This window comes from Pithys albifrons, chromosome 3, assembly GCF_047495875.1.
Source record: "Pithys albifrons albifrons isolate INPA30051 chromosome 3, PitAlb_v1, whole genome shotgun sequence".
In the NCBI taxonomy this organism is placed as follows: domain Eukaryota; kingdom Metazoa; phylum Chordata; class Aves; order Passeriformes; family Thamnophilidae; genus Pithys; species Pithys albifrons.
Genome location: NC_092460.1, coordinates 24,076,410 through 24,139,587, shown reverse-complemented (window position 1 = coordinate 24,139,587; position 63,178 = coordinate 24,076,410). Strand labels below are relative to the sequence as shown.

Here is a 63,178-nt window from a genome sequence, read left to right as displayed (position 1 = left end):
ATATGCAATGTATTGTATGTTTGCTGCTTTATGTTTTTGCTGCTTCATGCCTTCATGTTACCTTTTTCCCCTTCTAACTCCTCACTCTCTTGATTTTTGCTATCATGATCTGAGCTAAATTAGCAAATGTTAAAGAGAAGTTATCCACAGGAGAACACAGTAGTGAGGTTTACTTGTATGAATTTCTTGATTAACTGTGATTCTATTTTCTTTTCCAAGTAGCTCTTCCCTTGAGATCAGACATTTTAATTAATACGTGCTTCACCTTCCTTCCACTTGTAAATCAAGAACAAACTGTCTAGCATAGAAGGTATGACTGGAGCCAAACAGTGTTTTGACATAATGATATGCTAATGATATACTACCGTTGTTCTTTAGCCTGTAGCAATAAACAGCTTATAGAGTGATGGTTTTCATGGTTGTGGTTTGCTTATGAAGCCATAAGGTTTCTTGAGGAAGGGCTGCTTCCACCTCAGTATTCCTTCAAGGCAGATTGGTTGACACTGGACTTTACTGAGGGCCATCTTCAGTGTGCCAGCTTTGTGGGAAGCTAATAGGGAACACAGAGAGCATGAAATAATAGTTTAAAATTTTGAAATAAAAACTACATTGTGAGGTGACTTTCCTCAAAATAAGAAATCTACTTCTTTAATGTGCTCAAAAATTATAGAATTCAAATGAGTTTGATGGGCAGTGGTCATTAACTACCAACTTTTTTTTTTCTATTTTATTTTTTTGAAAATTACTTACCAAATATTTGGCATTTTTTAAGGATAAAAGCAAACAAAAAACAGGCAAGGAAGAATATACTTTGTATTAACTGAGAAAACGACGTTCAACTTTACAATGCCCCAATTACTCCAGCATGAGCTGTGGCAAGGGTATAGGACAGGATCCCATATGCTCTTTGACCAGAATGATGAGCTGTGGAACATAATATTCTACATACAACAAAGTAATAACTGAAAAACTCGTTATAATTTATGCTGTTGTTAAAGTCAGTGCTTAAGAACTGTTCTACACTTTTTAGAAAGGGATTCTTCATGGCTGGGTCCTTTGCTGCTAGCATATTGATCACTGATATTTTCAACCTCCTGAAAAGAGTCTGTGGCCAGGTGGGGGTTGGCCTCTTCTCCCAGGCAACCAGTGACAGGACAAATGGACAGGGTCTCCAGCTGCACCAGGGCAGGTTTGGGTTGGACATGAGGAAGAATTTCATCATGGAAAGAATTGTTAAACATTGGAACAAACTGGCCAGGGTGATGGTAGACCCACCATTCCTGGAAGTGTTGAAGAAATGACTGGACATGACATGTAGTGCCATGATCTGTTTGATGAGGAGGTGAATGGGTCAAAGGATGGACTTGATGATCTCAGAGGTCTTTTCCAACACTTATGATTCTGGGATTCTGTTACTCATTCAATGTGAGGAAAGAAAAACATGAAGAGAAACATATGACGCATGTGTCTCTTTTTGTTGACTTGCCAGATACTTTCTGTGTATCTTAGCAGAAAAAAATATTTTAAGAAAAGCTACAGTTCTTAAAGTACTTTTCTGGACTGGACTTCTGGAAGGCACGAAAGGTCAGTACTGCTGATTTCCGTCCTCTGTCTTTTATTTGAGACATTATTTCTAATGACACCACTCTTGCTGTTGCTACCCACTCATCTATGAACACCCTGTAGATTTGAGTTGCAATCCACAGGTGGTTTATTTTTAGATCTGCACCTAGAGCTGACCTATTAAGGCTTGAAATGGTTCTCCTGAGTCCTATCAAGTACGATGCCCCCATCAGCTGCTGGGTGTGCCCGTGTAACCCTGGAGCAGGTACAGGGAGACCTGCTGCGTGGGCAGCACACAGACGGTGGTTTGAGCTCTGCAATTAGAAGACGTGAGACATTCACCACTTATTAATAATGACTGTAGTGACAGTGCTAGAGACGTAACTCATCCTACTGCTCAGCAGCGGGTTTGGTGTGGCAGCATCGCACGGCTGAGCCGCTCCCTCTTGCTCAGGGGTTCTTGTGCAGCTCTTTTGCTTAACACCTCACGGCTGCAGTAGGCAGCGGCGAGATCCCGGCCCGCTGCACGGAATCACGGAATAGTTAGGGCTGGAAGGGACCTTTGGAGATCTTTCAGTCCAACAGATGCTCTCTACGCACACGCTTATATAAGCGCCCCGCCTATATTTCCCGCGGGATGGGATGGGATGGGATCGGGGGCACGGCCGGAGGGGGTGTGAGCGGGTGGTGTGTCAGTGGTGAGCAGGCGCGACCCCGCCGCGGTCGCGCGCGGGGCGTTATACATAACAGGGCGGCGGGCGCGCGCGCGCGTGCGTGCGCCTCCCGGCAGGAACGCGCGGGCCCGAGAGTGCCCCGCGGCCCCGTGCTCATCCGGGTCCCGCCGGGGGGGTGGCCCGGCGTCCCCGCCCCCGCCGCCGCTCGCCTGCCCTGCGCCGCCCCGGTGCGCGGTATTCCCGCCGGGATCGTGCGCTCCGCCGGCCGCGTCCCGCCCCGGTGAGCGCGCTGTGTCCCCCAGAGCCGCCGACAGACCCCGCCGCGCCGCCGGTACCGGACACACCGCAGAAACGTGAGGGCCCGGGGTCACGTGGGCGCGGCGCCGGCCAATGGGGGGCGGGGGGCGGGGCGGGGCGGCGGCGCGCCCCGCGGCCGGCGAAGTCACAGGGCGAGCGGCGCGGAGGCGGCGGGACACGGCACGGACGGCGTTTCCCGCGGGCAGGGCGCTCTCACCGCCGCGCAGCCACCGCCGCACGCAGCGCTCCGTCCCTTCGGACCCGCTCCCCCCGGCGTGGGGGCCCCTCGGGGTGATGCGTCCCCGCCGGGCGGCCGCTCCTGCCGTGTCCGCCGGGTCCTAGAACCGCCCGCAGCGAGGCCCCGCGGTCTGCCCGTCCGTGCTCGCCCGGCGCTGCCGGGCCATGAGCGGCCCCGCGGGCAGCGGCGGTTCCCGCTGAGCGCCCGCGCCCGGTATGGGGGTGAATGCTGTGCACTGGTTCCGCAAGGGGCTGCGGCTCCACGACAACCCGGCGCTGCGGGAATGCATCCAGGGCGCCGACACGGTGCGCTGCGTCTACATTCTAGACCCCTGGTTCGCCGGCTCCTCCAACGTGGGCATCAACAGGTGGCGGTGAGTGCGGGACTCCGCGGGGCCCTAATCCCGCGTTATGTATGCGGTCACGCTGCCTCCCCGCCATCCCCTCCCCTCCGCGCCCGATTGGGCCGCCGCCAGCGCCGTTTCCCTCGCCCTCCCGCCCGGCCGCGCCGCTGTTACGTATCCGGCCCAGGCCCGGCTCCTGCGGCCGTGCACGGGGCTCCGCGTTCGTTCCGCTCCCGAGGGCGCCGGTTCGGGGCCCGCCGCGGCCGCAGCTCGGAGCGGGGCTGCGGCCGAACAGGAAGCACCGTAGGGAGCCTTGCCCTGTGTCGGGACCTCTGGGCAGCCGGACCCCAGGGTGACTCTGAACTGTAAGAACTGTGATGCTGCTGGCTTAGCTCGAAAGTAATTTCTCGGAGTAGCGTTCCTGCAGGGGAGGGTGTCATAGAGTATCTTGAGTTGGAAGGGACCCACGAGGATCATAGAGTCCAGCTCCTGGCCCTGCAACGGGACAACCCCAGGAATTCCACTGAGATCGATGTCCAAACGTTTCTTGAACTCTGACAGATTTGGTATGCCCTGTCCCTTTCCGGAACATGCAGATCTCTCCCTACACCTTCAAGCCAATTGTAATCCTCCTGCTGAATATAGAAATGAAATTTACTGTGGAATTGTGACTGACGCTTGCACACTGAATGTGTGCCATAATGAGGCAGAGGTTAATGGGGCTTCTGTGCATGCTTGTCATGTGAGATTAGTTAAAACATCACTAAGGACCTGAAAATTGTTACCCTTTTAAAAGGGTTGATAACGCAGGACAGTTCGTGTGTCATCTGTCCATCCAGTGTCAGGAACTTGAAATGCTTGTGGACTTCGCCTGCCCAGACTGCAGTGCTGAGACGTTGCCTAATTATGGAACAAGCACAATGAAACTTGGCTTAACGTTACATCATAGAAGAATGACAGAGTTTAGATACGTTTCAGTTCACTTCAAAAAATCATTAAATAATTTACCAACAAGGTAACTTGCCTTTGGAGGTTTGTGGGGGTTTTCTCCACATTTTGAGAAGTTTTCCTTGTGGTCCTATTTCTGGTTTTCAGGAGATAGAAATTCTGAAAGTGCTTTTTGTGGAGTTTAACTTAATGGTTATTCCATTTTCACTGACAAAAATTAACATTCATACCTGTTAAGAATAATGATTGTTAGATAATTCCCTTATCTAAGATTCATGATACACCTTTCTTCTATAGCTACTTCTAAATTGTTTTTGTTTGGAAGGTGATAAGTTCTTTTGAATAACGTTTTGACTTCATAAAGAAGCTTAGAGGTCTTAGTTCTGTGGATGAAGCACGAACAGCTACTTATGTTTTAAAAGAATGTGGGCAATTGGCACAAGTCTTAAGTGTTAAGGAAATCACATGGCTTAAGAATACTTCATAATCTCTAATGTGCTTTGCAATTGAAGTGCTAAAGAGTTTTTGATTATATTTTCTGATCTAGTGAGCGAGAAACAAATGTGAACTTTGATTCTAGCAGAAGGAAGTTCATGTCTTGCGTGCTATTGCCCTGGTTCTTCAATGACTGTGGAATACGATCATTAGCTGGTACAGTCCCCGAGTACGTTTGTGTGTGATATTTTTGCTGGGTGGTTTACTTTAACAGTGTTCTAGACAACTAGTCCCTCCACTGCATTTTGCATTTGAAGAAAGCCACCTTATTTTAGTTGCTGGGTAGAGGGATGGAATTTTTTGGGTAGATTCCAACTCTCTTATCCAAAGCACTTCAGACTGTCTCCTGGGACTCAAGTACCTTCAAGGCACAGGCTGCCCATGGGTTTGAGTAGGAAATCTTGCTGCCTGCATAGCCTGATTTTGTGAGATCTTCAGGGTTTTTTCAAGTTTAAAAGTACAATAACTTTATAGACTAACTGGCTGCTTAAACTGTATGTTTATTACGATTGTTTTAATAAATTTGTATTTAAATCAATAGTTACTAGTTTAGTATGAATCCATTTTAGGTTCCAGTTGTTTGAGCTATTTTTAACCAGTGCAAACCACGCAATCACAGTATGTTTATACAAGGCTTATGATGCAGTTTTTTGGTTTGCCATTCTCATTTGACACCTGTAATTAATGATCAGGCATTTTATGTTCTTGGTCACTTGATGGCCGTAATCAAGCTAATTGCTTACATGCCTGTGGAGTAGGATGTTGAATTAGTCAAAAACATTTTATTTGAGACTAGGAGCAGAAGCCCTTCAGCATTAGGAACATGGGTCAAGTTTAATCTTCTGGTGGGAATTTACATTGGTCCTTTCTTAATTTGTGTTGTTTAACACCAAGAGTTGATGTTCTGGTTAGTTTATGGTCCTAATGCCCTGGGCAAAACTCTTCTCTTGTCGAGTGTGACTCACACGATGGATATGAGGAAAAATGGTGAAAGAACACAGGAAACCAGGAGGTTTGGGTTTGTGTAAGGGTATTGTCACTCTGCAGTGTCACAAGTTACACTTTATTTTAACAAATACGTCTTAAATCTGGCAAATAGCAACCTTTACTACATATGTGCTTTCTGATTAACTTTTTAAACAGTCATGTAACAATTGGGAACTAATATTTTTGTGTAATTGCACTATTGAGCAAGTGTAATTACTAAGCAGTCACATGGTCTTACTGACCTCCTTTCTCCTGGCATTCAGCCTACCTGTTCTAAATTCATGAATGCTACGTAACAAATGCCAGTGCCTCCCTCAACTCACTTTATGTTTTTTTCTTTTTGTTCAGTTTCTTCTTATTGCTCTTTTTTTTTTCAAGTTGTCACATAAATCAAGATGTGCTTTCGTTGAGACTTGTTTGTTCAATGTAATGAGCTCACAGCATTTTTCACAGATCAACACTTGAGAGAGAGAAGTTATTCAGTGCCATAAAAGTGGGGGAGAAATGGTGGAGGGAGATGCTAAATGGAAAATTGAGTTAACACTCTCTTAAGAAAGTTTTGTCAATTGCCATTAAACAGCTGGCACCAGAATCAGCCTGCACCTAATCATGTCAGCAGAGCAGACAAAGAGCGTAACTTGCATATTCCAACAAGGAATCGTTACCTATTTCTGAAAAAACGTGTCGGTTTGTGCTCACAGACTTTTCCATATTAAGGAGTGTGGGATCTCATGTTGAGCAAAATCACTTAGGAGAGGGTTTCATTTAGCCCTGGTTTAGTAGAATGTGGCAGTTGATCACAATACCTGAAAAGAAATGCAAACATTCTGTTAGTTGCTGCATAAGAATTTACTTTGGGTAATAATTTACTACTTTTAGTTTGTCTTTTTGAGTGTCTTTGATATGCTGGTTAAAACGCCGGTGGGCAGTGATTGATTTTATAAAGATGGATAGTGTAATCTTGCCAATCCTTGTATTTCTTTTTTTAATCATTCCTGAAGAGAACAAATTTCATTTTTAAAATAAGAGTAATAAAATTTATTTTGTATATCTGTTAGATTTTGTGAGAATGTTGATATGCTGAGAAGTGAGCTGCTGCTATTGTGGCAGATAGTGCTATTGATTTAGGAGAAAGAAAAGATGTGATTTTTTATTTTTTACACTTGTATTTCAAGCATTTTAAAAATGAAAACCTGAGCCAAAAAAACCCCAAACAGTTTTATTTCCAGGACAATCACTGCAATTTATGGAAATTGGAACCTGTTTAAAAAAAATAATACATCCTTCGGTAGTATCTATTTAATTTTGCTATTCTGTGCATCTGCTTTTGAAAATGTGCCTATAGTTTCAGCCTCTGTAAGTATGTTTAGTCTTATATGCTTGAATGGGGGACTGGTGGAGAAAGTTTGGCAACACAATCATTCTGCAAATAGTTTGTTTCATATCTGTACTTCAGGCAGGGAAAATTTGTGTATTATACTGTGTTAATTTTGGTGGCATGATTGGTATATAAAAAAGAATGCACTGAAATATTTATTATTTCCTTTGCTAAAGACACCCTTTACATTTGTTTTCATTGTGTAGCACTTAGGATGAAAATCTGTTTGATTTATGAAATATTTAACATCAAACCCACCAAAGGTGCCTTAGCGCTGCCTGCTCAGCTGGATAGGGAAGGGAAAATATGACAAGAAGGACAAGGAGAGGTCATTTAGCAATTGCCATCATGGGGAAAAAAAATTAATTTATCACCAATCAGATCAGAATAAGGTAATGAAAATTAAACTAAACTCTTAAAGCACCTTCCTCCCAGGTTCAACTTCCCTGCCATTTTCTCTGCCTGCTATTGCCCAACAACACAGGGATATGGGGAATGGGGGATTTGGTCAGTTTATCACATGTTGTCTTTGTTCCACCTTCCTCCTCAGAGGGAGGACCCCTCACACTCTTCCCGTGCTCCAGCATGAGATCCCTCCCAGGGAAGACAGTCCTCCACAAACTTCTCCAGCGTGAGTGCTTCCCATGGGTCGCAGTTCTTCATGAACTGCTCTGCCATAGATCCCTTCCATGGAGTGCCATCCTTAAGGATCTGACTGGTCCAGTGTTGGGTGCCCAAGTCCTGTCAGCAAACCTGCCCCAGCATGGGCTCCTCTCCCCACATGTCCTGCCAGGAGCCTGATCAGCAGTGGTTTTCCTGCAGGGTCACAGCCTCCCTTGAGCACGCACCTGCCCCAGTGTGGCATCCTCCATGGGCTGCAAGTGGATATTTGCTCCACCATGGACCTCCATGGGCTGCTGGGGAACAGCCTCCCCCACCATGGTCTTTACCATGGGCTGCAGTGGAATCTCAGCTCTGGAATACCTGCTCACCCTCCTCCCTCCCTGACCTGAGTGTCTGCAGAGTTGTTCCTGTACCACACTCTCACTGTGCCCTGGCTGCAATTGTTCCTCAGCAGTAACTGTTTCCTCTTTTTAAGTTTCCACAGAGGTGCTACCTTGGCCAGCAGCAGGTCTGTCTGGCCCTGGCCCAGGAAGACCTGGGGGCAGTTTCCAGAGCTTCTCACAGAAGTCACCCTTGTGACCCCCTGCCACCAAAACCTGGCAATGCAAACGCAATAGAGCCTATCATACACTTTAATGAGTAGCTTCAACTTAGTGCAGCGTGTGCCACTTGGGGCACTGTTGTCCAACCAGCCCACTACATTGAGGGTGAATAATCTGTAAAAATTCTGTAGCTTGTTTTCAGAAATTGCGTGTTGAGATGGAGCGTCTGCAGTTCAGCGATTCCCTCTATAATTCGTGTTATATGATCGAGTCCTGTGATTTCCAGAGTACGTCACTGCAGCGCTGACGTGTGTCCTCATGGGTTTAATCCTGCACTGTTGATGAAAGGGTTGGTTCCACCCTTTTATGATGGCATACAGCCCTGTGGTGAGCCAGTTCAGCTCATCAATCTGTCCAAAAGAGATTAATTACCAGTTTTGGTGGGATTAGCTCTGTGGCAGATTGTGCCAGCAAAAAGGTCACAGTAGCAGTGGTGAAGAGACAAAGAGTGGGAAGGGCAGGTACCATTTCTTGCAGTGGCAGTTTAGTTTTGGGCCATACTACGTGGCCATGTATGTAACTGTGGCCTGCATTGCTCATGTGTGTAGTAACCTCAGGGTGTGTTTTGGAAGAGGTTTATTGGTTTCTTCTGTGGTTTGCCATTTGCTGACACCTTTCGAAGTTACATTCTTGAAAATAAGTATTGGCCTTTTACTGTGTTAGGGAAAAGGCACAATTTATTTTTTGTCAATCTGTCAGAATGTGAGAAATAAACCTGCTGGCTGAGAAATTGCACTGTCCTTGTTTCCTTCTTTTGGTGATTGATCTTGTATCACCACATTTTGTAATGTAAGTATTATTAAATTGGACTAGAAAACTACACTGGTTAGTCTGAAGGGAGCAGGTGGTACTGCAAATCCAATTTTATACTATGTGTTCAGTAAGTTGTTTTTTCCAAACTGAAGTTACTACAGGACAGAAAAATTCTAGTCAGCATTTATACAATTCAGTTTTTGACTGCAAAACTGATCTTGAAGGAATATTAATTCCTAAGGTAAGATGTTTGGAGGTTTTAGACACTGGTTTTGTATCACTGATTTCCAGGTTTGTGCATCTCAAGAGAAGATCTGGGTGGAGTGTTTTTGATATGTAAGAGTAGTGGGTGGACTTTGAGTGCCAAGGGAGAAATGTAGTTTTGAAACAAATCCATAGTATTATTTCATTCTTCTTTCTCTTGAGACCAGTAATCTACTTTTATTTTATCTAAGTATCAATAGACTGCATTCTTTATTTGAGTAGGTTGGGGTGATCTGTCTGCAACTTACAGTGTTACTGCTCTGGTCACAAAAGAGAAGGGTGATCACCCCCAAGAAACACCATCTGTGGTGACTGCAAAAGCAACTGGTTTTAGGCAGTCAAGAATGCAGAATTTTATTTTTTTTTCATTTCCTAAACTGATCAGTGTAGCAGCCTCAATGAATTCTGCAACAGTTCTTCAAAGCAAATTATTTTATATCTTATCATTCTCTTTTGGCCATTTTAATGCAATGAAATATATTGTCTTCCAGATGACTTTGTTCCTACCAATGGAAGCTACACTTTAAACATATTATGCAAATATTGCAGAAAAGCCTGTTTATCATTGTGTACTGCCTGAACTTTTTAGTTTCTGACAGTGTATCTACAGATTGGAAGCCCTTATTTTCAAAAGTGCTTTTTTTCCATACTCTGTCTCAGTGCCTGGCAGGTTTTCAGGTTAGTTATATAACCTGTGATAGGATGAAGGTCAAGCTGCCAGCAAAGTCAGCCATTTTTTCAGTGTAGAAGTCAAACTAAAATCTGTGATGTATTAATTTGCATATTGAAAGAAACTCTTTTCTTTAGGGAATCTTGTGACCTTCCCATAGTCACCTAAAAAGGCAAAAGTGAGCTTGAGCATGAATTAGTTGTGTAAGTAGTGTGAGAGTAAGTGGCTTTGTGTTCCTTGGGCTTAGTAATTTGCATATCACATTTTAGCAGATTTAGTAGCTGTACGTTTGGTTATCTCTAGGAAAGGACTGGGTTTGATTACCAGGGTAAGAACTTCATGGTATTCTGGTGCAATACATTTCACTTAAGTTTTTCAGAACTCTTAATTTAATGTGGAGCAGGGTTAATTTTTGTGCTCTGTGTACTTGTGGCTTTCACATTCTTTGCAATCTGGGTCAGGAGGTGAACTGCAATGTTCTTCTAACCCAGGAGCCTGCATTTGTTTTTCAGGTCACCATAAAGCATTTGCTTTCTTTACTTGGGAGTTTTGTGGGCCTAAATGTTTCTGGAAAGGGCAGATCAATATTTCAGTTTCAAGTGTGTAAGTGGAGATAGCTGTGGCAAAAGTCTGTGTGTGTGTCTGTACTTTAGGAGCAGTTACAAATCCAGAGCATGCCAATTACTAGTGGAGATAATAAAAATGAACAGGTAAGCTTTGTTAGCATGAGTTTAGACAGTAGCTGAGCTTCAGTGAACAGAACTTCCTAAAACAGCATATTTTTTAAAAATTCTGTTACTTTTATTTTTTAATTTATTTTTTTTTAAAATTTCATTAGTATTTGAAAGATCTGAAATTTGATGCTGGTAAACCTGGGTAGAAAATAAGAATTTCAAAATACTCGGGGTTTCAGAAGTAAATTCCGGTGTCAAACTGTTGCTTATAATCTCTTCGAAAAGTGCTAATGCAACAAGTTTCCAGCAATAAAACAAAACCTATTCAGATTATCAGAGATGGAGACATTTCTTACTGTTGGACACTGCTTAGGATGTGTCCTACAAAGATAATTTCTGTGTTGACAGGCTTGTTATGCATTGCTTCCTCCTGCAACTAAACTAGAGAAGTTTTCTGGACCTGCTTTAGAAATTTACTTTGTCTGTGTTTCCTAATTTGTAGGAAAACATTTCCTTTTCACTCACATGCATTTCTTCTCTAACATCTCTAAGAATTTTTGTGGCTCTTTCACAGACATGAAAAGTCATAGCTATAAAATTCTTCCCTCTAAGTTTATTCTTTCAGAACACAAACCCTTTTCCCTTCAAAATGAAAACCAAAAAATTCTGTTTAAGCTCAAATGAGGAAGTTGTGAAGTGTGAATGAATACCTGTTAGAATCTTCAGTGATGGAAGTGAAATGTCTACAGCACAGATGACTTAGGATCAATTCCAGTAAGGAAAACTTGGATTTTTCTATCTGTTATCAGTCCAAAGTGTAAAATCCATGACCTAGGAAATGCTTTATTTTTTATAATAAAGAACTCGTGAGTTCAGTGCTTGCAGGTTTGGGGGTTTTTTTGTGTTTCTCAGTGACAGTTTTCTCCTGACCTTGTAGGTGGAGGGTGAACTATTGAGGGGGACAGAGCAAAGGGGGGCAAATTAGTGGTTTAAAGAAATAGGAGGCCTTTAGAAAGAGGAATAAACAAACAGGTAACTTGTTCATGTAGGCTGCTTGTTGCTTCCTGCCTTCTGTACTTCCTAAAGCATGATCATGGTCTGCCTGGTTACAAGTTTGCCATGCACTAAAGATACAGAACACCATGACAAGCTTTATCTGAGTTTCACAATCTGAGCAGTTCTGAGGTACTGGAGAGGCGTACAGAGAGTTGAGATGACATTTTACAGAGCAGCTGGCATTGAAAATAGTTAATGATTTGATTTCCAAGATACTGGAGTCATTGAAGAATGGAGTAAATGTTGCCTTTCCTGTGTTCTCTTGTGAGTTTCCTCTGAGTTGAAATTTTCTGCCTGTAAATTCTGTGGCATCAAGTGATTTTTTTCCTTTTTTTTTTCTTCATATATTCTAGAGAATAAGCAATAAACAAGCTCTCTTTATTTCTCTAGGAGTCTTAAAGTAGAAGAAAACATTCCAGCTTTTAGCAGAGATTACCTGCTGTTTTTTGCTTTTCCCCTCTCATGGGAAAAGCATGACTCTACATCTGTGAAACTGAGACATGCATTTAAAAGAAAATATTCTACAGAGTCATTTTTGCCATCTAGGTTTTAGAATGGTCTTGACTGGGGAGAAGGATGCATTTCAATGTTGTTCTTTGTTTTTGTGAGTCTTGCTATTAGTGAACTCCAGAAGTCTAACCCATCCAAGTCTTAATGAGGGTGATCTAGCAAAGGATGGCATCTGAATTATTTGTTTTATTTGTGTTGCCTAGGGATAATTCCTGTCACTTTCCATTGTTATTTTTCAGTAGATGACAGGCTTAATAAAGTCTAGTTTACTGTGCTTTAGCTGTTTCTTTTTGGATAGCATGGCACAGTGTATCCCTAATCCTGTGAACCCTTCTTTAAATGACTTGCTATGAGACACTTTTTTTCTCTCCAGCATACTCTTTCATTGATATGACTTGGAAGCATCTGCTAATGTGTAGTTTCTTCAGTTTATGACAAAAGAAAAAGTTGTAAATTGTTGTGATGTTGATAATTCAGCTTTAATTGTGGTATATTTCCCCCTTTTATTTCAAGGCTTTCATAATCTATATAAAATTAGTTTTGATTATGTAGTATAGTGTTTTTCATTTGATTGAAGTTTCCTTTCTGTAAGCAACTTGCCAGTAAATACTCTGGTGAGAAGTACTTTTTTCGTCAGTAGTGTATTTTTCACAGAATCACAGACTATTCTGAGTTGGAAGGGACCCACAAGGATCATCGAGTCCAACTCTTAAGTCAGTGGCCCATATGGGGGATTGAACCCATGACCTTGGCATTATTACAACCAAGTTTTAACCAACTGAAGAAAACTGTGAGTTTGTGGGGGAAAATGTGCACCTCCCTATTTTTACATTTTAGAATTTGTCTTTCTGCATTCTTTGAAATATAAAACCCTCCAACCTGCCTTTTGCAGTGCCAACACTGAAATACTGTGTTCGTTTTCCAAGGTAAAGTTCTTCAATGCTGCACTTGCTACAAATTTTACTCCCATTCTTTACTACTTCCATATGAGACAGCACAATGGAGTTTGCGTTTTTGGTGCTGGAGGTCATACTTTCAAATTGAGAAGTGTTACTAGTTATGTGTTGTTCTTGCAGCAGCCTTTCCTGTTTTTTCATAACAATACAGGTTTTTTTCTTCTACTAGACCTTCTTTCTTCCAGAATCCTACCTTTGCAGTTCCTGCTCTGTGGCTTGTCAAGTGCAGTGATAAAGTGAAAAATAATTTTTAGGGGTGTTGGGTGGATGTTTTTATATTCTATTTGAAGAGTATGAGATTTTCAGAAACAGTATCTCAATATATATAATTTGTTCCCAAGTCAAAGTGTGGGGGAAATTCCAAAAATTATTCCATCAGCTGCACCATATTGTTACCAAGTGCAGTGTTTTTCCTGCCGAGCTTAGAAGTTTTAAGAAGATATAAAGTAAAGTAACTTTTGGACAGCTTTTCTGTATGTTCTTTGTTTTTCTGCTTCCATCCTGTGGGCTGTATCTGTCAGAATCTGTTGACTGGAGTTTTGATTAGGGTGTAGTAAATGGTAATGCCCAGCTTGCCTTTTCTTGGAACGAGTTGTCTTTTGCATGGCAGTGTTGGTGTTCTTGTGTCCCAGCTTTGACCTCGAATGGAAGCTTTTGAACTTGGATAAATTAATCAAAAACACTTAAGTACAAGTCAGTGTGACTGATGTTTGAAGCCTTGCAGGCTTATTTCTACAGAGATAATTATTTCCTTTACAAGATACAGTTCAATGAAAACTTGCATTGTGGATCTTCTTTTCTTTGTCATAAGGCTATGGTCATTTACAGCAACTATAAACAGGAAATCATGTAATTGTCAACATTTCTTTCTGGATTTGTGTGGTACCTTTATTATCTCCCCTCTCCAGTCCATGCAGGTTTAAATAGGGTTTAAAAACCTGTTAGGTTTACCTGCCCTTCATCAGCCTTTTTCATTTATGCAGATTTAATTATTTAGACCTGTAATAAAGGATCGGGTCCATTAGCTTGTCTTGGCTGGTGGTGCTGGAGCAGCCTGTTTGTGCCCAAGTTTGATGCCAGCTGTTGACTGTGGCAGGGGACACGCTGTTCACAAGCTGCTGCTCCTTTTCGCACCTTTCCTTTCCATTCTTTATCAGTTCCTCCAGCTTTGAGCACTGGTTGGTACTTTTTGAACTCTGAGCACATATTCAGTTTCACTTAACCTTTAGCCGCCAACGCTTCTAAATATGACACAGAGGAGCAGACCCAACCTGCTGCCTGTACCTGCTCACATGAAGCCTCTCTCTGTCCCAGTTAGGAATAAAGTTCAGCTGCGGTGCGGGAATCCTCTCGGAGCAGCTGCACAGGGAAGGAAAATTCGTCTCTTACTATAACAGTTACATATAACTGGAAAAGTAGGTCATTGTGGCAGGGAGTAGTCCAAACAGCCGCCTGGTTGCTGCAGCAACGACCTACTTTACGAAACTATATTTGTTGATTCATATTGAAACACACTCCTTAAAAGTGCTATAAGGAAACGATCAGGTTATGAGCTATGTAACAATGCAAGCTACAGGCTTTGTGGACTCCCCCTGCTCTCCTGCTCTCCCCCACCCTCCCCTCTCTCTTTGGTCTTGCCTCTTGATGTTGGTTTGATGTTGGGGGATTAAAGTAAATAAGGTTTGTTTATATTCAGTTTGGCCACTAGTGGGGAACATCTCATTTTGCTTGAAGGTTCTGCATAGTCATAATGTTTATCATTGCTGATTAAGTTTCCAGAGTTCAGAGACTACGAGTCTTGCCCTATCAATTTTGTCTATAGAAATAAGTTTGGAGTTAAAACAACAGGGAAAAGCCCCTTTTCTTAAAAATCTTTCTTGGGCACTGGAACAGGCTTCCCAGGGAAGTGGTCAAGCACCAAGCCTGCCAGGGTTCAAGGAGCACTTGCATAACACTCTTGGGCACATGGTGTGATTCCTGGGGCTGTCCTGAGCAGAGCCAGGGGTTGGACTCGGAGATCCAGGGAGGTCCCTTCCAGCTGAGGGCATTCTATGATACTACCAGTATTTTCTGGAATGCCAACAGTTTCTGTTGCTATTCAGCTCTGCTTATTTTAACTACTTTGTTTCCAACAAAGTTTATTCACTTTCAGGAAGATGGGCTTGGTGCCTGTGCCCTCCCCACCCCTTTTTGTTTTTTATGTTTTTTAGATTGGCAGTGTTCCTGTCTGCATCTTCTGTTTGGCTGTTAATTCTGATTCTGGAACAAGCAAACTGGAAAAAATACAGTGATTCTGTGTAGAATGATGTTCTCCAGTTGTCTACCTTTATTTTTTCAACAAAGTAATAAAAAAAGTCTCCCTGGAGTTCAGGAAGTCAATTTTGGATTGAATTCATTCCTGTCTTCTGAGAGGAATGGTTAGACAGGGGAAATGCAGAAACAGTTTTTATAGTAAAGTTGTCATTCTTCATAAAATAATTTTTTTTACCTAAACTCCTGTGGCTTCTCCAGAGATGACTGAATTTCACTTTTTAGTTATCAGAATCTTCTACTTAATTGTACTATGTAACTTTTCCAGATGAGTTTAGTTACTTCAGGTGAATTCTGTTCGTCCTGACCTTCAATATTGCAGAGAACTTCTGCAGTTCTGGCAGATGAAGATGGCACATTTATCCAGAGGTTATCTGGATTTTTTAATCTATTGAATCTTGAGCTATTCTTCAGTTCTGTTTTCCAGGAGTTACAATGCTGAGCTCTGTGTGTCTTCTGTGCCGGCTCTTCTTTGAGATGGAAGGCCCTGCAGCATGAAGTTCCTCCATTAGTCTACCCACCCACACACTAAGAAATTTTGGGACAAAGTGGAGTTTTTTGGGATTTATGGAACATGATCAACAAATCTGTGTTTGTTGTTTGTTTGGGATTTTTTTATGATCTTTTTTCTACATGATTACTGAAAAGCCTGAATACATTTTGATTATATTTACCTTGTATTCAGCTATAAATGACCAATTTCAGTTTTGAAAGACCAGTTCAGAAAACTTTGACCTTTTGATTCATAAGAGAAACAATGGGAAGTTAAGGCAATGCTGAATGTCTGAGCACCATAAGGCAAGCACTAGTCAATTTTAATTAAGATTTCCAGGAATAGCTTCAGTATTTTTTTCTATTTCCAAACTTTCTACTAATTTCTGTGCTTGCTAAAGGATGTCAGCTCTATCATTAATTCTCTCTTGTTAGTTTAATAGAATTTTCAGATGTGGGAAGCCAGAGATCATGGAATTGTACCTTAAGGACTTGCAATTTATTCAGTATAGTTGAGAAATATAGTTACTTTACAGTGTTTCATTTCTGAGAAACTTAAAATTGTGCAAAATTTTGCTAGCACTAATAATAACCTTTGAAAGGTCACTTTAATGTAAGTAAAGTAAATGGGTTTTATTAAAGTGAAGGGCAGTGTAAAATCTGTCCTTCAGAATCAGATTGCAACACTATCTTGTAAGAGTGCTTTTATCGTGCTTGCTCTTTTGAAATGAGCCATAGCTGTTACTTTCTCATGGACAGCTTAGATTGCCAAAATTAACGTGGCTGAACTATTTTATAAAGCAGACCAGCTCTGCTTTAATTACATCAAGCCTTATGAGCTGCTTGTTTAAATAAGAGAACTTGAGTACATGAGAATAGGGTGTTTTCAATTTCTTTATATATGAGCATATCTGTATTCTCAAGTAACTTAGTTTTGTAATTTGCTCTTAGGTGATATTTCCTCAGCTATTCCCAGTACAATTTGTTTGCTCTTGGGTTTTCCTTTTTGGATCCAACCAGTTTCTCTCTGGAAGAGCAGGCATAAGGAGTTAAAGACAAACAATAAAGACTTTGATTTATCAGATTGGAATTAGAGGATTAGAAAAAAATAAGCACAGAATATGTGTATTAAAGAATGGAAGACACTGGAAGAGAGAGATTTAGGAAGCTGTGAGCCTGTTAGTCTCCTATCACCAGAAGGCTGACCTTTGTAACATGAAGTAATCTGAGATGTTTCTGGTTATATGGGAATAGTTTAGATGAGTAATAGGTGCCCTTCGAATGTGAAGTTAAGATCTAGACTTTATAGAAGCTAAATACACTGTTTGCTGTGATGTATGGCTCACAAAATAGGAACCAAATCCAGATTGCTATTTCACTGAATCACAGCATAGTTGATGTTTGAAGGGCTCTCTGGAGATCATACAGTCCAACTCCCCACCCTGGTGGGGCAGGTGCACCCAGAGCAGCTTGGATGGGATCATGTCCAGGTGGGTTTTGAATATCTGCAGAGAAGGAGACTCCGCAGCCTCTCTGGGCAGCCTGTTCAGTGATCTCTCACCTTCACAGCGAAGAAGTTTTTCCTCATGTTCACATGTAGCTTTCTGTGTTTCACTGTGTGCCCATTGCCCCATATCCTGTCGCCGGGGAACTGCTGAAGAGAGTCTGGCGCAATCCGCCTGACACCGCCCTGAAGATATTTGTATGCATGGATAAGATCCCCTCTCAGCTGCCTCTTCTCCAGGATACACAGGTCTCATAAGAGAGGTGCTCCAAGCCCTTCATTATCTTTGTAGTCCTTCTCTAAACCCTCTCCAGTAGTCCTTGTCTTTCTTGAACTGGCAAGTCCAGAACTGGACACAGCACTCCAGATGTGGCCTGACCAGGCAGAGTAGTATGGAAAGACCACCTCCCTCAGCCTGCTGGCAGTGCTCTTCCTAATGCATCCCAGGGTACCACTGGCCTTCTTGGCCATGAGGGTACATGGCTGCCTTGTGGTTAACATGTTGTCCACCAGGAATCCCAGATCCTTCTCTACAGAGCTACTGTCCAGCAGGTCAGTGCCTAACCTGTGCCAATACTTGGGGTTATTCCTCCCTACACAGCCCTACACTTGCCTTTGTTGAACTGAATTGTGTTCTTCTCCACCCTCTCCAGGTCTCACTGGGTGGCTGCACAGCCTTCAGGTGTATCAGCCGCTCCTTCCAGTTTTGTATCATCAGCACACTTGCTGAGGGTACTCTCTGTCCTTTCTTCTGTGTCACTACTGAGTTCATTAAACAAGAGTGGACCCAGTAGTGACTCCTGGGGAACACTGTTTGCTACAGGCCTCTAACTGGTCTACACTGTTGGTCACAGTCCTCTGATGCTCAGCCAGTCCTCAACCCACTTCCCTGTCCACTAACCCTGCCCACATTTCCTGATCTTACCCATGAGGATGTTACAGGACACAGTGTTAAAAGCCTTGCTGAAGCCAAGATAGAAAACATGTACTACTCTCCCTCACATCCACCCAGCCAGTCCTTCCCTCATGGAAGTCTATCAGATTGGTCAAGCATAATTTCCTCATAGTGAAACTGTATTGAATACTTCTAATAACCTTCTTTTCCTCCACATGCTTAGAGATGACATCCAGGATGAGCTGTTTCTTTACCTTTCCATGGATTGAGGTGAGGCTAACTGGCCTATGGTTTCCTGGGTCTTCCTTTTTACCCTTTTTGAAGACTGGAGTGACATTGGCTTTGCTCCAGTAAGCACCTCTCCTGTTCTCCGTGGTGTTTCAAAGATGATGGAGACTGGTTTAGCAATAGCATCTGTCAGCTCCCTCCGCACTCATGGCTGCATCCCATTGGGGTCCATGGATTTGTGGATGTCAGGTTTGACTAGATGCTGTCTAATCTGAGCCTCCTTGACCAAGGGAAGTCTTCCTTTCCCCCAACTTTTGCTCTTTCCTGTAGGGTCAGGGATTCCTGAGGGCTGGCCTTAGCAGTCAAGATTGAGCAAAGAAAGCATTCAGTACCTCTGCCTTCCCTGTATCCTTTGCCACCCACTTCATTCAGCAGTGGGCCCCCATTTTCCCTACTCTACTTTTTGCTAGCAAAAGGTAGGAAGGTGTAGAAGGAGCCCTTCTTGTTGTGCTTGACATCCCTTGCTAGGTTCAATTCCAAATGGACTTTAGCATTCCTCATTACCTCCCTGCATACTCTGACACCATGCCTATATTCTTCCCAAGTGGCCTGTCCCTTTTCCCACATTCCATAAACTTTATTTTTCTGTTTCAGTTTTGCCAGAAACTCCTTGCTCATCCGTACAGGTCTGCTGATCCTTTTGCTTGATTTCTAACTCATAGGGATGCACTGGTCCTTAGCCTGGGGGAAGTGAGGCTTGAATATTAACCAATTCCCTTAGAACCCTTTGCCTTTTGGGGCCTTAACTCAGGGGTTTCCTCCAAGTAGGTCCTTGAAGAGGCCAGAAGTAGTTCTCCAGGAGTCCAGGGCTGTAGTCTTTATTGTCCTGCTTTTTTCATCTTTGAAAGATTGTGAATGTCTTTTGAGTAAGACAAAATATTTGTGTGTTTCGTTCCTTTGGGAAATGCTAATCTGGAAAAGGTAGTTTGGTTGGAAAGAAATAAATGAGGGATGGTAGTAAGAAAATGCTGCGTTTTGAGCTAGGTTTGGTTCAAGTGATTCTGTCGTTCTTAACAGAGCAGTATTGCTTGCTATGGTTGATATTCTCGTCCCACTCCATATGTGGAATGGTCTTTACTCTTCAAGGTCAAAAAAAGCACATCCAAAAGGACCCAGCTTGGAGAGATTAAGTTTTAAATGTTGCTTTCTCTTGATTATTTTTCTAAGCCCTTTTTTTCATCCTTTTTCAAAGAATTGAATTTTTTTTTGAGAACCTCTTTTACACCTGTACATGGGCTTGGGTGTATCTTGCATTCTTCCTTTGTCACAGCTCTGCTTTTATTTGAAGATTACAACAGTAGTAAATATTAAAGGGAAAAAAAGCCAAGTGGCCCACATCACAGTCAGTGTTTGGTTTTGGTTTTTGCAAGTGGATCAGGTCTTGCTAAGTTATGAAATATGCTGAAGCCCTGAATTGCACTCTAAAGGAGCTGGGTTTTTCTCCATTGTATGTCGAGCAACCCCGCAGGAGATTAGGTGTCTCCCACAGCTACTTCACTGAAGTATCTAGAGTTGAATAACATGACCTTTTTCCTGCTCTGGTGTATAAGCCTAAAGGTTAATACCTTTATGAAATGTATTATTGTATACCTTTTTAGGATGTGGAAGTTGCCTGTGGTATTTGTTGAAACAATATAGTCCAGTAAGGCCTGGCTCTGTGACCTTGATGTGGTAGCAGGAAAACACTACTGTGGCTGCCTGCCAAAGGATGCTGGGGAGTGTACATAATACTGAAATCCTGTCTGAGCTTAATCTTCTTACAGTTTTGTAAGAATATACTGCTAAGACACATTGGATGGTGACAATCAAACGGGAAAATACACTGATAAAATAGTGAATGTTTGTATACAGGTACATCAACTTTGAGATACTTCTCTGTGTCTCATACTTTGTTTTGGTATTAGAGTTGGTGTTCACATTGTGATTGCTGTAGAAAGGAGTGTGAGGTGTGTGCTTACCTGATGCTCAACTTCCATAGTAACGTAACTAAACATGGCAAAGCATGTGTGAAGGAAAGGCACTCCCTCCTTCTCTCTTTTATCTCATGAAGAGAAATAAATGGTGCATGATTTGTGTGATTAATATAATTGGGGTCTAATGCTGTAAATTATACTCAAATAAAATGTGGTTGATGTTACACAATACATAATGTTCTTTCTTTTTATTGAGTCCAGCTCTACTAAACTCGGAAACATGAAGGAGGAGTATCTGATGGCAGTGTTGGAAAAAACAATTGAATGGAATGATAAAAGTCACAGATATTTGGCTGCCTAAGATAATTCTGATAGACAAAGTCTGGGTGGTGATCACATATCCATAATGAGAGGTCTCTTTTTGACAGTGCTTTTCTGTTGCCAAAGAGATGGAAATCAATGGCTTGCCATGAGGACTAGTGGGCAGATGGAACAAAAACAGGTTAAACACAAGTTTGGATGGATTGCTGGAAGTTGACAAGTTGTGGGTGAAAGTCTTAATCAAACTTAGGAATGGCACAAGTTTTAGCACTGTTCTTCTTCACTCAAATTCTTAAATTTCTTCTCAGAATGAGGAAGCCTAACTAGATTCCTTTATTTTATGTGTCTGGGCAGTCTGGCATGCCTGCTAATGGTTAAATTCAGAATCTGGATTTGTTAAGAAAAATGATTTTTGGTGGCTTAGCACAACCATTTTCAGGTGTGAATGGCACCTGAAAGAGAAGTCATTGGCATTTTAAGTCTCCTCAATGCTCAGCATCTGTCCTGATTTCATACTGGCAAGGATGGTCCTATGTGATTAGGGTTTCTGAGTGTTTATTACTCCTAAAAATAACCCCAAACAAGACTTAACAGTAGCCTTAAATAGTGTGTCTATAAGTATCCTTCTTGCTAGACTCCTCTCAAATGAAAGTGTTAACTTTTTAACAGACTGCTCCTGACTCCTGCCCTGGATAAAGTCTTTACTCATGTTAATGGTGTAGAGCCAGGAACGTTGTGTGATGTAGTGGTTACTTTAATTCATTTTGTTAATAGTGAACTGTGTTAACAGTTATTTATTTAAATATTTTAATAGCTGCTTTAATGGTACCAATTTATTTCAGTTGCATGGGTAGCTAAAATGGTAGTTTGTATGAGGCTTTCTGTTTCTGGCAATCACCCTTAAAATGTAGGGAGGCAGAATGATTACTTTGTTTTAGACCCCAAACACACCTTGTATGAAGGGAAGATTGTGGAACTTCTTGGAGTAAACTGTTAAGATTTTATGTGAATAAAAAGGATATGGTGTTCAGCAACTTTCATGAAAATTTCTGAATATTATAACTAAATGTCTCTGGCAGATTGTGTGATGCTCTGTAAGAATGTTGCTTGCAGATGGGTGTGCTTTGCATCAGCATTTTGCCTGCGTTACAATAAGCCTGTTCTGCTTCTTTCCATCACGTCAGTTGTGCATGTACCTCACGTGGTTTGCTGGTGTGAAATGGATGGTGAACATCTCCTTCTTCTGGTTTGTCCAAGGAAAGTTTTAGACCAGACACAGAAAACTGGGCTGATGATCTAATCTGATAAAAAGTATCTGTGTATCTTTTTTGTGTCTTTTTAATTAAGTCCTGTAGTTAATATAATTCATTCAAAGTGAAGAAGGGAGAGCTTTCCCATTCACTGGTAGGTTGTTTTAGGTGGCAGACTCAGAAATGTGACCTGTTACTGTAGGGAGAGATTTAAACAGTTCCTGACAGCCCCAGTCTGGTGTAAAGCATAACAGAGTTCCAGCCTAGTAGTAGCTCTTACTTCATGCCGTGAAGAAACTTTGCCTCAAGAGCTCATATACTGAGAAGAAAATACTTTTTGAGGTGGAGGTTTCGTGTTTGGTTTCAGTTCACAGACTAATTTACCATTTCCATTTTTGTTATACTTTGAAAGGAACCTGTTTCTAAGCACTTTGGTATATCTCTTTAGAGAGAAAGCTCAAATAATTTTGCATGCAGATAACCATGGTAAAGGTGCTGCTTCTGCAAGTTTTAAGGGTAGTTGTGAGAAAAAGAGGGGGAGAAAACCTTTTTTATGACAAGTAGTTGATTTGACTATTAAGTTTCTTGGTAGAGGATGTATCTAAAAGCAATTATTTAAGAAGGTCCACTTTTAATTGAGCAAGGCTTGTTGCAGTGGAGATTGGACTAGATAATCCAAACTCTTCTGTGATTCTATAAATCTGTGTGAAGGCTTTTATGTTAGGCAACTTGTAATAACACTTTGATGAGAAAATGCCTTTAGTTGTGGTATAGCATCAATATAGCTGGTGAAAATGAAATAGGTGATAAATTATTTGCAGCACATTTTGTTGAAACAATAACACATTTGGTCCAGCTGAAAGGTTCAAATATGTTTAATAAGCTGCATTCTTGTTCTGAGTAACCAGAATCTGTATTCTCAAAGTCATAAGCAGAATTCTTTTCATTGCTGTTACTTTAGATACCATAAGGTCAACAGGGTTTCATTATTTTTGAACAGTTTGCTTTCCCTGAGTCTTGCAACACAAGCCATGGTTTGCCTGGTTTTCATTAGTTCTGGTTTTTGTTGAGGTGAGGGGGAGTGTGTGTGTTCTGGACACTCTCTTGCTCCTTCCTACATATATTTAACACTTTGAGTCTATGCTGTTCTTTTTGTTGAAAACCTAAAAGAGTTTTATGGAGATTGAAATGCTCCATTGGGGTAAGAGATAGTTAAGAGAGATAATAGAGTGGATTTGGGGAACCAACAAGTAGAGATTAATCAGTATTAAGGCCAAGTTTAGGGATCTTAGATGTGAATTGGAGACTGGGTCAGTGCATGTAATCTTCTTGAATAGGATTTTGTGCCAGATCCAGACTAGAAGTTGTATATTGTGGTCAATCAGGTAGGAAGAAAAGAAGTTGAGAAAATAGAGGGAACTGAAATGCCAGGAGGAAAAAAAAAGTTTCCTGAAATACAGATTTTTAGTTTGAATAGTTATGAATATTTTATGTCACCAGTTTCTCTTCATGCCTTCTCTCTGTACTTCATGATGTTAAGTTTAAAACACAAAACAAAAAACCCACAACAACAACAAAATGCCATAAAACCAAACCACAAGAAAACCTTCCTCTGGACTATTCCAAAGGTATCCAGGACCATATTGCAGTTTGTCTTCCTAGTGATCTGTGAGTGCACATGCTCCTTGAAAGTGAAGTTTACATCAATAAGATTAATGAATAATGTCTGTCATTCCAGGCTGCAAAAAAAAAAATTCACACAATAAAATGAAGCTGTAGTTTTCAGAGTCCAAAAAGGAAGCTGTAGTTTTCAGAGTCCAAATGGAATTGAGTTTATCCTGGAAATACGGGGCCCAAGTTCTCTCCAATAGAAGCACGTCCAATTCTCAGTCTGATTCTTAAAATGACACCTGCATTATTTCTGTCAAAATGAGTATACAGGAATTTCTTTTTCTTTTCTTACTACCACAGAGTTATTTCAAAACAAAACTTAGCCAAGTGAGAAGTTTAGGCATTTTTGGTCTGTTCCAGTCATAAAACATAGAACCACAGTTTGCCAGCCAAGCAGCCATTGTATTCTTGTGTGCTGGCTGCCAAAAGGCCTGCTCTTACTCTTCCAGGCTGAGTGAGGCACACATTTTAGATGTTTAAGAGCAGCTGCGGAGTGGTTCTCCCAGCCTTTTAGAGATTATTTTTGTTAAGTTTTTCCCCTATAAAATTGAAACCAATGTGTTTTAGGTAGGCATCACTTACATATTGTGGGGCGGTCCCGTGGTGTAAAGGAGAGCACTCTGGACTCTGAATCCCAAGGACCTGAGCTCAAGTCTCAGTGGGGACTTTCCCCTGGCAGTTCAATGCCTCCCTGCCATCCCATCCCGTCAGATCTCGGATGCTCAGCAGGGTCAGCCCCGGTTAGTACCAGGTGCTGTGACAGTCCCGAGGACTTCACTATCACTGCCTAGCTCGCTCGGCCGTGGCAGATGGACCTCAGGACTTAAACGGTGGGGCCAGTTCTGTGCACGCTGTGCCTCACCTAAAAAATCCACTGTGCAGGCTGGAAGGGCACACCCACGTGGAGAGAGCCCTGCCCAAAGGCTTTCCTTTGCAAAGTCTGCTCATACACACATATACTTGCATATTGCTGCATCTTTAGAAAATTAATGTTAGCAGGTTTACAACAATCGTGTATGCTGTGGCCCTCCTAGAAGGTGTAGCATTTTCATTGTATGTGGTTATTTTTTACGATTCATGCTTAAAAATCTGGGTGTGTATGAACTCCTGTCTTTAGTAAACCTGGTTGCTCAGTGCCTTTGTCTTTGTCATGCTGTGGCCCCTTGCAGTAGAGCTGCCTGCCCTTCCATGGTAGCTCTGTGCATTCCCCTAGGTGTAACCTCCAGCCTCTGTGGCACTGCATTCCCTCCTTGCTCTAGGGCAGTTGCTCCTGAGGTGTTACCACTGTGCCCTTGCACCTGCATGTAGCGTTGTTACAGCAGGTTTTCTCAGGGGTAAAGCCTACAGTGTTGGAATCGCCTCTTTTTTTTTTCCTGCTCCTTTGGGTGTAGCTTGTGATTTATGGCAATAATGTGTGTGCTCAGAGGTCAGCAGGCACTGACTCAGCAGTTACCCTGATCAGCATCTGCTTTGGTGAGTGCCAGCAGCTTTGTCAGAAGGAATGGCTGAGAGGGTTTGAGCAGCTCCTGGTGAGAAATACGTTTCTACACAGAATCGCTGAATGGTTGATGTTGGAAGGGACCTCTGGAGATCACCTCGTCCAATTCACCCTGCTAAAGCAGGTTCACCCAGAGCAGGTTTCACTGGATCATGTCCAGGTGGATTTTGAGTATCTTCAGAGAAGGAAATTCTACAGACTCTCTGGGCAGCCTGTTTGAGTCCTCTGTCACCCTCAGAGAAGTTTTTCCTTGTATGCAGTTGGAGCTTCCTGTATGTCAGTTTGTGCTTCTTGCCCCTTGTCCTGTTGCTGGGCACCACTGAAAGAGTCTGGCCCCATCATCTTGACACTGCCCTTAAGATATTTGTATGCATTGATAAGGTCCCCCATCAGTTCTGTTTTCCAGGCTACACAGCCCTCATAAGAGAGATGTTCCAATCCTCTCAGTATCTTTGTAGTCCTCCATCAGAACCTCTCCAGTAGTTCCTTGTCTTTCTTGAACTGGTGAGCCCAGAACTGGACTCAGCAGTCCAGGCGTGGCCTCAGCAGACAGAGTAGAGGGAGAGGATCACCTCCCATGACCTGCTGATCACACAAAAAAGATACCATGGGGCAGCTACTTGTTGCACTGGAGAGGAGTCCAGGGGAAGGACACTAACCTGGAGACCCCCAGTATATCTGTTTCCAGCTGGTTGGAAGATAGAGGGTTTTTTTTGCTCTCCTTCCTTTTGTTTTTATCTCTTTCTCCAAACAACTTTCACCAGTGGAGTTTAGTTACTGTATGCACTAATAAATCTCGGCACATGAACCTGTTTCAGTAGTTTTTGTGCAACTACCTGTTTCTCTTGAAGACTCGCACATTTGCAGCATCCCATGCCCCCATTTTGCTTTTATCCTTATTTGCTAATTTGCTCCTCAAATAATTCAGTTGACATTACAGCCCAGATGCTTGAAACTGTTATATAGGGGCTGTTTCTATAAATGAAGGCCAAAGGGATAGTTATGGCTGTGTACTCCTCTGTTGTTCTGTTTTTAGTAACAGTTCAGGCTGCTGTGTTGTAAGAGGGACTTGGATTAAGTTTAGTAGCAGTGTGCCAACAACTGATTATCTTTTTGTTTGTTGGGGTTTTGTTTCTGTAGCGTGTGTTCTTTTGTCTTTAGACTGACAAGATACTTGTAGTTTTAGTAAGGACTAGAGAGTGTTTAGTCCATTCTAGAGTTGAATAGCATTGAGCTGAAAACTGAAATGACAGCATGGCTTGGTTTTATGAATTATGGATTGTTGACTGTATTATATGGTCTTGTGCTACAGCAAGCCAAGTGTAATTTGGATGTGAATGTGCATGCATCACCAAAATACACACCCAGTACTCAAGGGCTCCTAATTGTTGTTGAATTATTCTTCTTAGTTACCTTTTTCTATTGTGCCATTGTCTGGTTTGCCTCAGAAAATAAAGGTTTCTTTATGATTCGTTGCAGATTCCTGCTTCAGTGTCTGGAGGATCTTGATGCAAATCTACGGAAACTGAATTCACGTCTGTTTGTTATTCGTGGGCAGCCAGCAGATGTTTTTCCCAGGCTTTTTAAGGTAAATGCCTCTTGCAGTTGTTGTTTCTATCCACAAATATGACCAACAAATTAATTTCAGTGCCCATTATCCTTGCAAATACTTAACTGTCCTTCCAGTTTCTCATTAAGGTTGTTAGTGTTTGTTCTGAATTTTCCCCTCTAATCTACATATCACCAGCTGAACTGTGTTGCTCTTAGACTTTACTGGGTTTGGTTTCTCTTCTTTCTTTGGTTTCCCCCTTCCTCCCCCCCTCTTCCTTCCTCCCCCCCACTTCCTTCCTCCCCCCCTCTTCCTTCCTCCCCCCCTCTTCCTTCCTCCCCCCCTCCTCCAACCCCCCCCTCCACCCCCCCCTTCCTCCCCCCCCACTCCAACCCCCCCCACAACCACCCACCCCCACCCAACCACCCCCCCCCTTCCAACCACCCCCCCACAACCTCCTCCCCCCCACTTCCATCCTCCCCCCCCACAACCAACCACCCCCCCACTTCCAACCCCCCCCCCCCAACCTCCCCCCCCCCACCTCCCCCCCCCACACCCAACCACCCCCCCACACCCAACCCCCCCCACCCCTCCACCCCCCCTCACCCACCCCCCCCCACACCCAACCACCCCCCCACTCCCAACCACCCCCCCACTCCCAACCACCCCCCCACACCCTACCCCCCCCACCCAACCTCCCCCCCACCCCCACCCCCCCCTCCACCCCCCACCCAACCCCCCCACTCCAACCACCCCCCCACACCCAACCACCCCCCCACACCTCCCCCCCACACCCTCCACCCCCCCTCACCCATCCACCCCCCCCTCCACCCCCCCCACCCAACCACCCCCACCCAACCCCCCCCACACCAACCTCCCCCCCACTCCCTTCCACCCCCACACCCTCCACCCCACCCACCCCCCCAACCACCCCCCCTCACCCAACCACCCCCCATCCCAACCTCCCCCCCACCCATCCTCCCCCCCTCTCCCAACCACCCCCCCTCTCCCTTCCACCCCCCCTCTCCCTTCCTCCCCCCCCTCACCCTCCTCCCCCCCCTCCCTTCCACCCCCCTCTCCCTTCCACCCCCCACACCCTCCCCCCCCACTCCCATCCCCCCCTCACCCTCCCCCCCCTCTCCCTCCTCCCCCCACTCCCTTCCACCCCCCCTCTCCCTTCCTCCCCCCCTCTCCCTTCCTCCCCCCCTCTCCTTCCTCCCCCCCTCTCCTTCCCCCCCCTCTCCTTCCTCCCCCCCTCTTCCTTCCTCCCCCCCTCTTCCTTCCTCCCCCCCTCTTCCTTCCTCCCCCCCTCTTCCTTCCTCCCCCCCTCATCCTTCCTCCCCCCCTCTTCCTCCTCCCCCCCTCATCCTTCCTCCCCCCCTCTCCTTCCTCCCCCCCTCTTCCTTCCTCCCCCCCTCTTCCATCCTCCCCCCCTCTTCCTTCCTCCCCCCCTCTTCCTTCCTCCCCCCCTCTTCCTTCCTCCCCCCCTCTTCCTTCCTCCCCCCCTCTTCCTCCTCCCCCCCTCTTCCTTCCTCCCCCCCTCTTCCTTCCTCCCCCCCTCTTCCTTCCTCCCCCCCTCTTCCTTCCTCCCCCCCTCTTCCTTCCTCCCCCCCTCTTCCTTCCTCCCCCCCTCTTCCTTCCTCCCCCCCTCTTCCTTCCTCCCCCCCTCTTCCTTCCTCCCCCCTCTTCCTTCCTCCCCCCCTCTTCCTTCCTCCCCCCCTCTTCCTTCCTCCCCCCCTCTTCCTTCCTCCCCCCCCTCTTCCTTCCTCCCCCCCCTCTTCCTCCCCCCCTCTTCCTTCCTCCCCCCCTCTTCCTTCCTCCCCCCCTCTTCCTTCCTCCCCCCCTCTTCCTTCCTCCCCCCCTCTTCCTTCCTCCCCCCCTCTTCCTTCCTCCCCCCCTCTTCCTTCCTCCCCCCCTCTTCCTTCCCCCCCTCCTTCCTCTCCCCCCCCGCCTTCCTCTCCCCCCCCCCGCCTTCCTCTCCCCCCCCCGCCTTCCTCTCCCCCCCCCGCCTTCCTCTCCCCCCCCCCGCCTTCCTCTCCCCCCCCCGCCTTCCTCTCCCCCCCCCGCCTTCCTCTCCCCCCCCCTCCTTCCTCTCCCCCCCCCTTCCTTCCTCTCCCCCCCCCTTCCTTCCTCTCCCCCCCCCTTCCTTCCTCTCCCCCCCCCTTCCTTCCTCTCCCCCCCCCTTCCTTCCTCTCCCCCCCCTTCCTTCCTCTCCCCCCCCTTCCTTCCTCTCCCCCCCTTCCTCCTCTCCCCCCCCTTCCTTCCTCCCCCCCCCCTTCCTTCCTCTCCCCCCCCCTTCCTTCCTCTCCCCCCCCCTTCCTTCCTCTCCCCCCCCCCTTCCTTCCTCTCCCCCCCCCTTCCTTCCTCTCCCCCCCCCTTCCTTCCTCTCCCCCCCCTTCCTTCCTCTCCCCCCCCCTTCCTTCCTCTCCCCCCCCCCTTCCTTCCTCTCCCCCCCCCTTCCTTCCTCTCCCCCCCCCTTCCTTCCTCTCCCCCCCCCTTCCTTCCTCTCCCCCCCCCTTCCTTCCTCTCCCCCCCCCTTCCTTCCTCTCCCCCCCCCTTCCTTCCTCTCCCCCCCCCTTCCTTCCTCTCCCCCCCCCTTCCTTCCTCTCCCCCCCCCTTCCTTCCTCTCCCCCCCCCTTCCTTCCTCTCCCCCCCCCTTCCTTCCTCTCCCCCCCCTTCCTTCCTCTCCCCCCCCGCCTTCCTCTCCCCCCCCGCCTTCCTCTCCCCCCCCGCCTTCCTCTCCCCCCCCTGCCTTCCTCTCCCCCCCCCCGCCTTCCTCTCCCCCCCCCCGCCTTCCTCTCCCCCCCCCCCGCCTTCCTCTCCCCCCCCCCGCCTTCCTCTCCCCCCCCCCGCCTTCCTCTCCCCCCCCCCCGCCTTCCTCTCCCCCCCCCCGCCTTCCTCTCCCCCCCCCGCCTTCCTCTCCCCCCCCCCGCCTTCCTCTCCCCCCCCCGCCTTCCTCTCCCCCCCCCTGCCTTCCTCTCCCCCCCCCGCCTTCCTCTCCCCCCCCTGCCTTCCTCTCCCCCCCCCTGCCTTCCTCTCCCCCCCCCCTGCCTTCCTCTCCCCCCCCCCCCTGCCTTCCTCTCCCCCCCCCCCGCCTTCCTCTCCCCCCCCCCCCGCCTTCCTCTCCCCCCCCCCCGCCTTCCTCTCCCCCCCCCGCCTTCCTCTCCCCCCCCCGCCTTCCTCTCCCCCCCCCGCCTTCCTCTCCCCCCCCGCCTTCCTCTCCCCCCCCGCCTTCCTCTCCCCCCCCCGCCTTCCTCTCCCCCCCCGCCTTCCTCTCCCCCCCCCGCCTTCCTCTCCCCCCCCCGCCTTCCTCTCCCCCCCCCTTCCTTCCTCTCCCCCCCCCTTCCTTCCTCTCCCCCCCCTTCCTTCCTCTCCCCCCCCCTTCCTTCCTCTCCCCCCCCCTTCCTTCCTCTCCCCCCCCCTTCCTTCCTCTCCCCCCCCTTCCTTCCTCTCCCCCCCCTTCCTTCCTCTCCCCCCCCTTCCTTCCTCTCCCCCCCCCTTCCTTCCTCTCCCCCCCCTTCCTTCCTCTCCCCCCCCTTCCTTCCTCTCCCCCCCCCTTCCTTCCTCTCCCCCCCCCTTCCTTCCTCTCCCCCCCCCTTCCTTCCTCTCCCCCCCCCTTCCTTCCTCTCCCCCCCCCTTCCTTCCTCTCCCCCCCCCTTCCTTCCTCTCCCCCCCCCTTCCTTCCTCTCCCCCCCCCTTCCTTCCTCTCCCCCCCCCTTCCTTCCTCTCCCCCCCCCCTTCCTTCCTCTCCCCCCCCCCTTCCTTCCTCTCCCCCCCCCCTGCCTTCCTCTCCCCCCCCCCTGCCTTCCTCTCCCCCCCCCCTGCCTTCCTCTCCCCCCCCCCTGCCTTCCTCTCCCCCCCCCTGCCTTCCTCTCCCCCCCCCTGCCTTCCTCTCCCCCCCCCTGCCTTCCTCTCCCCCCCCTGCCTTCCTCTCCCCCCCCCTGCCTTCCTCTCCCCCCCCCTGCCTTCCTCTCCCCCCCCCTGCCTTCCTCTCCCCCCCCCTTCCTTCCTCTCCCCCCCCCTTCCTTCCTCTCCCCCCCCCCCTTCCTTCCTCTCCCCCCCCCCTTCCTTCCTCTCCCCCCCCTTCCTTCCTCTCCCCCCCCCCTTCCTTCCTCTCCCCCCCCCCTTCCTTCCTCTCCCCCCCCCCTTCCTTCCTCTCCCCCCCCCCTTCCTTCCTCTCCCCCCCCCCTTCCTTCCTCTCCCCCCCCCCTTCCTTCCTCTCCCCCCCCCCTTCCTTCCTCTCCCCCCCCCCTTCCTTCCTCTCCCCCCCCCCTTCCTTCCTCCCCCCCCCCCCTTCCTTCCTCCCCCCCCCCCCCTTCCTTCCTCCCCCCCCCCCCCTTCCTTCCTCCCCCCCCCCCCCTTCCTTCCTCCCCCCCCCCCCCTTCCTTCCTCCCCCCCCCCCCCCTTCCTTCCTCCCCCCCCCCCCCCCTTCCTTCCTCCTCCTCCTTGTGGATGGTGTCCCATTCTGCCCTTGTCCTTCCAGTTCTCCTTTCCCTCACCCTCCATCATGCCACTGAGTTGCTGAAAGACCACAATTGTGTTTTGTGTTGTAGGAGTGGAACATTGCAAAACTTTCAATTGAATATGATTCTGAACCATTTGGTAAGGAAAGAGATGCAGCTATCAAGAAGCTGGCGAGTGAGGCTGGAGTGGAGGTCATTGTTCGGATTTCCCACACATTATATGACCTCGACAAGTAAGTTACAATTACCTCTGATTTTAAACAGGAAAGCAAGAAAACTCAGAGTTTTATATAGAATTTGTTTAGATACTGTGTCTTACTTTTGTCTTGGTTTGAGGGGAAAAAACCAAAATGTTTACCCACAAGCAGGGGAGGAGCCTCCTCCACGATAATCACACCACTCTTTATCAAATTTAAGAATAGGAATTTTAATACAAGAAGGATAACTGATATATATATATATATGTAAACGGACTAGCGCAACCCACTTCCCCAACACCACAAGAGAAAGAAAAAAAAAACCCAAACAACAACAAAACCCAGCAGGTTTTCCTCCGGGAGGAAAAAAGTTATACTTAAGTGTCAATGTCACAGCCCGGCTGGCTGCAGAGTGAGTTTCAGTCCCTTTCCAGCGAGACAGACGAGCAGTGAGCTTTCAGATGGACTCGGTCTCTTCCCCCTGTGTTCCCCGTCCAAGAAGCAGAAAAGTACGAGCAACCAGAAGCAAATCCAAGGCAGGCAGCAGCTGCAGCAGCAGCGCAGCCAGAAAAGCAGTCCGGGGCAGGCAGCTCAAACATGCCTGTAACTTCTCCTGAATAATAGGTTGTTGTTGTTTTGTTTTTTCTTTGAATTGATTTGTCTTTATTTTACTTGTTGTACACAACTTATGAGAAAGCCCTTTATATTTTTTTAATAACTGTTTCCTATCAATTATGTATTCCATAAGTAACTGGGGATTATTCCCTATCTCTATGTTGCGTTCTTTAATGTCTTGTTTATATTTTCCACAGATCTCTTTAAATGGATTAGTATTAGCTCCCTATTATAGCAATATAATCTACAAACTAGTCAAAACTGTGACTTGGCTTCTCTTAATATTGTGTGGTGTATTGTGGTAAATGCCCATTTTTTTCTGTTATGAGCTGATGTATAAGAGACAGACATATGGGAGGACAGTGAAATGGAATTATTTACTGTTAAAAACAATAGCTGATTTTTATTTTTTTAATCCTGAATTGAAAATTTCTTTCCTTCCCTCCTGCCCAAGCACCCCCCCTAACTAAGCATTTGGTTCCCTCTATCACTTCATAAGTTTTTCTTTGAATTTTTCTTTTTTTCAGGTTTTTATATATATTTAAAATGACAATGCAAAATATGGAAACTGTGTTTTTACAACAGTTGTGTATAAATTACGTGTTAATTCCCTCCTCTGTGAAGACAGTTGTAATATTGACTACTGTTATCAAAACCAGAATAGAGGAGCTAAATGTTTTAATTCATAATCTTGTAGGTGACTTGGATATTTCTGTATGTAGCTATGATCTCTCATCTGGTCTGAACTCTTCTTTGACTTGAACTGTCCATGTTCCTTGCTTCCTCATTCATGAGAGATGAAGACAATTGACTTGGTTATAAACAGTTAATTTATGTCTCCCTTGCAGGGGAAAAAAGATGGTAAAATTTGAGTTCAGTGTCTGGATTACTATGTGTATCTGTGATTTTAAATAGTATGCTAGAGGAAGATAAGAAGATATTTCTCTGTGTATGTAGCTGTGTATGTTTTATAAAAAAAAGTTACATACTATTGTCTGATGTGCCTCTTTCCTTTTTTCTTTTTCTTCAATTCAGAATAATAGAATTAAATGGAGGACAGCCTCCTCTTACTTACAAGAGATTTCAGACCCTAATTAGTAGAATGGAACCACTGGAGATGCCTGTGGAGACCATAACCCCAGAAGTAATGAAAAAATGTACTACTCCAGTTTCTGATGACCATGATGAGAAATATGGTGTGCCATCTCTTGAAGAGCTGGGTATGTTCTAGGATTGCTTTGACATTAGGAAACAAGTAAGATGCAATCTACCACTAAAGGCATAACACTTAAAATAACAATTGAGAGAGGTTCTACTTGTGGTTAATTGTTAAACTGATACAATTAGACATACAAAAGGAACAAAAAATGATAATCAACTCCATAAATGTTTGTTGTTTTCTGGTAAATGGGAGGTCAGATCAAACTATGCTAAGTACTGTTTGGCTTCTTGTAATACAGCATACTCATTTTCCTGTGGTACCAAAAAATCAATAAGGTACTAATAGTCTTTGATGCTTAATTTCACATTAAGTACACTTGGTATCTCTGTGCTTCAGGGGGTTCAATTTGTCATTTTACAAATTAATTTTAAAAACACTTTTTCTTTAAAAAAGTAATAAGGTAAATAATTATTTTAGGTAGTTCTTGTACTTTTACATATGTCCAGCTTGGGGTTTTCTCAGTAAAATATAGTGAAGTATCAAAGTGCTAGAATTTTGTCGCCCTACAGTATAAGCAAACAAGGAATTTCCTTGTTTCAATTTGTCTTTCAGGTTTTGACACTGATGGTCTGCCTTCTGCAGTATGGCCAGGGGGAGAAACAGAAGCTCTGACAAGACTGGAAAGACATTTAGAACGAAAGGTTTGTTTCAAATCATTGAAAGTTACACCTATCTGGTAAACATAGTTACTCTTTGCTATGAAAGGTAAAGGGATTTGGGCAAGTCCTGTAAAAAAACAATTAAACCCACAAACTTAAGGCCTGGATATAATGATATAAATCAATAATTTATGTCTTAGTTTTAAAAGATGGTAGCAGGTTATCTTTGATTTAAATGTCAGAGGAAGTCTGTTTTACTATTTTATACTAAATTCTTTTTGAGATAATGCTATTTGAAACATACTTCTTATAACTTTGAAGGGGAATTCCTCTGAAAGCTTTTATTTCTAGTTTGTCTAGGTTTCCATTGTATTTAAAAGAAAGGGACAGGTAGTTCTAGAAGACAGTTCATGCCTTCTGTCTGCATTGAGATGAATTACCTTCCAGAGGTTCCACTGATTCAAAAGGAACCCCTGGCTGTGTAGGTAACATGATCATCAGCTGTTTGGATTTAGCTTTAGACAGTGCGTGATTTCTCCCTTTATAAGTTACCACATATCCTGTAGTCTGATATTGCCGTGTGGTTTTGCTTTGCTTTTTTTAAGGCTTGGGTAGCAAACTTTGAAAGACCACGAATGAATGCAAATTCCCTTCTGGCAAGTCCTACAGGGCTTAGTCCCTACCTCCGCTTTGGCTGCTTGTCCTGTCGTCTCTTTTATTTCAAGTTAACGGATCTGTACAAAAAGGTAGGATTTCTGTGGAGTCAGCTTCATATTCTTAATGCCATGATTTTCCCCTACTTTTTCTAATGAAATGTTTTTCTTTACTGATGATCTTCAGGTAAAAAAGAACAGCTCCCCTCCCCTCTCCCTCTATGGCCAGCTGTTATGGCGTGAATTTTTCTACACAGCAGCAACTAACAATCCACGGTTTGATAAAATGGAGGGGAATCCTATCTGTGTTCAAATTCCATGGGATAAGAATCCTGAGGCTTTGGCCAAATGGGCAGAAGGCAGGACAGGTTTTCCGTGGATTGATGCGATTATGACACAGCTTCGTCAGGAAGGTTGGATTCACCATTTAGCCCGGCATGCTGTGGCGTGCTTTTTGACTCGAGGTGACCTCTGGATTAGCTGGGAAGAAGGAATGAAGGTATTGTTTCTTATGCTTGAATTTCTTAAAGTACCTGTTAAAGTTTCTGATTGCCAGTCTTGAGTTGTTGTTACTGAGCCATGTAAGTTGAATTTTAAACCATAAATTATGGGCAAAATGAAATCAGTTCTGATAAACTAGCTGTGCAAAATCTTGCCTCTTGAGTGCCCCCTTTTATTTGAATGTTAGAGAGTTTCTTGCAGTCAGAATAGGTCTGAAATTGTTTTGAGATATTTTTTAATTTGAGATCTAGGCCAATAAACATGGGCTACTATTGTAATTGAGATTTCTTTCCAGTCATTTAGGGTGAACAATTGCTGTTCACATCTTGTGTCTGCTTCCCTGCAAAGGGAAAGCCCTGTGGGATATAAAAGGAGAAAACTAAAAGCTGAAAATGTCCTTCCAGCAATTTCTGTCCCTTTGCCCAGTGTCAGAAGTGTGAGTAAGGGCGACATGATTTGGCTGAAGGTTCAGTGCCGTTAATTCTGTGCAATTATCCAAGAGATGCTCAAGTTCAAATTTAAGATGTTGGTCTTGAAAACAATGAAATAATTTAATCTCAGCCTTCGAATCAGTGTTACCTTTTAAGATGGATAGCATGTCTTTTACTGAGCAATCATAATAATAATCAATTTTTTAATATAAAAAAGAATTTACATGCCATCAGGATTGTGACCTCGTATTTATGTATGTATATAATCTTAGGCAATTTCAGCTTTCTTAAATCTGTTGTAAGCAAACACCTTTGATTTAAAAAAAGATCAGTTACACAACAGCATAAGCTGCTTTAGGAATTTTCCTTTTGCAGTTCGTAGATAAAGGCATCAAAGATGCCTTTACGTACGAGCTCAGCCAACAACAAGGCTACATAATACAGATAAATGACAACTTGTTCTTCTGCAGTAGTACAGGTCTGTGAAGTGCCCAGACTTGTGCAATGGTCCATAGCTAGCAGAAGTTAATCTGGCCTTCTACGTGATGTTACTTCCTGAGTCTTATTACATGGCAGCATCTAGTGGAACAACTGTGTGCTAACACTCAATGTCTGAAGATCTTGTTGTATTAGGAGTCACTTTCTATTTGAAATGTTTTTTGAAAATGTTTTTAAGATAAATCTTACTTTTTCAAAATAAACTTTTTTTTCCCAAATGGTTGTAGGTATTTAGACAAAGGTACTTTTGTAACACTTATTCAGTGTGGAGTGAATGCCTTATTGAATATATGGAGAGAGAGAGAGATCATTGTTTAATGGGATATCTTATTTACACTTTGCATGGTACTAATCTTAGTTGGAGTTGGTGGCTGTACTAAGATGTTGAGGCATGAAAAAAACTTTTGGTTTCTTTGGAACATTTGGAAGCAATGCAAGTTTGAAAAGAAAATAAAAACTTAGCAAAGTATCTATTAAATAAGTATCTGTTTTCAAAAGTACTTCTAGGTACACTCTTATTATAAAAGGTCCTTGAATGTCATCCTTCAAAGAGTAAGGCTTCTCTTTATTTCTTGTTAGCCTGTATTGCTGTGATCTGATGGAGCAGATAAACTTTTTATACAAGTTAGTATTTTCTGTGTTAAAGATTAAAGAGCAATCAGTGCTGGAAGCTTGAATGTTTCACAACTACTGAGCTCCAGATCTAAAGTAAAATCTTTGTAAGTCTTCAATTTTCTTATGGGTTATTTTTAATGTAATAGGGGTAGCAAATTAGAATTAAAGTGTTTGGAAGATTTTTTTTATTTTCTTCAGACCAGAGTTCATTATCTATCCCACCATTCTTCAGTGTTCTTGGTGATTCATATACCCCCAGGAATTTAAGAGTGCATCCTCAAAACTGTGGCTTACTAGTTTAACTATTGGCCTTCAAGAACACAACTTCTGAATGTCTGTGCTACCCTGAAACTCTTGAATTCTACTCTTGGGATTCCTCATGCAGCGAAAGGTGCTGTGAATGTTGAGGTATTCAGACCAAGAACTTAAATTTGTACTTTGTAGGTTCCCTGTTTTCTGGAAGTTGCAAAGCTTACTCAGTTGTGATACTATGAAGCAACTTTTCTGAAAACCACAAATACCACTTGCAAGCAGTCAGGCTCCAGCCATCCTTTGGGGATTTATTTTTCATGGTTGTGTTTGTGTAAAATGTAGTTTTCTGAGATGGTAACAAAATTGCTTACAGGGTTAAAAGCCTGTTCTTGATTTTTCTCTTTTGTTCTTGAGTTTCGTGTCTGAGTAAGTATTTGCAGTTGCATACTGAGCATTCTCTGTATTTTGCCAGGTAAAAAAGAGCTGAAATCAGGAACTCAGGAACAGATCCTGAAAAAATAGATGCCTTGGAGGTGTGTCATCTTCAGACTAACTTGTTGCTCTAATTTCTTAAGGTCTTTGAGGAGCTGTTACTTGATGCAGATTGGAGTGTGAATGCTGGAAGCTGGATGTGGCTGTCTTGCAGTTCCTTCTTTCAGCAGTTTTTTCACTGCTACTGTCCAGTGGGTTTTGGCAGAAGAACTGACCCAAATGGGGATTATATCAGGTAACTCACAACCCAGAAATTGCAGCAATTGATTCATGGATGTTGCTTATATTGTCAAGTACCTTTAACATGATCTTTTTATTATTTTTTAAGACGTTACTTGCCAGTACTTAGAGGTTTCCCTGCAAAATACATCTATGATCCTTGGAATGCCCCAGAGAGCATCCAGAAGGCTGCAAAGTGCATTATAGGAGTTAATTATCCCAAACCAATGGTAAACCATGCAGAGGCAAGCCGTCTGAATATTGAGAGGATGAAACAAATCTACCAGCAGCTTTCACGATACAGAGGACTGGGTATGGTTATAAACTATTGCCTTTATTTAAAAACTGCTCTCATCTTCTAGCAGTTAATAATTTAGTCTCATGGCAGTGGTAATGAGGTGTAAGCTCAGGGTTGTATATCCAAAATAATGAAAATATTATATGTAACCAAGAAAGGAAAGAAAGAAAGAATTTGAGGGGAGTGCCTCTTTCCAAATATTACCCAGAATTTTTTTCTGTGGATTTTTGGAATTACTTCAGTTTAACTGGGCCTTCTGTGCATTCTGATACTCTTGTACAGATAGGCTTTAACACCAGAGATTAGAAATGTAATGTGATTCATAACTTCAACCATACTGTATTTCCATTTGCAATTGCTGTTGCTTGAATAGGCACCAGTGCAGCCTCTGGTTGCATTCTTTTTCTTTGCTCTGAGAGGTAAACCACATACACTTGTACTGCTCAGGAAGGTGTGAGCAATCCATATGTTCAGATAGTGGGTATTGAACCAGGATGGGTTGCACTGTAACGAAACATATTGAGTTTGTGTAACTCAGGAGTATTGGAAAAGTTAGGCAGAGTATTATGTAGAAAATTAGTTACATAAATGTGACCTAAAATTACTTGGCAAGATCTCAGAAGCAGGAAAGACAGAGAGGTGTTCTCCTTTTATAAATGTAAGCCACTCAAGGTGAGGGTGGAGAATGGCTGTATGAGGAAAAAAACATGCTGTACTACTGTGGTTTTTTGCTGTCTGTCTTTATATATTTTATTTCGTTGCCTAGGTCTTCTTGCAACAGTGCCTTCTAATCCAAATGGAAATGGAAATGGTGGCCTAATGGGCTATTCACCAGGAGAAAGCATTTCTGGTTGTGGCAGTACAGGAGGTCAGTCAAATTCTTTCAATACATAGAATTACTGGAACTGAACCACACAAACTTCTATAATGCAATGCGCTTGCCATTATGTATTGTAAGAAAGAACTGTTTCCACAAGACAGTTTTGAGTGCAAATCACATTTACAAATTTATTCACTGTTTGATAGTGTTCATATACAGACATCTTTATGTTTAATCTCAAATATATAAGAATTTTTCTTCTGAAAAATTACTTCTCAACATGTATCAAACTGCTTGATTTCAGAAGCATCTGAATGTGATTTTCTCCTAGAAGTCTATAAGCATCCTGATACTTAAAATAAGGAGCAATTAGTGAACTTTCAAGACAGAACCGTTAATTTGTGAAGTTTTCTAATACTGGCATTAGATTGCTTACTGGAATTTATTGCTACAAAAACAAAGAGTAAGAACAGTACTAAGATTGTATTAATCCATGGTGCATCTTAAATACTATGCACACCTTGGACTCTTCATTGTGAAAGGATACAGTAGAACTGAAAATTTACTGGGTTTATGTTCTCCGTAGGCTTTAGTCAAGGTTAGAAGGTTAGTCAAGGTTGGAAGTTGGGGAATAAGATTGACCTTACTGTTCTTAGCCAGTACAGTTCCTCTTGAAGATGTAAAGTTTAGACTCCTTAAATCTGGATGCTTGAACTTCTATTTCTTAGAAGTTCAAGATATTTAGAAGTCAAGAAGGGATTAGTTTTAAAAAATTAACATTTTGTGCACTCTTTTCTCCTTAAAGTGTATTCATATACACTGAAATGTAAACATGTCCTTGCGCTTTTCCCGCCAGAAACATATTCCTTTTGTAGCAGGTTATCAGCGTATTCATCTGATTTTGGAAAGACAGAAACATTAGAGCTTTGGACCTGGTTTGGGGTGGTTTGATAAAAAAACCAAAAGGCCACAGTAAAATATCCACCTCTTGAAGGGTGGGGAAAACCCCCCAGATTTTAAATTCCAGAACTGGAATTGTATCTTCTGTTATTTTTAAGTCTTCTCCCTGCCTCCCCAGGAGCTCAGCTGGGAACTGGTGATGGTCATACAGTTGTTCAGTCATGTGCCCTGGGAGACTGTCATACAGGAGCAAGTGGAATTCAGCAGCAAGGTATTATGGCAGTGCCTGTCCGTAGAGGATCTCCAAATTCTTGCAACTATGGAAAACCAGGCAAAACATCAAAATAGCATATGTAGATTTTGGGTGACAGATGCTCTCTACAAAGTGAACTGGTCTTTTGTTTCTGTCCTTGAAATATAAAAATTATTTCTTGGAGTGAATTTGCTTGTCTTGTCACTTTTATCTCTAAAACACTCATCTAGAACAGTATTTGTGTTTTGAGTGGGAGGGATCACAAGGGTGGCTAAACAAAAATCAATAAACATTATCCTAGGCTGTTGTAAATGAAAGATACTGAAACAAATAGTTCACCTTGTGTATTGGATGGCAAAATTTGTATGTTATCTTTTCTTGGATTTCGCTACCACTCTTTCCATATCTAGTCAGTTTCCACAGTTTTGTGTGAATAGTCTCATATTGTAGATGCAAATTTTTGTTGTTTTAACTATACAGAAACTTAAGCTGTGGTTTGTGATAGATCAAAGTTGCAATCAAATTTAACACAACTGTTTTTCCTTGCAGTCTTAACAGAGGTGATGTGTTTACTGGTCACGAAACACTGTAACTGTGTTTTGCTTAAGCATCCAGAACATAACCGGAACACTGCAACTGTTCAGAACAAGAAACCTTGTGATTGCTTCTGCTAATGGCACTATTTATGCAGAACACTCAGTTCCAAGGTTGCCAGTACATAGTTTGCAGGAATCAGAAAGTTTGTGTCTTCATTTTAAGTTACTTGCTTATTTTGTTTTTCCACAACTAAGTCATGCTAAGGATTCACTAGTACTGCTAGAACAAAATAATAAAAAGTATGAAGAGACTTGGGAGAAGTAATGTTAATATTTATTACAACTTAACATTAAAGTGTTTGGATATATAAACATTTTGCTTGTTGCAAATATGATGCATAAATAAATATGTAGGCACTTAATGTTGTTCACTCTGCATAAATAAGTGCATATATATTTAACTGCTGTTGACTGCCATGAGACTTATTTTTCTTTTGCATAGGAACTCTTCTGCATTCAGGATGATTTCTGGCAGGATTTTTCTTGATGATGGAAAATAAATCAATTGGCTCCTTTTTGTTGTTGTAAAGAACGTAATTGTACACTTGCTTGTGATTCTAAATTTTACTCATTGTAATAAATATCTACTGTATCTGAACAGGTTACTGTCAAGCAAGTAGTATCTTACACTATGCTCATGGAGACAATCAGCAATCACACTTATTGCAAGCAGGTAATTTAAACAACAGCAACAACAACAAACTCAAAACACTTTTCCTGAATATATAAAGGTGCAACAGTCTTAATGTAAATACTGGTTTTAAATTATCAGGAAGAATGGCCCTTGGTACTGGCGTTAGTACAGGGAAACGCCCAAATCCAGAAGAAGAGACTCAGAGCGTTGGACCAAAAGTCCAGCGACAGAGCACAAATTAAACTGGTAAGATCTGAGACACTTTAAAGTTATCAAATTCCTGTGCAGATTTTGTCTGATAATGTTCATGTCACTGCAACACAAAGGATCCTCAATTATTGCTGTAAATATTTCTGTTCCAGGTACTGTACAAACAAACAATACAAAATCCTGGCTCTAAAGGAGTTTGCGAACTATGAAATAGGAAGTAGTTACAAAAAGCCAGAACGAAGATTATCAGGCACAGATCCAGATTGTTGATGAAAGGGACGTGGATAAGCTGTGGTTTTACATGCATTAGCAGACCTGCTTAAGTAGCTTCAGCTTACTCTCTGCTCCCCCATCTTACCCTAAGTTGTGCCAGTAGCACTATTTGTGTGAATGTACAGTGACCTGAAGCAGAAGATAAGGCATCTTACAGGGAAAAACTGAGGGGGCCTGCATTAGAGTTTTAGATATACAACTGGACTAAGCAGAACATCTTTTAGAGAGAGACTGCTGAAAACCTGTGAAGTGCTGGATGTGAAGGTGTGGGTACAAATAAGATTTGAAGACGTGAGCATTTGTCATTGGTCTGTAACTGAGGCAGGATACTCAGATTGCTGAAGTTAGTCAAGCTGTGGTATAAAAAGGACTTGAGTTTGGAGAAGGAGGCGTTGTAGATAAACACACATTAAGAGGTGTGAAAATGTGTAGAGTGAAGCAGAAATGGGAGAGGGACTTTGATATGCGTACAATCGTCAGCATAGAGAAGATAACTGGATTTTGTGTTTTGGATAAAGTTACTTGGGAATAGGATAGAGAAAAGGGAATGCCAAAGATGTTATACCCCCTCCCCAGTAGGCTTGATTTGAGAGAAACAAGGAAGACAACCTGAAAAGAATTAATACTAATTTAAGTTAAAGAATAATTACTTAGGGGGAGAGACAAAGAACGGAGGACTACCTGGAGCAAGAGGAGACAGGATTCCAAGACTAGGAGTGTGGCTGCATACATTAAAGGTGGTTGAAGTGTCATTCAATCCTTTTTTTAAAAAAGTAAGTGGAGAGTTGGTCATTATGTAGTTTGAAGAAAAGTAAGAAGAGCACAACAGATAATAGCATGTGGAGAGACTTCAGAATTGGAAGACAGGGATTCCATGGAGCAAGTATAGGAGATGCATTCAGCATCTCTAGAGATAAAAAGGGAAATTCAGTCTACTTATTTGGATTTGACAACAAGATCTAATATTGCTTGTTATGTGGTGTCAGCATTTCATTTGGTGCATTACGAACAGTTGTATTGTAGTGATTTGTTTCAGTGCAGAATCACAGCATTGTTTCCATAATGCTGTCAATTGTAAAAGAGAGGTGAGACCTTAGTGATTGGTCGATCTGCTGTTTTTTCACATACTGGAAGCCCTGTAAACTGTGCTTCTGTGTTCTCAAACTGATTTCTAGTTCTTGGATGGGCCTGAGTGGAATGTAATTCCTGGAGAGTCTGTGTTTCAGGAGCTGTCTAATAATTAGTTTGTGTAGATTCATTCAGCATCCATGTTTTGTATTGCAGAATTCCTTAGGTGCTCGTGTCTGTGTAGAAGAAGTACCTGCAGAGAGAACATCTGGTTCCTGTCTAAGCTCTTTTTAATTGAGAGACAGGTTGGAGGGGTTTCTAGTTTGGCAGAGAAGACTGATTTTGCTAGGGGTGTTCAAAGCGTGCTGCCAAAGCGTTGCTGTCAATACAAAAATCATCCAAGATCATATTCAAAAACACTGCTGGCAAAGGGTTTGCAATTCTGAGTAGCACTAAAGTACAGAGGCTTTTGTATTTCTCTTCTTTTTTTTTTCTTTTGTTTTTTTTTTAGCCTCTAAGGAGTGATAAGTATTCTGAGTGTTTGGGCCAGTACAAATGGGGACAGGGTTTCCTGCACTGAGAAGGGGGTAAAGAATATTGGTCCCTTGATGTAACCGTGGGAGACGGGTTTTTGGACCTGAGAGATGACTCCACAGGAGTTAGCAGCAACAGGCCACTTTATTCATACGCACACACTTATATACATCTTTAAGACTGTAACCTTCCGCAGGTGATGACACTTTGGCACTGATTATTGGCTAACAATGTTTACATTACGAAGCCCCTTATAATTGGCTGACCATGCACATCTGCTGAGAAAGTCGGCAGCAGCCATTTCTGATTTCATTAATTAGTTCTTAAGGCTACAGCACTAATTTACATAGGCAGTTCAGCATATGGCTTGCTTTTTAGGTGAAATACCATATAAAATTCCAACACCTTGAATCACTTCTGCCTTCTTCAAAGACACATTAAACTGCTTAAGAATATTTTTTTCTTTTTTTCTTGCAGCTTTCTTGGAAGAGAAGTTTACCACTCAAAGAACACACGGGACAAAATTCCTGCTACTCTGTATTGGAACTAAAGTGTTGTGAGTTCATGTTCTAAAATGACATACTTTTTCATAAATTATTTTCAGTTGTTTTCAGTTGATGTAAACAAGTCCAATTTTTGGAATGCATCATTTCTAACTGGCATTTCTATGGTTTTTAACTTTTTAATGACTCTTTCACAAAGGGCAAATTGAGTTTGTATATAAAGTATTTGGTGAAGAATTTGCTAACTTATTGTAAATATAAATATTCATGATTAGCAATAGATCCGTCGATATATTTTTGATAATCTTTCATGTATATGGTAGTAGGAAAAGCTGTAGTGCTGTTCTGTAAAACAGATGAACATAGAAAGTTTTGAAATTTTTAAATTGTTATTATTTTTAGATTCTGTACTTGAGCTCTGTATGATCAATTTTGTATTTTCACAATGTAAGTGCTTAGGACTGTGTTTAATCGAATACAGTAGAGTTGTAACCTGAATTAATCTCATCTGTATATAAAACATATGCCAATTTTAGTTGTTGTAAAATTTTCATGTATATGTCCAGTCCTTGTATTTCCTAGTTGCCTTGTTCAGTAATGACATACCTTGTTAATAAAAGAAAATTGTATATACAGATACACATTTGGCTTTTGTGTACTCTTATTGCTCCAGTACATCTTTCCAAACAAAACTGTTCCAGGCAAAAAAGGACATAGACTTTACCGATTTAATTCAGAAGCCATAAACAGTGATCTATATTATCTTTCACTTTGAGTTATATGATACTGAAGCAAAACACCATTCAAATTATCCAGGCCTTTTTCTTGAAACTGCATTCATGTATGTATTCTGTCTATTAAATGTCATTCGCCAATGTATTTATTGTTTCTCCAAAATCTAGGGTTTGGGTTTTTTTTCACTGCTATAATTGCTTGATAGTCAGAAAGTCTTTCCTATGCTGCAGCTGATTTACTGCTTTTTGAAGATGTTGATTTCAGATTTGCTGAATTCTCAGTCAATACTCTTTCTGTTGTTCAGAAAAGCTGTATCTAAATGTTTTCTCAAGCCATTAATATCTCTGAAGAAGCAGTATGAATTGCTGCAGTTTGCTTAGAACTAGGTCAGTGACTTACTTGAGTGGATGCATAGATTGGAATCACAGAATACCCTGAGTTGGAAGGGACCCACAAGGATCTCTGAGTCCAACTTCTGGCTCTGCACAGGACAGCCCCCAAGAGTCACACCACGTGCCCAAGAGTATATTCCAAACACCTATTGGTGTGGTGACCATATTTCTGGGAGCCTGTTCCAGCATCCAACTATCCTCTGGTGAAGACCATTTTCCTAAAATCCAACCTCAGCCTTCCCTGACACAATTTCATGCTGTTCCCTCGGGTCCTGTGACTGGGCACCACAGAGGTCAGATCAGTGCCTGCTCCTCTGCTTCCCCTCGTGAGGAAGCCGTAGACAGCTATCACATCTTCCCTGAGTCTCCTCCAGGCTAAACAAACAAAGTAACCTCAGCTACTCCTCATAGAGCTTCCTCTCGCCCTTCACCATCATGATGAACCTTCTTGGGGTACTCTCTAACAGCTTTAGATCCTTCTTACATTGTTGCACCCAAACCTGCACACAGTATTTAAGGTGAGGCCACAGCAGTGCAGAGCAGAGTGGGACAATCCCCTCCCTCAACCAGCTGGTGATGCTTTGCCTGATGCCCCCCAGGACACAGTTGGCCCTCCTGGCTGCCAGGGCCTTGCTGACTGACATTCAACTTGCCATTGACCAGGACCTCCAGGTCCCTTTCCATGGCACTGCTTGCCAACATCTCATTCCCCAGTCTGTACAAACGTTCCAGGTTGCAACATCTCAGGTGCAGAATGCAGCACTTGCCTTTGTTGAACTTCACAGTGTTGGTATTAATTAATTTGTATTGATTATTAATTAATTTAAAGTGACAGGAGCTAACTGTCTTGTTCTTAGTGTCATATTGGTGACTTCCAGACATGGGCCACTTCCCTGTGGTGGTTTAAAATTCAGGTTAGATTTTTGGTTTGACAACATACGCAGCAGGGTGCTTGCATCAGAATAAACTGCCGTGGTAGTAGATTCTTAGATTATAATTTTTAATGTAAATATTTGTGTGCTGCTTTCTATATAAAAGTACCAGTAAGAAAATACAGGCTTACTGTCTTGAGGCAGAGAATCTTTTTGACTGATATTGGAGAAAGAAAAAAACATCTTAATGGTCAGAATGGAGAAGGAGGTGCTGAGTATTTTTCACAGATCAGTCTAAGTAGAATGGGGAGTTTTCCTGGGGACATATGTAGTCAGTAGAATATACAGTTTTTTTGTTTAAGTAGTGTGAAAAAGGGGGAAAAAAAGTACTATAAGCCTGTACTGCCTTAGGAAGTATTTTATTCTGTTAAGATCATATTGAATTTTTCTGCTAACCTATATTAAAAAGAAACCATACCATCTAAATGAAATATTCCACCTACCTTTTCTGAATGAATAGGCTATGAAACTACCACAGGAAAACTTCATCAAGGTAAAAACATATACTTAAGTATTACCTTCCCCTCAACCAGTCTGGAAGTTCAATAGGTGAAAGAAGAAATTTCCCAAGGATTTTATTTCTATGGTAAGTTAGTTCTCCTGTCCTTAAATGCTGAAAGGAGTATTCCTCTTCTTGGTGTAGGCAAGTCCTTAGATTAGCAAGGAAAAATCAGTGGAGATGGTGTGTCACTTGTGTGCCAGCTTGAAGGAATTCTGGTGTCGGAACTGCAGTGGAAGAAACAGTCTGTAATCAGGTTAGTGTGAGAGAGGGCAGAAGTTGCCTTCAGAGTAGCAATAGCTTCATAAAAGCCCTTTGCCTCATTTTCTTCCCCTCCCACCTAGTACTTGCTGACCACAAAAATCAGTTAAAAAAGACAAAAGCTTGGCTGCACAGAAGAAAATGAACAAACCATTGTAACATGGGGTTTTCTGCCCACCACCCCCTTGTGATTTTTCAAGGACTTGGACATGTGCTGTAAATCCAGTATGGATAAGGGCCAGGATATTGTTGCTTGTTAGACCACTCCTTCAGAAATGGAGCTTAAAATACTCCTCCAGAAAGCTCTGTTTCCAAGGGACTTAGCTGGCTGTTCCTTGGGCTGGTAGGAGATGGAGCAAGGAGTGTTACAGACTGACGGATTTTGGACCAAATCACAGGAGAATGTACTCTGAAAGTGTGCAGGGACAACTGTAGCTGATATTAGTGACAGAAAAAACTCACATTTTAAGTGTCTTCAAGCCTCCAAAGGGATTTTGTCTTGTAGCGGTGCTACCTGCTTTTTGAAAGGAGGGGAACAAAAGGAGTTAATTGAGAGCAAACCTGCAGAGAGGATCCTGGGCTAATTTGAAATGAGAATTACCTGTTAGAAATTAGTTATAGGTTGGGCTTATCGAGGTAGTTAACTGGGTTTTGTTGATCAATGACACTGACCTTTCTGTAACTCAAAAATCCTGCCCGTACTTGACAGGAGCAGGGGAGCAGCAGCGAGCTCCGACACCAGCTTTATCATTCCCTGCCTGGTCAGGAAAAAAAGGTGGAGTGAAAACGTAGCCAGGTGCGCCCACTGCCCCGGGTGATGGCTTGCAGGGTGGCTTCCATCCGGGCAGGGCTGGCTGCAAACACCAGGAGAACTAGGTCCCTGTTTTTACAGGTAGTTTGGGCTACTGGACGTGATGCTTGAGAGGTAAAACACAAAACCCTTGATGTTCCTGATGCGTGTTTGTGCTGGCGTTGGCTGGGGTAGAGTTAATTTTCTTCGCAGTAGCTGGTACGGAGTTGTGTGGTGGATTCGTGTTGAAAAGCTGCCGAGCGAACACTCCCCCGGTCGGTGTGGAGAGCTCGGGGTGGGTCGGATGTGCCGAGCGGCGGAGGCGCCGCGGCCGCGCTCGGGCTGCAGGTGGTGCTGTGAGCGCGGGCAGAGCGGGGCGGCCTCGGTCGAGAACTGCGGGGTTGGGAGCGGGGAAATCAGCTCTTCGCCACTCAAAGTATTCTGGTAGCACCTGGGGAAGGGGAGATACGTGGAAATGATAGAATTGCTGCTTGGTAGCTGCCCCATGCTTCCCAATCAGAAACCAAACCTCTTCTGTTATTGTGAAAGCTGCTTTTCAGCAACGCCGCTGTGTGTGCGCGCCTGCATAGATGGACACTCTCGTTTTACGTGCACTTTGCCTAGAGACTGTTTCCAAAAACCAGTTCTTAAGTACAGTCAAACCTTTTACCTGCTTGCTGGCCCCTGGGGGCCGCTGTGACCAGAGCCAGGACTCCTGAGATTTGGGTTCTTGTCTCTGCTCCATCATAGTCCTGCCCAACAGCCTCAGGTGAGTCTCTGGCGGTTCCCAAGCCCTTCGTGCACAGGCTCTTGCTGGCAGCCGTGTTGTTGTGCTTTGTTACACATTAGATTAGAAATTCAATTAGAGTAGAAGAAGCAGGCTAGAAAGAGAACCTCCTTTCTCCTCTTTGTGCTGTCTGTTTCCGATGGAAGTGTTCCTTAGGCAAGATATCCCTCCCTAAAAGTACCAAGCAAAGAAATTCTCACACTTTAGCCCTTACCTCAGGTTTCAACTGAAATGTTTTTTGCAATTTTTTTCCGCCGGAAATTTAAAATTTCAAAGGCGGTGAAAATTTCTGGGTGGAGGGAAAATTTACATTGATGCAAAAAGCAAAGGGAAATCTTAAGCAGACACAGAGAGATCATTTTAATGTTGATTTCAAGGGATCTAAGCTTCTACTTTTGAATTGTGTGCACTGCAAATGCAAAATTAATTCAATATTAAATTAAAAATGCAAATAGATCTGATTTCAATATTTTCTACAAAACCCCCTGCAGATTGGAAAGATGGAAGAGGCATAAAAGAAATGGAAAAGATACCCAAAAGGAGAGTCTTTCTTTCAGGAAGCTGTTGGTTTGTTACCTTGCAAGAGGTCTTAGTGCAAATTTCACAAACTAAAACTCCTACAGAAAAGCTGCAAAATACCAAAGTGCAGCCAATGTGCAGGATCACATCCAAGGATCTGTGGTTAGTGGAAGCTTGTGCACCTAATGCTAGGTAAATTATACTTTTCTCTGCTTTTCTTACCCCTGCTAATTACACAAAGCAGAAGAAGATAATCTTGTTCACTGTGATTATTCTGACTGGGAGTAGCCAGTAAGCACATTAATTAATAATAAGAGCAATTTATAGGCAGCAATTACAGAGAGGGAGAATTTTCTTCAGGTCTGTTTGGCTTTCTAGATCTTCAAACCATGTGATCAGCACAAGGTCTTTAATTATCTGGAACATACTTGTTTCTCAAGTGCTATTTACCCTGACCAAACTAGGAACGTTTTTTAAGCAAAATCATCTGTACCTGATAGTGATAGAAACAGAGCACTGCTCTGAGGAATGGCTTGCACCAGCAAACATCAATAATGTTGTACTCAGACATCAGGGTGACTGCTGCACACCCAAAAGCAAGGGATTTCAAGGAAGCTTGGCAAATAAAGGGAAGGAAGACGATGGAAGTAACAAAGGATTATTGCAGAAAGCTTAGAGAGGGAAGAAGGAAAATTAAAGGAATGGTGCAATGAAAGTAGCCAGCTGAAGGAAAGAAGAAAAAAAACAGATAAGAAATGGAAGTCCATTGACAGGTAAGGGTTTGTGGATACATCCATCATCCATTGCATCTTGACTAGCTGGATAACTGTTCTATTATGACACAAGCCTTTTTGGAGAAGGTGAAGAAGGGGAGAAAATTATTTTCAGTGTTACACAACATTACAATTTTCTGAAATACTTACAGCACATAGAGCTTTGGTTTCTGAGTGATTGTAGCTTTTGGTGGGTTTGGACCCAATTCTACTACCAGCCAATCCAGGGAAGAGTTATGAAGTAGCATACTGATCTTCTTTCCTTTCTGCTGGGCAGCTGCCCTGCTGGGGTGCTTCATCCCCTTTGTGTGCTCAGCAAAGCACAGCTGAGTGCTTAAGGAAAGGTCTTGTCTCTTGCAAAGTATTTGCATATGTGTAGTTTTGGGGTTTTGCTGGGTTTGTTTTTTGTTAGTTTTTTTCTTTAATTAATGCAATGAGGCCTTGATCTTATTTGTGACATCAAATGCTACTAGTTACACCACTTACTGATGAGGTGTCACCTCCTCTGCTGTGGCTCCTCTTGCTAGACTTCTGCCTGAGAAGCTGGAACTCACAGAGGCCTCTTCTCTGTGTCACATGTGTTTTGAGTCTGAACAGACTGTGATTTTAGGGTGGGTTACCAAGTGTTCTGGCAAAGTTCAACAGCTATGCTATCCACCTCTGCTCCTGAGCAGCAAGGAAGGTGTTGAGGTGGATGGGCGCCAAAAGCCACTTGCAGGGCATCACACACCTTTCAGTCACTCAGAGTAACCTGGCCTGCCCTGCTCTGGTGCAAGTCACCATAGGGAGAATTAAGAACCAGTCCTTAGTTGTTTGTTGCTGTCTGGGCTTAAGCAAACAGAATCTTGCTGGGAGACAACCGCCTTTAACAGGGCTCTTCCCAGGTTCCAGACAAGACTTAGAGCCTGTAAACAATCACCCCTTGGAAAGCACTGGTTTAATCCTCTGATTTAAAGCCAAAAGTATTGAGTAAATACATTTTTAAAAAAAAATCAACTCACAATCAGTGATAGCAAAATCACCTTTGTGCATGTTTCAAGTACTATCTGAAATATTTATTACAGTTTTATGCTCCATACCATAAAATGTCACCCAAAGTAATGAAGCCTGTAGATAGAAGAAAAATTATTGAAATGTTATCTTTATGACTGTTTAGCATTTGTACTGCAAGCCATTTTGTCATGTGCTTACAGCCCTAATCAAACCCGTATTTGTGGATCCAGATAAAAGAATAATGCAATTTTGAAACCACAGCGGCACTGCTTGATGAACTCTCATTTAATTCACAGTTTACTGCCAACAGAAAATCCTGGGCTGGTTCTCAGGGTGCATGTGCACGTCCCTTGGAATCAGTGGGCTGATAGAGTGTGCACTGGTGGAAGAAGTCACTCTACTCTTACTGCTGTCATTAATGTGTGCAGAAAACCATGACAAAAATGAAACCATGGGATATGGGAGTATGCCAAGGCTTTCAGATTTGCATACCTGACTGTTGCCGACCTGGCTCTAGTGAGATCGCACACACCAATATGATGTTCAAGCAAGATCCAAAGGTTATTCAAAAACACAGGTATATATCACCTTAAATGACCCCGTCCCAGGTACGATGGTTTGAGTCCATAGGTTGAGGCTGGAAACATGTCCTTTTAAGGTGAAAATGAAACTTGTAAGGTGGTCCTTCAGACCCACCAAAATTAGGGGCAGCAACACCTGACCACAGGATCTAAATCAGACTTAGATGGCTTATAAATAATTAATGACAGTGAAATGTAGTCATAGTCTCAGTTTTGAGCTATTTCTCCTCTGACACTGATAGGCATGTAGCCTCTTTCATACAGGTACCATGGGTGTTTAGCTCCTGCCCAAATACACTCCAGTACTCTTTACCTGGCCCTCAGCTGTTAGACATGCTGAGCACTTACAATCTTCTCATAAGCAAGCTGGCAATAAAATACACAGGTGTGTGATTTATCTATGAAGGCTGTGTCCCAGGCTTATGTCTTCCTGTTCCGTTCTCTGAGCAGAGTCTTGAGTCTCTCCTCTGGCTGCCCTAGTAAATGCTCCAAGTTTAGACTCCATTCTCTGCATTGCTGAGCCAAGCCTCAATTTCTAGCCATTTTGCATTGCTTGTGGATCCTGTTCCTAGTTAGTGTGATTTATGTTTTGCTATCACTCCTGCAAGAGCTGGCATCATGGTATGGAGCATGTTCACAATGGAAAGAGATTCCTGTGGCTTCACCGAGGTGGTGGATTCCATTCCCCATGTATCTAAACTATTTTTATCAGACACTCTGGGGTGGGTTTCTGTCTCTACAGCTACCATGTCATGATGCATTTTAACATGGTAGTGATTATGATCCATAGGTTTCTTTTGGCATCCAGTGCCTCAGAAAGGAAACTAGGTTCCATGCCCATCTGAAGAAATCTTTCTTGTTTGCAAGAGCACTCAGTTTCAAGCCAATCATTTCTCTTGGGACAAGTATAGATGAATGGATCCTTTTTTCTCTGATAACTGCAGTCTGATGACTGTGGCATCTCCACTGGGTGCCGGAGGCAGGCAGGGGTGGGCTTTTTTCCTGCTGGAATCCCTGCCACAAAATGTCCTATGTTGCAGCCCAATTCAGGTGGGCCTGAGTGACCACCTTACAGGTTTCGTTTTCACCTTAAAAGGACATGTTTCCAGTCTCAACCAATTGGAGTCAGACCACCGCATCTGGGGCGGGGTCACTTGAGGTCATATATACCTGTGTTTTTGAATAAACTTGGGATTTGCTTTACATCACATTGGTGTGTGCAGTCTCCACTAGGCCTGGCGGCAACAAATGGTGGACCCCAACGTGTCTCAGAACATGAAACCCACCTGCAGGCCTGCCTAGAGCCTTAAGAAGTGGCCCCTGAGAGCTGCTATGCCCCAGTTTTTTTGGGTGCTTTGTGGAGAAGCCCCTGAGAGCTTCTGTCTCCTGTAAACTTGGGAGTTTTGTGTAGTGGCCCTGAGAGCTGCTGAAAGAACGTGGACTGAAGGAACCACGACCTTCGAACCGGTGAGTTAAAGAAACATGGGAAATTCCATCTCGACTAAAACAAACTTATTGCTTGATAGATTTGAAAAACTAGCTCGTGTTACAAAAACAAACATTGAAAGACAAGCATTACAGGAATTTTTGGATTGGTGTTTCACTCGAAGGCACCTAACAGATGCCAATTCCACGCTTTCCATAGAAGTGTGTGATAAAATTGGGGCAGATTTGTGGAATTTAGTACAAACTGCACCCGAAGAATTTTTGCCGCACATTTCGTCATATGCAGCTGTCAGGAAAATGCTGTTAGAGGTAGAACGAGCCCGTAAAAACCTCGATCTACCAGAGAGAAGGGAAAAAAGTCACTTTTTGCAAGGCGATTTTTCCCCTGAACATCCTTCTGCACCGCCGTGGGCACCGCCACCCGCGGAAACGCCGCCGTGGTACCCCTCTGCCACACCGCTGCCACCCGTGCCGTCCGTCGGACACCCACCGCCGTACCCAGACGCGGCACCGCCCGCTCCCGCTCCGAAAAACCCGACAGAATCACAGCAACCTTGGAATCAAAGCTTTTCCACGCCATTTGTCGCCGCAAAAAGCCAAGAAGTCGTCTTTGCACCGCCTTACAACTACCAAGAAACAGCCTATGCACAGGAAAAGAAACCACCGGCTGCCGCTGTAGAAGCGGACGGACCTCAGCAGCAACCTTGGAACCCCACGAGACACGCCGCAGAAAACCCAACCGTGAGTGACTTTTATTTAAATCCTAACTCCGAGAAGGCGCGATGGGGAATGCCCTCAGCCGAGAGAGACATGTGGACGGGGAGACAAACCCCTTGGAGTTTCTCTTCCCCTGTCCATCCACCTTCGGCGCCGGCTCCACCGCCGCTGCCGCCAATGTCCTGCGGGTACCTCGGGGCTGGGGTCGCCCCGCCGCCGCACTCCCCGCCGCCCCGCGGGTACGCCGGAGTCGCTCCGTTGCGGCAGGAGACTGTTGAGGCAGACATTCCAGCAGGGCTACAGCCGCCCGGCATAACCGCGTGGCCAGGAAAACAAAGAGACCACGTGATGGCAAAGCCCGCGAAATCAAACAAAGTAATGGCGCGCCCTGACCACGAGGCGCAAGGACCGCCCAACCCCCCTCCCTACTGCCTGCCAATCACAGCGCATGCGCCAGGCGCGGGCCCGCCGCAGCCTGCAGGGGCCGGGGTCGGCTCCGAATTCGCCCGCTCCGGGGGCAGATCAGTTCCCGCGCCACCCCCACCACCTCCTCCGTGGATCGACTACGTCATGGAGAGGGGAGAGACTCCTCCCCAGTGGAGCGGAGCCACCGGAGCTCCCCCTGGTCGTTCCCTTCACTGTGCGCCATTCACAGCGCAAGCGTCAGCGCTGGGCGCGCAGGACCCAAGCGCTGCAGCACCAGCGGGGACCCTCTCCCCAATAGCCGTGTGCTGCCCACAGCTGCCAGCACCGGCACTGGAACCCCCTGAGCCGGCAGAGACTGCCCCTGCGCCGGCAACCTGGTACCTGCAGCCTCCATCACCGACAGCCACACCCACCAGCTGTATCCCAGAATGGAGAGCAACAGAAAAAGAAGCCTCTGTTTGGGACATGCTGGGGGGAGATGGAAATTGCAATGCTGTTAACTTAATTTCAAAGCTTTCTGATACCCAGGTACCAGATTCTGCAGATGGAGTCACAAAGCCACCTCGCGACCTCACATTTAATACCCAGCAAAGGTACAAAGAGTTAGTATCCATAGCTGCAGAAGTAGGTACACCTTCACCTTCCCTGCAACCCCTGGTTTCTGCGCCTGTGATTAACACTACACAAGGCTTAAAATGGGAGCCACTTGATTGGAAAATTGCACAAAAAATACACAGTGTAGTCTTTCAATACGGCTATGACAATGCCTTGGTAAAAAACCAAATCACAGCCTTCATAAAATACAATAACCTAATCCCAGCAGACACTAAGGCTTTAATGGAGTTTATTCTACTTCCTACTGCTTATATGTTATTTCTACAGAAATGGAAAGAGCAGTTAACGGAGTAACAGGCAAAAAATATACACTTAGAAACTGGACATCCCTTAAGATTAGCATCTTTAGACCAGCTAATGGGATCAGGAGCTTATGAAGACCCACAAACACAAGCTGCATTACATTTTCATATTTTGCAACAGTCAAAGAATGCTGCTTTGACCGCATTCTCTAATCTGCCTAAGAAGGGAAAACCTTCTCTACCCTATATGCAAATAATGCAGAAACCTGGACAGACATTCATGGAATTTGTAGATAAAGTAACAGAAGCTTTGGAAGCTGCTCCAAATATTACCCCTGACATGAAACCAGTATTATTGAAAGATCTGGTAATTAATAATGCCAATCCTCAATGCAAACAGCTCATAGCCTCTCTACCAGCTACAGCTACTTTGGTACAGTTAATTGAAGCCTGTGCCAGATTGCCCTGGGTAGAAGAGGAGGAAAAAGCAAAGCTACATGCTTCTGCTCTAGCCACAGCTCTTAGCAAACAATCCACCCAAACAAGGGGGAAAAGACCCTGGAATTTAACAACAAAATCTTGTCCAGCACAACCAAAATATAGCAGAACTCAAAGGTTCACTGGAGAATGTAACCGTTGTCACAGACTTTGTCACAAAGCCCAAGATTGTCATTCTAAATATAAAAAGGATGGTACTCCTCTAACAAACATGGGGTGGGGAGCTGGGCCTCCAAAAAACCAGAGGGGCTGCAAGCCATGGGGCGCAGCCAGTCAAATAGCTCATGGAAACTGGAGCCAAGCTGCCTTCCCCATATGGCAACCACAACCACAAGCAGCAGTAGCCTAGGACTAGTTGTTAACTGTCCAATCAAACAAGAACAGTCCAGTTCAAGTTAACATGTTGTTTAGCATATATTTTAAAATTCTGTTAACTTTCAGTTAAAGTGCAGTTTTGAGCTTATTGCACTGCCAAGTTGCCCAGCAGGCTGCAGGGGTAAGGATACCTGCCCCCCTAAGCTGCTGAACATTTTCTAGAGAGCGTAAGATCATCAGTACTTACTCTCTTTCAGTGTTGGTTATGTTTAGCCTTTGTGAATTTTCTCTGTGAATTCACACTTGTTTACTGCTTCAACAAGAGTGTATAAGGACTAAAAATCAAAGCTTCATTCTCAGACCTCTGTGATGGCCACACAGAAGTTCTGAGAATGGACTTTGAACATAAGGAGATTTAGTTCAGCTGGACTGAACTTGCTTCTTTGCTAAGTTGAGTCACTCTGCACTCTTGAATACTATGCACAAAATTTAATAAAATTTGTAGTTTATTTACAGTGCTTTGTGCGGTGACGACTGCACAAAAAGCCCACAATTTCACGCGTGAAAGAAAAGTTTCTTGTTTTGCACTAGTTGTAAGTTTGCAAATTCCAAACATACGTGTCTTGTGTCATGTATTAGTTTGTGTGAGTTTACAAAGGTTACTGTACCTCCTTCCAAAAGTTCTATTTTGAAAAGAGAGGGGGAGGTAGGGATGTGTAACCTGCAAATACCCTGTTAAGTCTTGAATTAGCAAAATTTGAGATTTTCAAAATGTTATTTCTCAATTTTCAAAATTTTCAGCCTTTCTGTTCAAGTTGCAATATGCATGATGTGTATTCTGTTGTTTGCATTTTTGCTTTGTTCTTTGAAACAGAAGGGGGAGATGTTGCAGCCCGATTCAAGTGGGCCTGAGTGACCACCTTACAGGTTTCGTTTTCACCTTAAAAGGACATGTTTCCAGCCTCAACCAATTGGAGTCAGACCACCGCATCTGGGGCGGGGTCACTTGAGGTCATATATACCTGTGTTTTTGAATAAACTTGGGATTTGCTTTACATCACATTGGTGTGTGCAGTCTCCACTAGGCCTGGCGGCAACAGTCCTATGATGAAAATCCCCTGTCAGAGTTTCCCTCCAATCTCCCACTCTAATTTCCATCTGTAGTTCTTGTGCCCCTCTACACACAGCAGAATAGACTGTGCTGCTTCTAATTAAGAAGATAATTTTGAAAAATCTTTTGAACCCTTGTGTTGCAAACCTGCGATAGGGAGACTGCACACACCAATGTGATGTTTAAGCAAATCCCAAGTTTATTTGAAAACACAGGTATATATGACCTCAAGTGACCCCGCCCCAGGTGCGGTGGTCTGACTCCAATTGGTTGAGGCTGGAAACATGTCCTTTTAAGGTGAAAACGAAACCTGTAAGGTGGTCACTCAGGCCCACCTGAATCAGGGCTGCAACATCTCCCCCTTTTGTTTCGAAGAAGAAAGCAAAAAATGCAAACAACATAATACACATCATCCATATTGCAACTTGAACAGAAAGGCTGAAAATTTTGAAAATGGAGAAATAACATTTTGAAAATCTTAAATTTTGCTAATTCAAGACTTAACAGGGTATTTGCAGGTTACACATCCTTATCTCCCCCTCTCTTTTCAAAATAGAACTTTTGGAAGGAGGTACAGTAACCTTTGTAAACTCACACAAACTAATACATGACTGAGACATGTATGTTTGGAATTTGCAAACTTACAACTAGTGCAAAACAAGAAACTTTTCTTTCACGCGTGAAATTGTGGTTCTTCTTGTGCAGTCGTCACCCCACAGACCACTGTAAACAAACTACAAATTTTTATTAACCTTTGTGCAAAGTGTCCAAGAGTGCAGAGTGACTTAACTTAGCAAAGAAGCAAGTTCAGTTCAGCTGAACTAAATCTCCGTATGTTCAAGGTCCATTCTTAGAACTTCTGTGTGGCCATCACAGAGGCCTGAGAATGAAGCTTTGATTTTTAGTCCTTATACACTCTTGGTAAAGCAGTAAACAAGTGTGAATTTACAGAGGAAATTCACAAAGGCTAAACATAACTACTTACATTTTGCAGAAAATGTTTAGCAGTTGAAGGGACAGGTGTTTTTACTCTTACAGCCTGCTGGGCAACTTGGTAGTGCAATAAGCTCAAAACTGCACTTTAACTGAAAGTTAACAGAATTTCAAAATACAGGCTAAACACATGCTAACTTGAACTGGACTGTTCTTGTTTGATTGGACAGTTAACGACTAGTCTTGCAAATAAGAACAATCAAACAAATCATAATACCAACTAGGATCAATACTCCTTGAATCAGTGCTGCTTTTTGCCAGGTTATTAGGCTTAGGGAATGAACCCATTTCTTTAAAGGAGAAATGTTAACTGTTAGCTTGTCAGAATTATTTTTCACTGCTTGTACTTCTTTGGAGTGTTTGCTTAGTTCTGTGGAACATATTCCTTTAAACTCATCACATTGGTAACCATGAATCATCAACAAGAATCTCAGGGCTTCTCTGTCGCCGCCACGCTCTAGCGGAGACTGCACCACCAATGTGATGTAAAGCAAATCCCAAGTTTATTCAAAAACACAGGTATATATGACCTCAAGTGACCCCGCCCCAGATGCGGTGGTCTGACTCCAATTGGTTGAGGCTGGAAACATGTCCTTTTAAGGTGAAAACGAAACCTGTAAGGTGGTCACTCAGGCCCACTTGAATCGGGCTGCAACATCTCCCCCTTCTGTTTCAAAGAACAAAGCAAAAATGCAAACAACAGAATACACATCATGCATATTGCAACTTGAACAGAAAGGCTGAAAATTTTGAAAATTGAGAAATAACATTTTGAAAATCTTAAATTTTGCTAATTCAAGACTTAACAGGGTATTTGCAGGTTACACATCCCTACCTCCCCCTCTCTTTTCAAAATAGAACTTTTGGAAGGAGGTACAGTAACCTTTGTAAACTCACACAAACTAATACATGAATAAGACATGTATGTTTGGAATTTGCAAACTTACAACTAGTGCAAAACAAGAAACTTTTCTTTCACGCGTGAAATTGTGGGCTTTTTGTGCAGTCATCACTGCACAAACCACTGTAAACAAACTACAAATTTTATTAAATTTTGTGCATAGTATTCAAGAGTGCAGAGTGACTTAACTTAGCAAAGAAGCAAGTTCAGTCCAGCTGAACTAAATCTCCTTATGTTCAAGGTCCATTCTCAGAACTTCTGTGTGGCCATCACAGAGGCCTGAGAATGAAGCTTTGATTTTTAGTCCTTATACACTCTTTGGTAAAACAGCAAACAAGTGTGAATTCACAGAGGAAATTCACAAAGGCTAAACATAACCAACACTGAAAGAGAGTAAGTACTGATGATCTTACGCTCTCTAGAAAATGTTCAGCAGCTTAGGGGGGCAGGTGTCCTTACCCCTGCAGCCTGCTGGGCAACTTGGCAGTGCAATAAGCTCAAAACTGCACTTTAACTGAAAATTTTACAGAATTTCAAAATACAGGCTAAACAACATGCTCTTGAACTAGACTGTTCTTGTTTGATTGGACAGTTAATGACTAGTCCTGCAAATAAGGACAATTAAACAAATCATAATAACAACTAGGATCAATACTCCTTGAATCAGTGCTGCTTCTTGCCAGGTTATTAGGCTTAGGGAATGAACCCATTTCTTTAAAGGAGAAATATTAGCTGTTAGCTTGTCAGAATTATTTTTCACTGCTTGTGCTTCTTTGGAGTGTTTGCTTAAATCTGTGGAACATATTCCTTTAAACTCATCACACTGGTAACCATGAATCTTCAACAAGAATCTCAGGGCTTCTCTGTTTTGTAATACTGCTTGTTCTATCCTATCAGCATCTGTTGAGAAATCATTAAGCATTTTGGCAATGATGTTTAGTTGCTCCTGCACCCAGTAGTTAAGCATTTGCACTAAACGTAATGCTCTGTCTACACCAACTGGGGAAAAAACTGATGCTAGCAAATATTTTGTATCACTCCAATGTTCTATGGTGTTTTCCTCAGCTTGAGGACTAGACCACTTAACATGCTCTTGTATTGATTGTGTAAATTTGGTCAGCTGGCCTAAGTAACAAGGTCCACTTTTAACCTGGGCAGGTATTCCTGGCCATGCTCTATTACCACAAATTAAGAAATATCCAGGAGGCAGCGCTCTTCTCTGGTTACCTTTTGTGTGAACCAATCTTGTTTTGGGGTAACTTGTATTTTGTGAACCAACAACATTCCAACACCAACTGCTATTGGTGTAACTCTTATTATGAGGAGTGACATCTGTGCTTCCCACAGGAAAATATTGCTGTGACCAGTGTTTGTTTGACCATTCAGATACACTGGAATGCACAGGGTGAAATTCAACACATGACTCATTTCCAGGGAGAGCTCCTACTAACCTTAGCTCTTGCGGATCTCTCTCTAAAGAAGTATTCAATTGCCATATGATGTCTGCTATGGTTTCTCCAGTACCACTGCAGGACACTTTTGCTTCCTCAATACCAAAAGGAATGAAATCTTTGATGTTATGATAAGGTATTCCTATAAGGCACACTTTGTTTGGTTCTCCTGCTTTAACTATGTTATCTGAGCAGAAATTTTTTAGATTTGCCTGTTTAGAAAGCATTATCCATACATTTTGATTAGTAACAGCAACAAGACAAGTTACAAATGCAAGAGATACACTTAGATACTCTCTGGATTTAACTACCCTTTGAATTATGGTGGCTAGATGCTTTTCATCTGGCTTCACCAGAGCTGTGAAAGCTTCTGAAATGGTCTTCTGAGTTACCAAAGGCTTCCCTGTTCTAGGAAGGTTAGAAAAGACAGCTAAAGCAGCATTTTTGGATCTTTCAAGTCCCTTTTTTACTACATCGTGATTCTCAGCTCCCCCCAGCATGTCCCAAACAGAGGCTTCTTTTTCTGTTGCTCTCCATTCTGGGATACAGCTGGTGGGTGTGGCTGTCGGTGACGGAGGTTGCAGGTACCAGGTTGCCGGCACAGGGGCAGTCTCTACCGGCGCGGGGGGTTCCAGTGCCGGTGCTGGCAGCTGCGAGCAGTGCGCGGCTATCGGGGAGAGGGTCCCCGCTGGTGCTGCAGCGCTTGTGTCCTGCGCGACCAGCGCTGTGGGAACTCGCTCTCGGGACTCTTGCGCTATGGAGGGCGCACAGTGAAGGGAACGACCAGGGGGAGCTCCGGTGGCTCCGCTCCACTGGGGAGGAGTCTCTCCCCTCTCCATGACGCGGTCGATCCATGCAGGAGGTGGTGGTGGTGGCGCGGGAACTGATTCGCCTCCGGAGCGGGCGAATTCGGAGCCGACCCCGGCCCCTGCAGGCTGCGGCGGGCCCGCGCCTGGCGCATGCGCTGTGATTGGCAGGCAGTAGGGAGGGGGGTTGGGCGGTCCTTGCGCCTCGTGGTCAGGGCGCGCCATTACTTTGTTTGATTTCGCGGGCTTTGCCATCACGTGGTCTCTTTGTTTTCCTGGCCACGCGGTTATGCCGGGCGGCTGTAGCCCTGCTGGAATGTCTGCCTCAACAGTCTCCTGCCACAACGGAGCGACTCCGGTGTACCCGCGGGGCGGCGGGGAGCGCAGCGGCGGGGCGACCCCAGCCCCGAGGTACCCGCAGGACATTGGCGGCAGCGGCGGTGGAGCCAGCGCCGAAGGTGGATGGACAGGGGAAGAGAAACTCCAAGGGGTTTGTCTCCCCCTCCACATGTCTCTCTCGGCTGAGGGCATTCCTCATCGCGCCTTCTCGGAGTTAGGATTTAAATAAAACTCACTCACGGTTTGGTTTTCTGCGGCGTGTCTCGTGGGGTTCCAAGGTTACTGCTGAGGTCCGTCCGCTTCTACAGCGGCAGCCGGTGGTCTCATTCGCTGTGAGTTGTAAGGCGGTGCAAAGACGACTTCTTGGCTTTTTACGGCGACGAACGGTGTTGAAAAGCTTTGATTCCATGGTTGCTGTGGTCTTGCCGGGTTTTCCGGAGCGGGAGCAGGCGGTGCCGCGTATGGGTACGGCGGCGGCGTTTCTGCGAGCGGCGGGGACCACGGCGGTGCAGAAGGATGTTCAGGGGAAAAATCGCCTTGCAAAAAGTGACTTTTTTCCCTTCTCTCCGGTAGATCGAGGTTTTTACGGGCTCGTTCTACCTCTAACAGCATTTTCCTTACAGCTGCATATGACGGAATGAGCTGTAAAATTTCGTCGGGTGCAGTTTGCAGTAAATTCCACAAATCTGCTCCAATTTTATCACACACTTCTATGGAAAGTGTGGAATTGGCATCTGTTAGGTGCCCTCGACTGAAGCACCAATCCAAAAATTCCTGTAATGCTTGTCTTTCAATGTTTGTTTTTGTAACACGAGCTAGTTTCTCAAATTTGTCAAGCAATAAGTTGGTTTAAGACGAGTTGGAATTTCCCATGTTTCTTTAACTCACCGGTTTGAAGGTCGTTGTTCCTTCAGTCCACGTTCTTTCAGCAGCTCTCAGGACCACTGCACAAAACTCCCAAGTTTACAGGAGACAGAAGCTCTCAGGGGCTTCTCCACAAAGCACCCAAAAAAACTGGGGCATAGCAGCTCTCAGGGGCCACTTCTTAAGGCTCTAGGCAGGTGTGCAGGTGGGTTTCATGTTCTGAGACACGTTGGGGTCCACCATTTGTTGTCGCCATGCGCTAGTGAGACTGCACCACCAATGTGATGTAAAGCAAATCCCAAGTTTATTCAAAAACACAGGTATATATGACCTCAAGTGACCCCGCCCCAGTTGCGGTGGTCTGACTCCAATTGGTTGAGACTGGAAACATGTCCTTTTAAGGTGAAAACGAAACCTGTAAGGTGGTCACTCAGGCCCACCTGAATCGGGCTGCAACACTTCTCTCTTTTGTAATACTCCTTGTTCTATCTTATCAGCATCTGTTGAGAAATCATTAAGCATTTTGGCAATGATGTTTAGTTGTTCCTGCACCCAGTAGTTAAGCATTTGCACTAAATGTAATGCTTTGTCTACACTAACTGGGGAAAAAACTGATGCTAGCAAATGTCTTGTATCACTCCAATGTTCTATGGTGTTTTCCTAAGCTTGAGGACTAGACCACTGTGCTGGTTTGAAGGTGAACCAGCAAGGGAAAATGAACTCAGCACGAGAGAGATTATAAGTCAGAGCTAAAATTTAATAATAATATTATTATAACAACACTGACACGCAAGGGAAATTGCTTTCAACTCACAATACCCCAGCAGTATAACCCAGTGTCCTGGGGCACAAACCCAAGGGGGTTTGTTTGCCCTTGTGCTGAGACCCCTGTGGCTCCCCCAAGTCCAGAGCAAAAGGAAAAGAAAAACCTGTTGGTCCAGGCGAGGGCTGTGGTCTGGGCGAGAGCGGTGATCTCCTCCTGTCGAGGTCCTGCTGCTGCTCTGGATCCGACGAGAAGTACCCGAGGTCTTCTTACCCACCACTTATGTACCCTCAGGGAGCACTCAGTCCCTCCCCCTGGGCGGGGACTCACACAATGGGTGATTGACTCTGGGAGCCAGGGGGTGTTGAGCTGTTGATGGCCCATTAGCAGCTCCGCCCCCCTCAGGCTGGGTGTGAAGGTGATAATGGCTCCCTGGGCAGCTGCTGCTAATGGCCCATTGTCCTTGGGGAATGAATAGAGGGGGTAGAATACACAGCTTTGATCACCCCCACACAGGGTTAGCTGGTCCCTCCTGCTGAACTAGGACAACCACTTAACATGCTCTTGTATTGATTGTGTAAATTTGGTCAGCTGGCCTAAGTAACAAGGTCCACTTTTTACTTGGGCAGGTATTTTAGGCCATGCTCTATTACCACAAATTAAGAAATATTCAGGAGGCAATGCTCTTCTCTGGTTACCTTTTGTGTGAACCAATCTTGTTTTGGGGTAACTTGTATTTTGTGAACTAATAACATTCCAACATCAACTGCTATTGGTGTAACTCTTATTATGAGGAGTGACATCTGTGCTTCCCACAGGAAAATATTGCTGTGACCAGTGTTTGACCATTCTGATACACT

The 63,178-nt window shown here is 44.0% G+C and overlaps 1 protein-coding gene across 3 annotated transcripts; it reads left to right on the top strand.

Annotated features, from left to right (window-relative positions):
• The first annotated feature begins 2,491 nt into the window (after positions 1-2,491).
• On the top strand, positions 2,492-44,210 carry CRY1 (cryptochrome circadian regulator 1). 3 transcript variants are annotated; one of them, XM_071551008.1, is made up of 14 exons: positions 2,492-2,590; positions 26,654-26,762; positions 31,277-31,419; positions 33,034-33,218; positions 33,773-33,861; positions 34,425-34,565; positions 34,660-34,971; positions 37,345-37,496; positions 37,590-37,792; positions 38,545-38,646; positions 39,677-39,769; positions 40,949-41,020; positions 41,120-41,227; positions 43,544-44,210. In XM_071551008.1, the coding sequence occupies exons 4-13, from the start codon at positions 33,101-33,103 to the stop codon at positions 41,221-41,223; spliced, it is 1,386 nt and encodes a 461-aa protein (XP_071407109.1). In that variant the 5' UTR covers positions 2,492-2,590; positions 26,654-26,762; positions 31,277-31,419; positions 33,034-33,100; the 3' UTR covers positions 41,224-41,227; positions 43,544-44,210. The 3 variants fall into 3 exon arrangements, with proteins under 3 accessions (XP_071407109.1, XP_071407108.1, XP_071407110.1); XM_071551007.1 differs by lacking the exon at positions 2,492-2,590 and adding an exon at positions 2,661-3,145; XM_071551009.1 differs by lacking the exon at positions 2,492-2,590 and adding an exon at positions 3,460-3,480.
• The last annotated feature ends 18,968 nt before the right edge of the window (positions 44,211-63,178 follow it).

Coding starts and splice junctions, on each gene's coding strand:
- CRY1 (XM_071551007.1), top strand. CDS start 2,988: ATGGGGGTGAATGCTGTGCACTGGTTCCGCAAGGGGCTGCGGCTCCAC. Junction 34,566..34,659: donor TAACGGATCTGTACAAAAAG/GTAGGATTTCTG, acceptor GATGATCTTCAG/GTAAAAAAGAACAGCTCCCC. Junction 41,021..41,119: donor ATCACACTTATTGCAAGCAG/GTAATTTAAACA, acceptor TTAAATTATCAG/GAAGAATGGCCCTTGGTACT.